Here is a 70974-nt window from a genome sequence, read left to right as displayed (position 1 = left end):
TGGATGCTAGTATGATTCCCTCCTCAACCCCAGAGCTCTGTGTTTTGAGGCAGAAAACAAAAGGCCCAGAATCAATTAACATCAGTTTCCTGCCTTCACTTTCCTATGGCACTAAGTCAAGTCAGATCGGCAAAGCCTTTATAGCTGGTCCCAGCCTGACTCTCTGCCAAAACCTACTTACTAAATCCTCTGGAAATGAGGGCCGTCCCACTCCAGGTTGGCCTCATGAAGACATCTCAGTCCCATCAAACCTCCCCTTGATTTTGAGGCTAATCCACGCTGGCCACGTATACAGTTTTTCTCTGTGGGTTTATCCCCTGAAATTCTACCACGTCCTTGGATTATCACCACACCCTTGATACTGCCTCTGTCTCAAAGGACACTTTGGACTCTACCTGTCCTTGCTATTGCCTGTCTGGGCAGTGGTCTGCTTAACTGTAAACCCCGAAGTCCTCCCTTCCCTCCTGGACTAAGTTTCTCAGATTTGCTCAGTTTGGTGGCAACTTCCTATTCAGTTGCTAAGACAGGAGGGACCCTTTGGTGTGGTCTTTGAGATTCTCTAGGGACCTCACAGCCTGGGTGGCCTCCTGGGAGCTTGCCTGGCTTTACACTGAGCTGTAAACCATGAGAAGAAAGCTATTCAGCCCCTCCAATTAAAGAGATCGCCTCTAAGTCCCCTACAGAGTTGCTCTTTCCTTGTGTCTGAGCGTCTTCTCTGGCTCACATGTCTTTTGCAGAAGACTAGCAGTGAATTGATAACAGAGCCCTCTGGGCTCAGTGGCCAGTTCTATCCTTTTCCTTGGTCTGTCTCTGATTATTTACAAACATATAACTTTCTAGCCGCATCAAGGAAGTTGTCTTTTGGAATGAGAGCTATATAAACAAAAAAGATTAAGAACTTAGTAATGGATTTAATTTTCACCAAGAAAGGAGGCAATCCATTTCCTCACAAAACTTTCCAGAGAGCAGATGCAGCTCTCTGAGAAAGGAAGGAAATAGTTCCGGGGAGGGGCTGCTGTTTGCTGGGCCACTTTGCATGTGACGAGAAAGTAAAAGCAGTACTGAAGCAACCTCATGGAAAGCTGTTTCTGCGGTAAGCACCTACTTCTCCAAAGAGAACGTTCTCCATTCCCTCATGGGCCAATGGGCAGTGTGAACTGAGAGTGTCATTTGTGTCTGGCAGACTATTTCCCAAGAAGGGCCTGGTAGCCAGACAAGTCACAAAGTTGGAGACACTGTTTGAGTGGAAGTAGACTGGTTTTTTCCTAGTTGCTTGTTTTCATCAAGCAAGCACCACATAAATGAAAAGCAATTTTAAAAACTGATTTTTGGTTTTGAGAAAAGTCAAATGTACAAGGACATTTGTGATTGCATAATAAAACTGCATGCCTAAGAATATAAATATTTTATAATAGATTAGCTATTACACAAAAACATTCAAATATCTTTTAATTTTTTCATTTTGATCAGATGAAGACAGCCAACGCAGGAAAGTGAGTGTACGGAAATGGAAAAAGAGGTGGATTAATGTTAGAGAAAGTAGAGATACCTAGAAGAATAAAACTGTGGTCCTAAGGAGAGAGAAGGTGGAATGGTTAGATTTTGCTCTCCATTAATAGAAGACCAGGTTGCTGTATTCAAAAGGTCTGGGGAGAAGAAAGGATGTGACAGCTACTAAGCACCTAGTAGACACCAAGGATTGTTCTTTACTATGTTAGACATAATTAGATGACTAAGAATTGAAGCTATACAGGCCGGGCGCAGTGGCTCACGCCTGTAATCCCAGCACTTTGGGAGGCTGAGGCGGGTGGATCATGCGGTCAGGAGATCAAGACCATCCTGGCCAACATGGTGAATCCCCATCTCTACTAAAAATACAAAAATTAGCTGGGGACAGATCCCCAGAGAGACCCTGCATCTGAATAAGGATAGATGTCAAGGAGAGATGTCAAGAAAGTGGAATGATCCACTGTGATGAAAGCAGCAGAGAAATCCACCAAGATAAAGATTTGATGAACTTAGCAATCAATTTCTGTCCCATCGAGGTCATGGACAAGGAAGTCAGACTGTGATGGGGCTGAGAACGCATGGGAGGGGAGAAAGGAAACACAAAAGTATAGCATTTTCTTTAAGGAACCCGGGAAGAGTAAAGAAGAGAGATGGGGTGGAAGCTAGGGAGATGAGAACAGCCTTGAGGACAAGGAAGAATTGAGCCTAAATTCTAAACTGAGGAGAAGGATCTTGCAGCAAGAGACTGAATAGAGTTAACAGAGAGACAGAAGGGAGGATGGCTGAGACAAGCTCCCAGTGGAGGCAGGAGTGAAGATTTTGACGGCAAAGGTGGAGGTCAGGCTTAGCCTGGAGCAGGAAGAGCCCCAGCCTCTGAGACCTGAGGAAGAAGAAGAAAGAGAAGCCAGGGTCTCAGCATGGTCAGAATGTCGCTGATGAAGGGCGTGCCTGACCAATTTTCTTGATAAAGTAAGAGGCAAGGAATTCCTGCTGCTATGTAGAACTGAATGTGGAGTGAGCGGAGAGTGATAAGGTTTGGAACTTTCACAAGGAGACTGGGATAATGAATTGATTGATCAATTAATTAAATGGTTTGCTGCCTCTTTTCACTTTCTATCAATTCAAGTCAATCCTGCTTTCACCTGGCTCCAAAACAAAAACTGTGCCTGCTTGCCATTAATCATAGATAAGGCACAACCCTATTACATTAGCCGGACATCTGCGGCTTTCACAATTTGACACCAGCCTGTTTTCTAAGCCTCGTCTCCTCCAGCTCCTCATCTCCTTGGCCACGCGGCAGTCCCCTGCCTACCACATGCTTTGAGGCCTCTGTGCCTTTGCCCAGGCCGTCTTCTCTCCTTGCAAGGCTCTCATCCTCTTCTCCGCATCAGTAAACTCATATTTATCCTCCAAGGCACAGTTCAAATGTCATCTTCTCTCTAGCTTCTCCTACCAAGGACAGAATTAAGAATTCCCTTTTGTGTATTACACAATAATTTATTCTTCTTATAGTAAACATGGGAAATTGCTGTTTCAAATACATGGTGTCAGAAGCTGCTTTAATATTCTGGAGATGTAATTAATCTCAAGGAGGAAATTGACCTTTGATTTAGAAAAACACGTTAATGTGCCATTTCATTATAAATGAAATACCCAAAGCTCATATAGACAGAAGTTACATGTTTCTGTGAAGCATATGGGGATATATGTTATTATAAAAACATTAATTTACTAGAGTTCTTAATGTTTTCCTTTTGCACTTCTTTAGATGCGACCTTATGCCTATTCACCCAGGGGAAAATTTGGATTTTTATCACAGAAGACCAAAAGCAAACAATATTCCAAAACAGAATATTGACAGCCATATCAAAGTCATAGTCTTAAAAATTAGACATTGGTAAGAGAAAAGGGATTTTCTAAATTTACAAAAGTCTAGGTCCTTAGAGCTCTCTGCTGAGGATTCATTCTAGACTGAGATCACCTCTTTTGGGAGGTGGGCACGCACTGGCCACTTCCGTGTTCCCAAGATCTTAGAAACACCAGAACCCTCTCCTTTCAACCCTCTGCTACCTCCACATGGCGCTAGAGCCCACAGGATCTACCTTGGATCTACAGCTTGGATCTACCCACACACATTCTAGAGTCTCGTGGGATCTTCTAGGGATGTCCCTGGTCTGATAAAGAGACACTGTCTGTGGGTATTATCCTTTGCTATCCCAGTTGCACTCTCTGTTTTTGTGGGGACACTTGGGAAGATGAAAAACACTCTGTCACCATTATCATCTTCTTCCTGTATCCCCAACATCTGACAAATTGAACATTATTTATAAGGTACTATGAAAGCAAAAGGAAAAGCAAATTAACCAAACATTTTCAGAAGTCTTCAAAAGCTGTAAAAACCATTCAATTCAACATAAAAAGACAAAATTTTAAAGTCAAGTTTTTGGCATATTGATAAAATTGGAGAATTGATTTGATGTATTAATTTCTGATTAGTTGATGGGTTGATTTTAGTGAGTTAACGTGCAGTAAATTGGTTTTCAGGGTGGTCATGGAGAGGGTAGAACTGGCCTGGAGCCAGGGGCCACAGCCCAGACCACACGGGCCCAGGATCAGGCTGCAGCCCCAGCCAAACTGGAAGGATGTGAGTAGGAGCAGAGCCATGTTGGGGCTACCAGCAGCCAAGGTGGCTGAGCCCCATTGCCTTCACCAGGGATAATCAATCACAGATTAAACCAGCCATGGAAATGTTGGCAATTGATGGGGAGAGGCCAAGGAACTGGGGGCAGAGAACCATCAGAAAAGAGAGGGAAAAAAAATGCCACCTAGACCCAGCTTCCCACGGCCAGCACGCTCTGTAAGTTCATCCTCTGCCCCAGGATGTCATTCCCAAAATGGGGAGGGAGAGGGGAAGGAAAAGAAACCATGAAAGATTCCGCCTTTCCCAAAAGAGATTTGAAGTTTTTCAAAAATACCTCTTTTAAACAGGAAGGGTTGTATCTGTGCCTTTTGATGGCCAATTTTGGGGTTTTCCTACCATCATTTGGAATTGTTTCTCCAGAGTGTAATGAGACCAGTTATATATTTTTAAAGTTACTTTTCTTTTCACAAATAAGTTTTAACGTATAAATTTCAAACTATCTGTAGATACAAAGGAAGAGTGATTTTAGCTTAGAATTTTCCAGGAGGTAGAGGTTGGAGCTCTGGGATCTAGAGAAGTCAGGAGACGGGAGGGAAAGTTATAAGGGAAGTGAGCAGTTCCCAGCCAAAGGGCAGAAGTCCAGAGTTTGAAAAGTGATGGCCAACAAGAAATCTGCTGTGCTAGGGAGCTCCCCCAAATGACCACAACCTCCCAGGGCAGGAGGCTAGTGCAGGAGATGACATCAACCCCATATGTAAGCACACATTTGCATCACTTCTCTGTCCAGGAATTATCAGACATTCTGGTGACAGCACTGAGCCACTTGAATTCCTGCAGTTATACAGGCACTTGAAACTACTTAATTACTAGGGAAAGGATTGCCCCAGAAAGTTGCAGACCACATGAACATTTATTTTGCGCATTAATATAATGGACTTTCTCCTTTTTCCACAACATATTTAGTTCTGTGTACAGATTTCCAAGACAGCCATTCTTGATGGCAGGAACCATAACTGTGTTCCCAAAGCCTAGTATGGTGCTTAAAGCAAAATAGATTAAAAACAGAGCGATGCAGGCCGGGCGCGGTGGCTCACGCCTGTAATCCCAGCACTTTGGGAGGTGGAGGCGGGTGGATCACGAGGTTGGGAGATCGAGACCATCCTGGAGGATATGGTGAAACCCCGTCTCTACTAAAAATACAAAAAAACTTAGCCAGGTGTGGTGGTGGGTGCCTGTAGTCCCAGCTACTCAGGAGGCTGAGGCAGGAGAATGGCGGGAACCCGGGAGTTGGAGCTTGCAGTGAGCGGAGATCTTGCCACTGCACTCCAGCCTGGGCGACAGAGCAAGACTCCGCCTCAAAAAAAAAAAAAAAAAAAAAAAAAAAAAAAAAAAAGCGATGCACCAACAAAAACAGATCTAAGGTCCAGAATGGAAAAATGCAATGGTAAGGTCGTCCTCTGGTGGAATATCTAGGTAGTAACAGGAAGGACTTGAAGACGCTGGCAAGCAGGCTGCTTAAGTGGAAAAATCTCAAAGAAGCCAGTGGCCAACTGGTAGCCAACCAAGAGCAGCCAGAGCAGCGCTGTCCAGTAGAAATATAATGGGAGCCTCTTAATTCAATTTCAAATTTTCTAGTAGCTACATTTAAAAAGCAATAAGAAACAGGTGAGATTAATGTAATATATATTTTAAACTGCAAATATACAAAAAATTGTCAATTGAACATTAATTAATATAAAAATTACTGAGATTATGTATATATATATTTAATCAAGTCTTCAAATTCTAGGGCATTTTATACTTAGAGTACGTTTTCTGTTTAATAACTACAGGTGGTTGGCAGCTACTGCACAGGACAGCACAGTCCTTGATGAAGGGGATAGTGTCCTGCTCTTCTGTGCTCTCAGAGCAGGACACAGTGCCCAAGTCACATCAGGTGTCCTATGAACATGTATTTAGTGAAGAATATCCCCCAACACCTACCTGAACTTGTCATGCTCCAGAGAACACGACAGATACAACTTTACCTCAAAGTCAGCATTTTATACAATTTAGAACAACTGGATTTCTGTTGGGTTTTTTTTTTTTTTTCTTTTTTGAGATGGAGTCTCGCTCTGTCGCCCAGGCTGGAGTGCAGTGGCACGATCTTGGCTCACTGCAAGCTCCGCCTCCCAGCTTGTCGCCATTTTCTTGCCTCAGCCTCCCGAGTAGCCAGAAGTACAGGCGCCCACCACCACGCCCAGCTAATTGTTTGTATTTTTAGGAGATACGGGGTTTCACCGTGTGAGCCAGGATGGTCTCAATCTCCTGACCTCGTGATCCGCCCGCCTTGACTCCCAAAGTGCTGGGATTACAGACGTGAGCCACCGCACCCAGTCTTGTGTCATTTTTAAAGGACACTTTAGTACGTTTTTGTTGAACCTATGTTCGCCCCATTATTAGACTCTAATCCCAATAACAGTACCTCTCCCTGGAGCCAGTGTTATCCACTTTATTTACTTTTATTTGTTATCATTGACTTATTTATTTAATAATGTGCTAGCATTTAGGGGGGAAAGGAAGATTGTGTAACCAAGATTCAATAAACCATGATCCCTTCTTACAGGCCCTTTCCATCTAGGAGGGAATGTGGGCCATACACATACATTCCGAGAAAACCAATAATGAGGAAGCCCTGGTGAGATGAAAGGTGTTTTGAACTGGGTTGCTTGCTGGCTGTGGCCATAAGAAGGTTCCTGAAAGCTTCTGCTCTTGCCTCCCCGGTGTTGGCCTTGAGCAATCACTGTCTGCTCCATGCTGTGAAAAACGATGGCAAGATCCTGATTGCCTGTCCAGCTGTTGAGGGGTGGGTGAGAAAATCCAAGCTGAAATCCTGCTGGAGTGGGAGGAGCTGGGGACTGCCCTAGTCATTGCCTCCTCCACCATCCCAGCTAGCAGTGCTCCCTATGTCTCCTAGTGCTCCCACCCTGAAGCCCTGACCTGAAGTGACACCCAAAGGGTAGTGACTGTGGTTTTGTGCTGGACTGGGACTCCAGCTGGCCCTTCTTTCTCTTTACACACATGACACTAACACAGATGGTCACTAATGGGCCAAAATAATAAGGCCTTTAGGGAGTGCTGCCACCTCAAAAGAAAAACAGCAAACAGGACCTTCTATGTCCTTGAAAGAAGTAGTAGAAAATATAGACCAGTCATTTACAGTGAGAATTAAAAGTGCACTTTAAAAGTAAAAAGCTACTATAATATGAAAAAAAAATAGAAAATATAGGAAAAACACCTAAAAGTTCTAGGTGTAAAAAAAAAATAATAATAACAAAAGCAAAAGCCACATTAATGGGATAAATAGTGGGAGAGATGCAACTGAAAAACAAAACAGAAAGTTGGAGGACTACACCGAGAAGCTAGCTCAGAACAAGAGAGGGAAGAATTGGGAAGTTATCAATAGAAAAGTCAAGGAAAAAAGGAGGAGAGAATCGTCCAAATATACATTATATGAGTTTCACAAAGACAAAAAAAAAAAAAAATAGAGGAGAAAAATAGTTAAAGGAATAAAAAAGATGAATTCCCGGAATTAAAAGATAGAGAAGATCCATAATGTCTTACAAGAGAAGGAAAACCCCACTCTAGACACACTAGCAAAATTTAAAAATATCAAAGACAATGAGAAAATTCTAAAAGATTCCAGCATGAAAGACTGACATGGGATTTTCTAACTGTGACATTGGATGTGAAAAAAAATCGGAATGATCTTATTTAGAATAGTAAAGGGAAAAAAACTTCCAATAGAATTTATTACACAGCGAAACTTTTTTCAAAGTGCTTGTATAATAAAAAAAAAAAAAAATCAAGCATACAAGGTTTCAGAAGGTTTGCTATGCAAATTCCCACATGTGACACGTTTTGGAAGAATTCTAATCAGAGAAAGCATTCTAGAAGGTGCCAAAAGATATGAGAAGTAATGTTGACCAAATACTTTGGTGAAGGAGAAAATATGTGAATAAATTTGAAAGCGTGCTAAAGTTCTTATCCAGTCAGAGGGAAGCTGGGGAAGGTATCAGTAACACACACACGCACACACACACACACACACACACACACACACACACACACGGGCAATGAAGACTAAAAAAGAAAACTTGGCCAGGCATGGTGGCTCATGCCTATAATCCTAGCACTCTGAGAGGCTGAGGTGGGCGGATCGCCTGAGCTCAGGAGTTCGAGACCAGCCTAGGCAACACGGTGAAACCCCATCTTTACTAAAATACAAAAAAAAAAAAAAAAAAAAAAAAAATACCCAGGCATAGTGACATGCACCTGTAGTCCCAGCTACTTAGGAGGCTGAGGCAGGAGAATTGCTTGAACCCGGGAGGCAGAGGTTGCAGTGAACCGAGATTGAGCAACTGCACTCTAGCCTGAGCAACAGAGCGAGAGTCTGTCTCCAAAAAATCAAACAAACAAACAAAAACAAAGAAAAAAGAAAACTTAAAAAAATAAAAATATTGAAATAAATAAGGTATTAGAAACAAGTCCAAGTGCATCAATATTCACAATAAACACAGAAAGATTGTCAGGACAAATTGGGAAAATACTCAGTTCACCAAGATTATCATAATTCCCAAGAGTAAGCACCTAATAACCTAAAAGCATAGAGGGCAAAAGATTTAAAAATTAGAAACAAGTTGAAAAGCCTACAGTCATAGTTAGAGATCTAAATATATCACCATTCATATGCCAGGAGTGGTGGTACATGCTTGTAGTCCCAGCTACTCCAGGAGGCTGAAGCAGGAGGATCGCTTGAGCCCAGGTGTTTGAGGCTGCGGTGAGCTATGATTACTCCACTGCCCTCCAGCCTGAGCAACAAAGCAAGACCCTGTCTCTAAAAAATAAATAAATAAATAAATGCACTACTCTTCGTTATGTATCGTTCAGTCCAAAAAATAAAGAAACCCACAATAAATTAGAATGACAAAATCCACATGCTTGATCCAATAGACTTGTACATGTATAAAATTCTGCATCAAATTTATTAGAGCCAATGTGAAATATTTACAGAAGTTGACCACACTCCAAGCCGTAAAGGATTATCACGTAATTAAGTTTTAAGTTAATAACAAAAAACATACTTGTAAAAAATCTATGTATGTTATGAAATAAAAACACCAAATACTCGATTATTATTAAACAAAGAAGCAACATTCTTTATCATGAGTTCTTCATGGCTTTCCCATCTATTATCTCGTGGTTCCAGCTCCCACCTCACTTGGGGAGATGAAGGTGGTGAGGGTCCTAACCAGGGCAGGATCAAAGCAGTGAAGACACTGTTCATTCATGCACAGATACCTCCTAGGCACCTATTATGTGCTAGGCATTGTGCTAGACACTGCGGGATGGAAACAGAAAAACTAAGATTAGGGCTTCTCATAAACTATGCCACACAAATCAATTACTAGTTGTAATTTGATTAATTGGAAGTCAGAAGCTGTGTCTGCCGCACTCAGAACAGGCATCCCTTCTTATTCACTGAGGAAAGAGCATTGGAGCAGGTTTTACCAGTCCACAGGCTACCCGAGAACCACCTAGGGAGCATGCTGAAAACACAGGTTCTCTGCCCCTGCCTTGGAAAGGCTTATCTAACCCATGAGGTCACGAGGAAACCCAGGAACATGTAGTATAACAAACTCCCCAGGTGATTCTCATTTGGAACCAGAGACCCAGATGATTTCCTAGCTCCTTCCAAGTTGAAACTCATCGATTTCATGGTCTTTGACACATGGCCTAATTTGGTTAGATTTATCTTTACTCAGATGTTAGCTTTACATATATATATATATATATATATATATATATATATATATATATATATATATATATATATATATATATATATATATACTGGACTAAATTCTCCCAGTGCCTCTTATCAGTCGAGCCCAACTAGAAGCCAAAGACAAGGGTGATGCCGTCCTCCAGCCTGTGGCAGCCTGGAGGAGGTGCCCGGGTCCTGGAGGGACAGACAGAGAGGACTAGCACCTGTGCCCTCCTCAGGGAGTCCACGGAAACTCCTTACACTCTGCTTTAGACCAAACATCTCCAACAATTACACATTTTTTCTTACACAGTGAAATTTAATAATAATAAAAGAAAAATAACATTTTTGAAAGTGATTTAAAGTTTTAAGAGGTTTTTATTCCATTATGCAGCCAATGTTTTCCTTTTAAAGATTATTGGTAAAGTTTATTTTACTTTCTAACTCAAAATTTGTCCACAGAAACTTCTTGGGAAAGTAGGATTCCCTGCATCGCAGATGGACATAGAGAGAGGATTTGTTGGAGCTCAGCTGCGCGGCGCTCTGACGGCCTTTTCTCTCCCTTCAGGAGTCCCTTCTTGGAGGACGTGGTAACAGTTGGTGCAAGCCCCTCCCATACTCCAAAACTTCCTTTGGCCTCTCCTGTTGGCCTGGTGAATCCTTCTACCTTCTCACCCCGGCTCTTTCCCTCTTCACCCAGCAACGGATACATTCACTCAGAGAATTTCTGTGATTGGCTGAAGACAACAGGGGTCGTTCCCATCCTCGAATCTATTTTCTTCCTCTTCACCTCCGCCTTGTTCCTGTACTCCCCACAGGGACTGAGACTAATTTGGTTAAAGCACCAGAGTGTAATGGCCCTCAGAGCAGGGCTGGTCCTGGGGTTCCACAGCCTGATGACCCTCCTGAGCCCGCAGGAGGCAGGGGCCACCAAGGGTGAGTGCAAGGGCGAGGCGGGTGCGGCGGGGAGCAGAGATTTACGGAGTTGGGTTACATGAGGAGATGACATGGAGGATGCTTGTTCCTCTCCCTCTCTGGTTTATGAGAAACTTCCTTCACCAAGAGACACCCAATCCCCCTCACCTCTGTCACATCCACTCTGGACCTAAATGAAGGTGCAGCTCGGTCAGCTGCGCAGCTGCCCCATTCAGCCTTTGCTGACGTTCAGATTTCTCCTGATTCCTTCCTCTTTCCTGAGACCCAGACCTCCACCCAACAGGTGCCAGCAAGCACCCTGATTTCTCTACCACCCCTGGCCTGGAGTGCGGCCCATCAAGTCCAGTTCTGTTGCAGTATTTATGCCCATGCCAGTAGTTAACTGTTTACCTGTCGTTGTTTATCGGGAGACATGAGCTGGTTTGCGGGTCTACAGCTGGTTCATCTTTATTTCTTTTATTTCCCTGGCCCGCCATTGTGCTGGGTACATGCTAGTTCCTCAATAACTGTTGTTCAACTTCATAGAATTCTGCAAGTATTAGAACTTAATCCCTAACTTCCAGAAAACTAGACAACAATTATGGAAGAGACACACTCAGTCATAATGCTCTGAGATGGAGGAATTGGGACATGAACTTTGACTTCTGACTCCTCATCCAGTGCTCTTTGCAATGCCTTGAGTTGCCTCTTCTTATCCCCTTGGTCTCTGGGTCACTAACCTTAATTCTTACCCCCGCCAGCCGTGGCCTGTTTCCCCTTACACCCACCTGCACTGCATCTCTGTGCAAAGCTCCACTACTCTCCTGTCCTTAAACATTCCTCCTCATCCCACCCGCACAGTCCCGCCAGCTCACAACACAGGACCTGACAACACAGACAGGGCGGACGACCACAGCCAAGATTTAAATTCTGGAACCCCAAGCATGATTTTAGGCAGCCCCTCCTCTTCCCATCCTGATATGCCAGACTGCACTGTCTCTGTGCCGGCTGCAGTGTGCTGGGATGAACCTCTTTCTTCCCGTCCTCTCCCTTGCCCTCTCCCAGGGCCAGCCCAGTGTCAGAACAGGACTGTGTCCCCACACAGAACCTAGGACGGGGCCCAGGCTCAGGGACTCAACAATCACATATTGTGGATGAGACAGACACATTTTCTTCTCTCTCCTTGACCCCGAACTCACCAAACACAGCTGACCACATGGGCTCCTACGGACCCGCCTTCTACCAGTCTTACGGCACCTCGGGCCAGTTCACCCATGAATTTGATGGGGAACAGCTGTTCTCTGTGGACCTGAAGAAAAGTGAGGCTGTGTGGCGTCTGCCTGAGTTTGGCGACTTTGCCCGCTTTGACCCGCAGGGTGGGCTGGCCGGCATCGCCGCGATCAAAGCCCATCTGGACATCCTGGTGGAGCGCTCCAACCGCACCAGAGCCATCAATGGTACCAGCCCTCCCTCTGCCCACCCAGTCAGGTGGGAAGGTCCAGAGAAACTTCCTTCCAGTTCCTAGACCTCCATCACTCTGGGGCGCACTCTCAGTGCCCGTGCCTGTCATGCCCTGTCCCTTTCTTTCCCAGGAGGCTCCATGTCTTCCTAGACCCCGTTGGCACCCCCCTCCTTGAGGAATGACACCTCTCACCTGGACTCCCGCCCAGGGACCAGTCAGATATAGGAGCTCCTGGCATCCCCACTCCCTCCCCAGTCTCCTCTCCCTCTGTTTTCCTCCTCTTCTGCCCCAGTGGATACCATCCCAGAGCATCCCCTGCCCACAGATGACTACGAAGGGGGAACGTCTCTTAATCCCAGTCCTAGTAAGGCCCTGGGATGAGGGATGAGCCTGTGGACTCAAGCCCCATTCCTCCTAGTGCCTCCACGGGTGACCGTGTTCCCCAAGTCTCGGGTGGAGTTGGGCCAGCCCAACATCCTCATCTGCGTCGTGGACAACATCTTCCCGCCTGTGATCAATATCACCTGGCTGCGCAACGGCCAAGCTGTCACTAAGGGAGTGGCCCAGACCAGCTTCTATTCCCAGCCTGACCATTTGTTCCGCAAGTTCCACTACCTGCCCTTCGTGCCCTCAGCCGAGGACATCTATGACTGCCAGGTGGAGCACTGGGGCCTGGATGCGCCACTCCTCAGGCATTGGGGTACGGAGTCCCCTCCCCATGCACCCTCCTGGCTCCAGGTTTCCTTTACTCTAGATTCCTTCCCTATACCACCAATTCCTTCCTTTCTCTCCCAGAGCTCCAGGTGCCTATTCCACCACCAGATGCCATGGAGACCCTGGTCTGTGCCCTGGGCCTGGCCATTGGCCTGGTGGGCTTCCTCGTGGGCACCATCCTCATCATCATGGGCACATATGTGTCCAGTGCCCCCAGGTGCAGAGGCCCCGGGAGTCTAGGGGGTGGGGGAGGAAAGTGGATGACTCTGAACAGGACATGGGTGGAGAATCAGAGATTCTGTCGCGGGCAAAGAGGTCAGGAAAGAAATGGGCATGGAGGAAAGAAGCAGAGGTGGGGTGAGAGAGTAAGGTTTTGGGGGAGGTGGGCACTCAGAGATAGAATCCCAGCATATTGAAATTGAGCAACGTCGATTGTGTGGTTTCTGCTACTTTAGGTAATGATCCTTCTGAGAGAAATGACTTGTGGGAGACACCCTGCAGATCCTCGTGGATTTGTGACAGCTCCTGCGTGCTCAGTGCCCTTTAAGTGCATCCTGCTGTGCTGACCTTGAGTGGGATCAACCTCTGTCCTACAGGTCCCTTCTTTTTTGGCCCCAGTACTCATGGCAGGGTTTGTGGGACACCTACTAGCTTCCCTTCTCTTTCAACACACACACACACATTCTTGCTCTACCCAAAGCTCTGGCTGGCAGCACCAAATGCTTTGGTGGTGTTTGCACTGTGTCCTTTTTAGGCCTTGGCCAGTTCTCCCAGGGTTGAGGCATGTGGTGCTGGGGATCGGCAGCAGTCCTGGGGCCCGCACGGGTGTGTCTTGCTCCATTTGTCCCATTGTGTGTTACTTTGTGAAAGCCATTTCACATGGACTTCATGAAATTTGCCTCCTGAGTTCAGTTTTGCCCTGAAAGGGATGCAGATTATCCTGTTCCTCACGACCCCCTCAGCTAACAAACCCTCAGCACTGGGACAGGACAGGCTCATGGGGACTCCATTCCTGCCTGGGTTTACTCTGTATGAAGAGACCATTGGTATCCTGCCATGATGTCATCTCCTTTTTCTACTTTCCCTAGAGTCCTATGCATGACAAAGAGAGGCCCAAGGCTTGGATAAGGTGGCCACTTCCATCAATGGGGTCAATCATGTTAGGTAGGAGGTGGTAGAGTCGGTGTGCAAGGTATTTGGTAAGAGGGGCATCCACCTAGACACTCTCTAAATATGTGGCCTAGAAGATTTTAGTCTAATTTTCTGTGAACGAAATTTAAAACATACAAAGAGATAAGTCACCATACCACATAGTTTATGTCAAGACCAAAATGAGCAGTACAGATTACAGTTTTCAAACCAGAATGCACATGGGAACTGCTTGGGATCCTTTTAAAAGTACAGGCATTGGCCTGGTGCAGTGGCTCACTCCTGTAATCCCAGCACTTTGGGAGGCCAAGGGGACAGGATCGCTTGAGGCCAGGAGTTGGAAACCATCCTGGGCTACATAGAGAGACCCCATCTCTAAAAAGAAAGATTTAAAAATTAACCAGGCATGGTGGCTCGCACCTGTATTCCCAACCACCCGGGAGGCTGAGGCTGGAGGAGTGCTTGAGCCCAGGAGTTCAAGGCTGCAGTGAGCTGAGATCGCACCACTGCACTCCAGCCTAGGTGACACAGTGAGACCCTGTCTCTAAATAAATAAATAAAATATAAAAATAACAGGCATCACCCAGACCTACTGAATTAGAATCTCGGGGGTGCAAGGGGCAGCAAGAGGGAGGCTGTCTCTTTTGAGACAGGGTCTCGCTCTGTCACTAAGCTGGAGTGCCATGGCATGATCCCAGCTCACTGCAACCTCAGCCTCCCAAGTTCAAGCAATCCTCCTGCCTCAGCCTCCTGAGTAGCTGGGACTACAGGTGCGCGCCACCATGCCCAGCTAATTTTTGTATTTTAAGTAGAGACAAGGTTTCACCATGTTGGCCAGGATGGTCTCCATCTCCTGACCTCGTGATCCGCCCTCCCTGACCTCCTAAAGTGCTGGAATTACAGGCATGAGCCACCGCGTCTGGCCGAAGCTGTCATTTTTAACAGGCTCTGGATGACTCTGATGCAGCCATCCTGGACCTAGGCTGCGGTCTGGTCACTGGGACACAGTGACATAATCAGGTGCCATGGGGGGTCGTGGGAAAGAGGGATCCCTAATGTCCAAGGTGGACTAGGAAGGCTTTCTGAAGAACGTGGGTCTGTTAGGGCATCAAAGCCAATCAAGGTACAAGTAAATAGGGGTAAAATGAGGGTTTGAACTGTGAGCAGTTGGTCCTGGAAAAGAAAGAAACCACGAGATTATGGGGACTCAATGGGCTTCTTAAGAGAGAATAAGTTGAAATCAATGACCAGAAGACCCTGATGGAAGTGGAGGAGAATCATCTCAGGCAAACTTTTTGTGTGCCAGTAACAGAAACCCTCTTCGTGTGTTCACATGCAAAGTATAGGATGTTTGCAATATAGCCGTGGGGAGGAGTGCAGGGCCCAAGGGTAGGTTCTAGCCAGGCCTCCCAGGAACAGAACTGGGATCCGAAAAGCCTGGAGAAGCTAGAGCTGCCCCTCCAACACTCTCGAATCCACACGGTCTGTGTTCTCTAGACCCCCCTGCATGTTAGCGGTGTTCTCTCTCTGTGGACTGACTGTCCTTTTCAGTGAACATGTCCACCCGAAAGCTCCTGAGTTTATATCATCTCAGCCCTCACAACCCGCAAAGGCTGTGTCACAGCTTTAAATTACTGGAAAATAATTTACTTTAATTATTTTAAATTACTTTAAATCACTGGAAAAATAAATGACCGGCCAGACGTGGAGCAGGTGTCCATCCCAGACCTGTGTAGTTAGAGCAGGAGACAAGATCCCACACAAATGTGGCTGCCAAGCACCCAGCCCCGGGGCAAGGGGTCAAGTTCTTGTCAGAGAAAGAGGAATAAGTTGGTTCTCAGAAGACACCGCAAGATACGTGTGTTCCCAACAATCTCTGATCTCTGCTGATCTTTTGCTTAGCGGTTAACTTGATGCATCATTGGGAAGGTGTTTCTCTCATCTCCATCCTACGGCTTAATAAAGTCACTAAAATTGTGTTCTTTTGACCAAAGAAATGTGTGGTTTTTTTGTTTGTTTTTTTTTCACTGTTGCATATACTACCCTGAAGTCACTGGGTTCTAGGAATAATTCTAGAGCCTTTAGATTTGTGTATCTGCGTGTATACTCACATTTGTTTCTAGTCTCAAGGTACGTAGTGTTTTATTTTAAAAAAGAAATTGTGCTCCTGCATTCCTGATCTTTCACTCTGTTTTAGAACAGACATCCAGTAGTCTCCTGTCCTTTGTATCCAAACTCTCCCTTTTTGCAGGGTCCCCCTACAGATCATAAGCACGTCATCTCTCCAAATAATGAGAACATCAAGTCCTCTGTCTGTCCTTGACCCAGTCTCCCTTCCACCCAAGCTCCTCCCGGTCACACCCTCTGAGAGGGTCTGCATGGACTGCCTCCAGATCCCCTCTTCCCATCCACTCTTTCGGTTTTAATTTTTAATCAAATTATGTTATATGCATAGTTTAAAGAGTCAAATATTTTTTACAAGATTTGTTACAGAAATACCAGTCTCCAGCCCCCTCTGCCACCATATCCCTCAGCCTCACAGAAAATAACTTTCAATTGTTTTAATGTGTTCTGTTGGTATTAACCTCCCATCTCTAAATAACATGTTTGTGTTGCTACATCTAGATTTTTCAGCTTTAGGCTTTATCTCTTTACCTCCTGCTGTGGGAGAGGGGGATTTAGATTTTTTTCATCCTCAAAGAACATCATGCACCCTTCCCATGCCCCTTCTTTTAATATGAGTATATTGTAATTTTTACAACATAGTAAAAATTACTGTGCTTACTATGTTTATATCAGTATGACCATGTAATGGCAAACCATAGAGCAAACCATGCTTGCTCTTCCTTTTCTAGATGACTTTGTTTTCTCTGGAGTGTGTAATTGTCCTGTTTTCCTTTGCGTGGCTGTATTTGTACTTATTATTAATGAATCACAAAATTCCTTACAGTACAAACACGTCAGGTATTCTGTCAATTTTGCCATCAGATGTAACTCTCCCAGAATCTTCTGTCTGCTCCAGTCTTAACTCTTTGCCCTTGATGATACAGCGTTCACTCTGAGATCACCCTTCGCCATCCGCATCAGGATTTACCTGTCCTCCGAGTTGGATCTTCTGTTTCTTGTATCCAGTCATTGCCCTTTGTGGTCTGCCTTATTTTAATGAGGCACCTCTTCTTTCCACTTCCTGAGAAACAGTGCATATGAGGAAAACTTTTTATGCTTCATATGTCAGAAAATGTATTTATTGTACTCTCAAACTTGAATAATAGCTTGCATAGGTATAAAATTCAAGATTGGAAATCATTTCCATCAGAATTTTTAAGGCATTTCTCTATAATCCCTTAGCTTCCTGTGTTATTGTTGATAAGCCAAAAGATATTGTGTCGTGAAACTTTGTATGTAATCATTGTTGTTTTGTTCTCTCTGGAAGCTTATAGGATTTCTGCTTTTCCCTTTCCTCCCTTAAATTCTTATAGGTGCTCCATAACCTACAAGGTGAAGATCCTTCTCAAACTGTCCTCAGTGTACCGTTTTAACCATATTTCTTTTCTTTTCTTTTCTTTTTTTTGAGATAGAGTCTCGCTGTGTTACCCAAGCTGGAGTGCAGTGGTGTAATCTTAGCTCACTGCAACCTCTGTCTCCCAGATTCAAGCAATTCTCCTGCCTCACCCTGCTGAGTAGCTGGAATTACAGGCACCCGCCACCACATCTGGCTAATTTTTTTTATTTTTAGTAGAGACGGGATTTCACCATGTTGGCCAGGCTGATCTCGAACTTCTGACCTCAGGTGATCCACCTGCCTTGGCCTCCCAAAGTGCTGGAATTACAGGCATGAGCCACCAAGCCTGGGCTATTTTAACCATATTTATAATAGTGCCTCCTGAAAATGGTCAACGCCTAAGTCACAGAAAATTGTTGTTGCATGTTTACTCCTCCCTGCCTTTGCACAAACTATTATCTGTGCTGGACCTGCCTTCCTCCACCAACCAATCAAAATTCTGCCTGTCCTTCCAGGGTCCAGATTAAATGTCACCTCTTCTGTGAAGCATTTCCAATCCCAGCCCCCGATATGCTGGCCACCATCTCCCTACAGTACCACCACATTCCGCCCTTTGTCAGTTGACTGTGTCTGAATTTGCCTTTGCCACTAACTGCTCCTCTAAAGCAAGAGAAGTCTGTGTCTTACAGTTCCAACACCCAGAACATAATGGGCATTGAAACACTGTAGAATTCTATTTAATTCAATTTTGTTTGCTTCAAATCCAGCCCGGTCTGACTGTCTGCAGCTGGTTTTAATAACACTGGCTACTGTTTACCCAACACATGCAATGTGCCCAGCCTTAATGCTTTTCACGTGTAGTGGATTTGAATCTTGGTCCAAAAGATTAATAAGATAGTGCGCAGAATGCAAAAAATAGTAAACGTCTTTAAATAATCGAAAATCTGATTCAAAATCTGCTGTTTAAAAAATCTTAAATCTGATTCAAAACCCCTGCCACGAGGCTGGTTTTAAATTGAATCTGTCATTATTGGGGCTTCTGGTCTCTTACAGTTGTTCCAAGGGTCTGCGCCCTGACACAGTGCTGAGGCCTTGGAGAAGCTCCTGTTGTCTTCCTGCATCTGTCCAGACTGTTTACTCCAAGCACGCCCAGGGCTTAAGCTGTATGGTCTTTTCAAGTGGCAGCTCTGCTGCTTCTGCACCAGGCTTGGGACAGGGGAATCTTTAGTGAAGAGTGATCCCCAGTGCCTGGGAGCAGGACTGCAAAGGCGTACCACATGGCCAACTTCCCCCTCCTTGGGAGGACTCCCCACCTGCCTTGGCTGCTGCGAGGAAGCAGGGCTCTTTCAGACCCACAGGCCACTGTGCCTTCCTCAGTTTAGGAGAACCTTCCCCCTTTGCCTGTCAAAGGCATTCCCCTCTCTCTCTCTGGCACAGTGTCTGGGACACCTGGCATCATGTCAAGTGAGCTTCAGGTTTTGGGAAATCCACAGCCAGAAGAGGAAGGGCCTTGGAGGTGACATGTGCTATTGTCTTGTGTGACAAACCTAAATACAAACAAAGAAAAAAGAAAGGCATCATTCTGCCATACATGAATTATTTTATTTCTTCCTTACGACCAATCTGCAAGTTAAGTATAATGATTTCATTTTATAGAGAAGGAACTAGGATTCAAATTACTTGACTTGCCCAAGGTCAAACAGCTAGGAGGTGGCTGAAAGGTCTGTGTAATGCTAGAGCCCATGTTCTTTCCACTGCACTGTCCTACTCAGCAGCGAATGGAGACCAGCTTGTGAGACATGAGGCAGGATGAACAGGGTCAGACATCAGCATTACTAGGAAATGTGTAGGAGGAGGTATTCCCAACTTTGGGAACAAACTTCTTCTGAGGCTTCAGCAGCAACAGGTTGCAGGGAATGAGGTGAGCTTGAAGAATGACTGGGGTTGGAATTACTGAAGAGATTTTCTTCTCCATCCTGGATCAGTTGAAGCACTCCCCTAGTTCAGACTTTCTTTCTTGCTTAATCTAAATTCCTTGCTGGTCAACAAGACTCTATATGATCTGGCACTGCATGTGTCCTCATCTTTACTTCCCTCCACTCATCCTTCTTTCATTAAGCAACAGCCACACTATCTTTTCCCAGAATCCTCCTGCCCAAGATGTTAACATTAATGCCTCCAATTCGTCACCCATTCACAACTCACGTGGTACCAATTCAGAGAAGCTTCATTGACCAGCTTTGCTAAATAAACCACCTATCTCCTGTCTCTCCCTATCATGTTACCCTATTTATCTCTACAAACAGATACCTTTCAATGAATGATGTCCCACTTCTCAGGCTTTCCTTTCTTCTCTGTCCTCAGAAAAGCTTCCAGACAAGTGATCATGCACGCAGAGGAGCAGATTCACTTCCTCTCCTCTCCTTATGGTTTAGGAGGTTGCTACCTATGACTTGTAATTTGGCTCCATCTTGTGGTTTGCGTCCACCCCACATGGAGCCTCCAAATCTGAATAAGCCTAAGGTCTCCCAAGGAGGACTTCTCGGCACTTCCATCCACTGGAAATGCTCTGCTGCCTCCTCCCTAGACTCCCAACACAGCTCTTGAGACCTTGTCAGATTCCCAGTTGCCCTTTATTCCTTTCCTCAGGCCTTCAATATATGGATCTGCTTCAGGTACAAGTTCTTACTGTAATGCCTGGAACATGGTGGTTACTCAATAAATATTTAAAGTCCCAGCTGACTAAAACAAAATGTAGTCACCCTGCTCTCAATGTCCACATAAAGAAAAATAAATTAAAATTTATTCTTCTGATATTAACAAGTATTGTTTTGTTAAAACTGTTATCTTTAATTTATTGAGCACTTCCAATGTGCCAAACACTAGTCTAACCAACTGATATTTGTCGAATCCAGTATCTCCACATTCACTAAGAAGCACACCTGGTATTTCCTAAACTGTTGCATGAAACCCAAGTGTTTAGGAGAGTGTTAATAACATAACCAAAAACAAATCAATAGAAGTAATATTTTTCTGTTAAAACATATTTTAATACATGTAAGGAAATGCCAAATTTAAATATGTATCTTTTTGTTTTGTTTTGTTTTGTTTTGTTTTGTTTTTGAGACAGAGTCTCGCTCTGTTGTCCAGGCTGGAATGCAGTGGTGCCATCTCAGCTCACTGCAACCTCCGCCTCCTGGGCTCAAGTGATTCTCCTGCCTCAGCCTACCGAGTAGCTGGGATTACAGGCATCCACCACCGCACCCAGCTAATTTTTGTATTTTCAGTAGAGACAGGATTTCCCCATATTGGACAGGCTGGTCTTGAACCCCTGACCTTGTGATCCGTCCTCCTTGGCCTCCCAAAGTGAATTATGTATCTTTGTTATATAGTAATCTGCCTTTTAAAAATGATATGTCATTATTTGTAACAACTGAAAATTATTGGAAACATGCCTAGTAAGAGTACAATAGTTGAAAAAATTACAGTACATCTGCAGAACGGAGTAATGCAAAGCTGTTAAAAAGAATGAGGAGATAGAGAAAATACGTTCCAATGTTTGATAGCAGACTGGGGTGACTGTAGTCAGCAACAACATATATAAAGTATATTTCAAAGTAGCTAGAAGAGAGGACTTGAGATATTGCCAACACATAGAAATAATAAATACTCAAGGTGAAGGATACCCCAAATACCTGACTTGATCATTACTATCATTGTATGCATGTAACAGACACTCACATGTACCTCATAAATAAAATATGTAAAATATCATGTATCAATTAAAGGAAAAAGTCTAACAAAAAGGAATGAGAAAGATCTCTTTGAACTAATGCGGAGGAATCTCTAGGCTAGAGTGGAAAGTTCACAGTACAATAGAATGATTAAACTATGTACTGCCTTTGGGGTAAGAAAGAGGAAAGATATATATTTTTTGAAAAAGGTGCATTGCATCAGATATGGTGGCTTGTGCCTATAATCCCCACACTTTGGGAGGATGAAGTGGGAGGATCACTTGAGGTCAGGAATTTAACACCAGCCTGGCCAACATAGCAAGACTCTGTCTCTACATAAAAATAAAAAAATTGGCCAGTTATGGTGGTACACCCCTATAGTCCTAACTACTCAGGATGCTGAAGCAAGAGGATCACTTGAGCCTAGGAGTTCGAGGCTGTCGTGAGCTATGACGGTGCCACTGCACTCCAGCTTGGGCAACAGAGTGAGACCGCGTCTCCAAAGGGGGGAAAAACGCTACATTGGAAGGATAAACAAGAAATTAATTTAAAAATGGCTACTTTTAGTGAGGAAGGGAGAATAGAAGTCAGAAGTGAATATTGACCTTTGAAACATATAAATACAATGTTAATAAAAAATTGACAAAAAAACCTCTAAAATTTAAAACGAATAGAACTGAACCACACAGAAAAAATAAGTACTCCGAGTGATATTAAAAGATACTACTGGGTCAGGCGCGGTGGCTCACACCTGTAATCCCAGCACTTTGGGAGGCCAAGGAGGGCGGATCACGAGGTCAGGAGATCAAGACCATCCTGGCTAACATAGTGAAACCCTGTCTCTACTAAAAATACAAAAAATTAGTCCGGCGTGGTGGGCGCCTGTAGTCCCAGCTACTCGAGAGGCGGAGGCAGGGGAATGGCGTGAACCCGGAAGGCGGAGCTTGCAGTGAGCCGAGATGGCGCCACTGCACTCCAGCCTGGGCGACAGAGCGAGACTCCGTCTCAAAAAAAAAATAAAAGATACTACTGTATATTCTTGGTGGCATACATTTCTTCTCTCTCTTCTCTCTTTTTCTCTCTACGCCCCCCCCCCCTTTCTCTCTCTCTCTTTGACAGGGTCTTGCTCTGTTGCCAGCCAAGGCTGGCGTGCTGGAGTGCACTGGTGTGATTATAGCTCAGTGCACCCTCAAACTCCAGGGCTCGCGTGATCCTCCCACCTCAGTCTCCCAAGTAGAGTAGCTGGGACTGCAGGAACATGCCACCGTACTCAGTTAATTAAAATACATTTTTAAAAATAGAAATGGGGTCTCCCATTATGTTGCCCCAGCTGACTTAATAGAATATATTCTAAGGACAAAAAGAACTATCAAAACTTTGAACATCATACAGTTGTTTCATGGTTAAGTAATATTTGTATCCTTATTTGAAACTATATTATATATAAAATAAAGCAAATCAGTGATTATGTTAATATAATTAAGAACTAAGATTTTTAGGCCAGAGGCAGTGGCTCATCTCTGTAATCTTGGGAGTCCGAGGCGGGCGGATCACAAGGTCAGGAGTTGGAGACCAGCCTGGCCAACATGACGAAACCCTGTCTCTACTGAAAAAACAAAAAAATTAGCTGGGTGTGGTGGCGGGCGCCTGTTATCCCAGGTACTAGGGCGGCGGAGGCAGGAGAATCGTTTGAACCCGGGAGACAGAGGTTGAGGTGAGCTGAGACTGCACCATTCGTTGCACTCCAGCCTGGGCGACAGGGCGAGACTCCATCTAAAAAAAAAAAAGAACTAAGATTTTTAATGCATAAAAAAGCAACTAAAAGTCGCTGAATTAAAACAATAATATTAAATTTGAACTAGAAAAAATATTTGAACTAGTACTGTCAATTTTAACTAATGATTTACTAATATACGTGTCCTAACTCTAGCAAATGAAAGAGCTTAATAATAGCCCTGTAGCAATGAGCATCCCCAGTGCACAGACTGTAGTTTCTAAATATTTCCCACTCAAGAGAAGTAGAGCTTCTTGGAGAAGTGACCGATGGAAAATACAAAGCAAGTGTGCGTATCTCATTGTTTTCATAAAACAAGGCACTGTTCAAAGACTAATAGAGTCATGTCAAAAAAAACAACCGGTCAGCCAGTTTGAAGGAGCTTCCATTGGTCAAAATTGGAACAACTCAGATATCAAAAAAGATGACTATAATATAATTAAACACATTGAGTATATAAAAATCCATGGGTTCCTATTAATAGTCGAATACAGATTTTAAAAAGTAAGCAGCAACAACCCATTTATATTACCACTGGATGTGATCTTCTAATTCCTAACACAGAAAATTGATACTTAAAGAAAACAAGTATATATCCTGACATTTCACAAGGAAATGTTCCATTGATGAAAAAAAAGGTCTACCCTTCAGAGCAGCAGTGAATAAATGTTGGAGAAAATAATAGAATTAGAAAACCAGCATTTTGTAAGCCTAATTGATCATTGATTTAGGGAAGGCATTGTATATGTTAAAATCGTTAGGAGAATAGATAGTGGGGAACAGGAGAGTCACGTCATGCCGAAGTATCATGGTCATAGATTATTTGCTATTGACAAATGGGAGGAAAACCTTTACAGAGGAGAGACCTGGTTGTCATCACCTCGATCGAGTGATCAAGTTTAGCCTCACCAATAATAAGACAAGACATTAAGCATATGCTTCCTAATAAGATGAAATGCAAAGTACACAGCAATATTGATGAAGAATTATTGTCAAAAATCTTTCATCTGAATCTAATCAAGCCTTTGTTTAAAAAAGTTCTAGTCTATAAAAAAATACATTGGATAGAGGAATAAGTCAAATGAAACCACAAAGAAACAATCACACAAATTCAAAATGTGAGAGATTCTACTGGCCTGGTCTCTCTAAAAAGATGATGTTAAAAAATGGGTGGGATAGTGGGAATTAAGAGACATTACAGTCAAATTTAGTGGATGATTCTTGGCAATATCTTTGGGGAAAAACAGATATAAAAGCACTTTTCAGATAAATGGGGAAATTCGAATATGAACTGGTAATTGATGATATTAGAGAGCTGTTTTCAGTTTTGCTCAGTGTGATTACAGTACCATGGTTATGTATCAAGGCATCTTTATGCTAAAGTATTTAGGGATGAAATGCTAGGAGATCTCTAATTTACACTGAAATGAATTTAGAATACACACACAGTTCAAACAAATATGGCAAAATCTTGACAGTTGTTGAATCTATATGCTGGGTATTTGTCTTAGTCCATTTTGTGTTGTCGTAACAGAATACCACAGACTAGGCAATTTATAAAAAGAAAAAAAAAGAAAGAAAGAAAAGAAAAGAAAGAAATTTATTTCTCACAATTCTGGAGGCTGGGAAGCCCAATGTCAAGGTGCCAACATCTGGCAAAGGCTTTCTTGTTGTGTCATACCACGGCAAAAGAAAAAAGGATGAAAGGATGGAGGAGAGGAAAGGAGTCAAACTCATCCTTTCATCAGGAATTCACTCCTGAGATGAGACAACTAACCCACTCGAGAGACGATGGCATTAATCCCTTTATGAGGGCTCTGCCCATCTCTTTAAGAGATAACCTAATCATCTTTTAAAGGTTCCACTTCTCAACGCTGTTGCATTGGGGATTAAGTTTCCAATGTTGTATATATAACACTTTTATGTTACACATAAAATAAAGCAAATCAGTGATTATGTTCATGTAATTCAGATCTAAGATTTTTAATGTATAAAAAGCAAGTAAAAGTAGTTGAATTAAAATGATAATATTAAATTTGAACTAGAAAAATATTTTGAACTAGAAATGTCCGTTTTAACTAATGATTTACAAATATATATGTCCTAGCTCTAGCAAAAGGAAGAGCCTAATAACTTTGGGAGACACATTCAAACCATAGCAGCTTTCAAGTATTATTTTACTTTTTCCAGGATTTCTGTAGGTTTGGAAATTTTCACAATTAAAGAGGTGTGTGTGTGTGTGTAATGCTTTATTATACTTGAAAATAGCGGGAAATTAAAGGAGAGAGCACGAGATTCCTGAACTCATAAGTTGATGTATGTCACCAATTGAATAATCTTTTTTTTTTCTTTTTTTGAGACAGTCTCACTCTGTTGCCCAGGCTGGAGTGCAATGACGTGATCTCAGCTCACTGCACCCTCTGCCTCCTGGGTTCAGATGATTCTCCTGCCTCAGCCTCCTGAGTAGCTGGGATTACAGGCACCTACCACCACGCCCAGCTAATTTTTGTGTTTTTAGTAGAGGCAGGGTTTCACCAGGTTGGCCAGGCTGGTCTCGAACTCCTGACCTCAGGTGATCCACCCGCCTCGGCCTCCCAAAGTGCTGGGATTACAGGCATGAGCCACTGTGCCCGGCCTGTTCTGTAATATTTTATAATTTAAATAAATAATGTAAATGCATTTTTTGTTTTAATTAAAATAAAATAAACATAATATAATGCCTTTAAATTTTTGTTCCACTACATGGCTATTAGATACATACATAAAATTTGACCATTTCTCCAGCAGATTTCTCATCCATTGGCTCAAAACACAAACTCATTTTATTTTGGGAGCCCTACAATTGCTTTATCAATATTATATCATTTGAAAAAAAAAGTTCTGTAGTCAAAAGTTACTGTAACATTGTCTATAGACATCCCAGGAACACCAAGAATAAGTTCACGTGGGAAAATGTTAAGTTGTTTTATAATTTTGTATTTTCCCCATGTTTGAGATTTTATTGCTATTCCCAATCAGAAAACAGAAAAGAGGAATAAAAAATAGTAAAAATGAAGAAGATGCAAAAGTTTCCAAAATCTTAAAAAGTCCTTATAATTTTTGACTCTCTTTCTTATACAGTCAACGTAAGCCCAGATGCACACCTACCCCCACCCTTAGCTTTCCTGTCACCATCCATCTCCTACAGTCCAGTTCCCTCAGGCCTCTTCCTTCACAAAGGTCCCAGTGTCTAAGCCAAGCCTGAAGGTATGGTTAAGATGAATGGTCGGTATGAATAGTTACCATTTAGAAATTATGCAGTCTAAAGTGAATATTAATAGTTCAACTTAGCCTGGTTTCTATTCACGTGGCAAAAGCCATCACTGGAATTTCCTTTACTTATATTTGTGGAATGAAGTCATTCGTTTCTTATTTGTGTCTTCACACTTCTTAACAGTTCTCCAGCTAAGCTAAATTAATTGGGCTTAGTGAAAAAAATAAAATTTTCTACAGTTCACAGGAATCTTGTGCAGAAGCTGCATTTACAAACAGAAGAATTGAAAATAGAGACATTACAACTGACACTATAGAAATACAAAAGATCATCTAAGACTACTATAAACACCCCTATGCATACAAACTATAAAATCTAGAGGAAATGAATGAATTCCTTGAAGCATTCCTCTAAGCTTGAATCAGGAAGAAATAGAAATCCTGAACAAACCAGTAACAAGCAGTGATATTGAATCAGTAATAAAAAATCTTAAAAAAAAAAAAAAAAAAAGGCCCAGGACCAGATTCACAGCTGAATTCTACCAGACGTTCAAGAAGAACTGGGACCAATCCCATTGAAATTATTCCAAAAGATTAAGAAAGAGGGGATCCTACCCAACTCATTCTGTGAAGCCAGTGTTACCCTGATGCCAAAGCCAGGAAAGAACACAACAAAAAAGAAAACTACAGACCAATATTCCTGATGAACATAGATGCAAAACTCTTCAACAGAATACTAACAAACCAAATCCAACAGCACATCAAAATGATAAATCACCATGATCAAGTGGGTTTCATCCTAGGGATGCAAGGATGGTTCAATATATGCAAGTCAATAAATGTGATTCACCACATAAACAAAATTTAAAACAAAAGCCATATGATCATTTCAATCAATTTCTGAAAAAGCATTTGGTAAAATCCAGCATCCCTTTATAATAAAAACTCTCAACAAACTAGGCATAGAAGGAACAAACCTCAGAATTATGAAAGTCAGATATGATAAACACACAGCCAATATCATACTGAATGGATGAAAGTTGAAAGCCACCTGGGCATAGTGACTCACGTCGGTAATCCCAGCAGTTTGGGAGGCCAAGGCAGGTGGATCACCTGAGGTCAGGAGTTCAACACCAGTCTAGTCAAAATGGTGAAACCTTGTCTCTACTAAAAAAAAAATAAATAAATATATACAAAAAAATTAGCCAGGCATGGTGGTGCCTGGCTGGGAAAATTGAATTGCCACAGGTAGAAGAACAAAACTAGGGCTGGGAGCAGTGGCTCATGCCTGTAATCCCAGCACTTTGGGAGGTTGATGCAGGTGGATCACTAGGTCAGGAGTTTGAGACCAGCCTGGCCAATATAGTGAAACCCTGTCTCTACTAAAAAATACAAAAATTTGCCTGGCGTGGTGACGTGCGCCTCCCGGCTACTTGGGAGGCTGAGGCAGGAGAATCGTTTGAACCCAGACGAGACTCTGTCTCAAAAAAAAAAAAGAGAAAAAAGAACGAAACTAGATCTCTGTTTCTCAACATATACAAAAATTAACTCAAGATAGATTAAAGTCTTAAATCTAAGACCTGGAATCATAAAAATTCTGGAAGAAACTTTGGAAAAACTCTTCTGAATATTGGCCTAGGCAAAGAATTTATGAATAGGACCTCAAAAACAAATCCAACAGAAACAAAAATAAATAAATAAATCGGACCTACCTAATTAAACTAAAAAGCTTCTGCACAGCAGAGGAAATAATAAAGAGTTAAACAGACAACCACAGAATGGGAGAAAATATTTGCAAACATCTGACAAAGGACTAATATCCAGAATCTAGAAGGAGCTCAAACAAATGAGCAAAATAAATAAATAAAATAAATAAATAAATAAATAAATAATCTCATTAAAAAGTGAGCAAACGACATTGACAGACATTTCTCAAAAGAAGATACACAAATGTCCAGAAACATATGAAAAAATGTTCAACATCACTAATCATCAGGGAAATGGAATTTTTTTTTTTTCTTTTTGAGACAGAGTTTCACTCTTGTTGACCAGGTTGGAGTGCAATGGCGAGATCTTGGCTCACTGCAACCTCCGCCTCCTGGGTTCAAGCAGTTCTCCTGCCTCAGCCTACCGAGTAGCTGGGATTATAGGCCTGTGCCATCACGCCCAGCTAATTTTGTATTTTTAGTAGAGATAGGGTTTCTCCATGTTGGTCAGGTTGGTCTCGAATTCCCACCTCAGCCTCCCAAAGTGCTGGGATTACAGGCGTGAGCCATCGCGCCCAGCCTGGAAATACAAATTAAAACCACAATGAGATACTACCTTATCCCAGCCAGTATCATTGATATTAAAAAGTCAAAAAGCAATAGATGTTGGCAAGGATGCAGTGAAAAGGAATAGCTTATACATTGTTGGTGAGAATGTAAATTAGTACAACCTCTGTGGAAAATACTATGGAGATTTCTCAAAGAACTAGAAGTAGATCTACCATTTGATCTAGCAATCCCACTCCTGGGTATCTACCCAAAGGAAAAGAAGTCATTATATCAAAAAGACACAGAATTGCAAAGATATGGAATCAACCTAGGTGCCCATAAACTGATGAGTGGATAAGAAAATGTGATGTGTATATACCATGAAATTGTACTCATCCACGAAAAAGAATGAAATGATATATTTTCCAGCAACTTGGATGGAACTAGACCATTTTCCTAAGTGAAGTAACTCAGGAACAGAGAACCAAGTACTACATGTTCTCATTGTTAAAAAAAAAAACCTTAGACAAATGAAATTCAACAGAGTTTAATTGAACAAAGAACAATTTGTGAATTGGGGAGCCTCCTGAGCCAGAGCAGGCTCAGAGAGAATCCAGAACAGCCAAGTGGTAGAAGATATATGAACAGAAAAAGGAAAGTGAGGTACAGAAAATGGAAGTGAGGTACAGAAATAGCCAGATTGGCTACAGCTCAGCATTTGCCTTATTTGAACACAGTTTGAACTGTTGGTCACCTTTGATTGGCCAAAACTCAGTGATTGGCACTAGAGTAGGTTTCATTCTGATTACACATCCAATTAGGTTTCAGTTTACTATGTATGGAGAAACCTTTAGGCTGAACTTACAACATGTAAGGAAGCAGCTTTAGGCTAAACCTAATTTAACACACACTTTTAAGATTTAGATTTAAGCTAAGTGCATGTCTATGTCAAGGACTACATCTCATTTCAGAGGGAATTTAAGGATTGAATTGTCTCAAAAAGTAAAGAAATAAAAATAAAGTTCTAAAAAGATAGAGGTGTGTGTGTGACTGTGTGTATGCGTGTGCGTGTGTGTGTGTGTTCATCTCTAGCCTCATTCTTTAGCTCAGGTTGGTGGAGTTAACAGTATCTGGAAGTTTTTTCTAAGTTTTACCTCTGAATTCCTTGTTGGCTTATATCTAGAATATAACTAGAAATGTTTGGTATGTAAAGATAAAAACTTTGAAATGAGCCTTATCTTGTCTCACGAGCTCTGTGATCTTAAGCACGTTAACTTAGAGTTTCCTCTTCTCTAAAATAAAAATAATAATATATATGTGATAGGAATGTCATGTTGACCAAAAGAGGTAACTATGAAAAGTGCCCATCAATATACACCTGGCAGATAGCAAGGGCTCAGTAAGTGTCAGTTCCCCTTCCCTGGCTTTCTCCTTCTCTCTTAGTTTCCCCAGACTCAGAGGAAAAGAAGGTCCTTTCTGTTTTGTTTTCTGCCTGACTCTGAAGTTCAGGACAGATGCTTTTGATACCCCTTGCAGTAACATCAGCCACCTGCCTCCCAATCATAGAACTGCTTTCTGATGTAGCCTTTCATCCCCAAGCTGCTCCCTCAGTTGCTCATCATTCTCTCCTGCCCTCAATTTTTTTCTCTTGCATTACTCCCTGGCCAAATGATTGGTGAAATAGTTGTGGGGCTCTGTAGGGTCTATTTGCAAGACCAAAGGCAGTGATAGAAGGACATGAGATCGCTGGGAATCAGCCTGAATAGTAGAGATGGATTCAAGAACAGTACATCAGGGGGTTGTGTCATTGTGGTTGGAAACAGGTCCACAACAGAATGCAGAATTTTAAGGGGAAGTCTAAGCACAGTGTCATAGCCAGTTTCAGCACCAGGTCACAGACCAGACATCAGGGAATTGGGGACGAAGTAAGGAAAGTTCTTTACGGAAGGCGGGGTGTGCAACTTGAAGCTTGCTTGACACAGCAATCAGAGGGCACAGAGACTGGGCAGTGCTAGTGCTTTCTTAAATCAAGAATATAGAACAATATGTCATGGTAACCATGGATCTGGAAGAACAACCATCATTTTATTTTGCATCAGAGAGAATAAAGTTTCACTCTGACAGGGAGGCAGGACTGCTTGGCCCTTGCAACTATCATTTCGTAACTTTTCAGCTTCCACTTACCTGAAGTTATTTAAGAGTTAAAAGAATAAGAGCAAACTTAGAAAACCTTGAGAACTGCTTTAAAACAATTATTTTTGGGTGAGGCATTGTAGCTTACGCCTGTAATCCCAGCACTTGCGGAGGCAGAGGTGGGTGGATCAGATCACTTGAGATCAGAATTTCGAAACCAGACTGGCCAACATGGTGAAACCCCATCTCTACTAAAAATACAAAAATTATCTGGGTGTGGTGGTGCACACCTGTAGTCCCCAACTACTTGGGAGGCTGAGGCATGACAACTGCTTCAACCTGGGAGGCAGAGGTTGCAGTAAGCCAAGATCGTGCCACTGTACTCCAGCCTGTGCTACAGAGCAAGACTCTGTCTTTAAACAAATTATTTTTGAGAGAGAGAAGAAAATGGGTAGATGAAACTGCAAAATGTCTCTCTTTTTTTTTTTTTCAGTAACTCTGGGTGAGAAACAAAACCATGCAGGAAGACAAGGTAATTTGGAAGAACTGTCATTGTCTCTACAACCTGCCTTCACACAGAAGCCAGTTCCAATACATCTTCTGCAGGGGCAGAAGAGGGGAAAGTATTCATCAATTAACCCGTGTTACCTTCTCATAGTCTGAGCAATTAGAATAGCAACTGTCAGACTCCATGAGGTCTGACAGTGGCAGCTAATAAAAGAACTGCTCTTTTTTTGTTTGTCAAACACCAGCAAAAATGCTTATCACTGGAGAACAAATCCCTTTCCTCCTTCAACCTCAAATCAAACATTAGCTTGTCTGAAAAAACGAGCAATGTCCTCATTTGGCAAAGAGTTGTAAGAAATATTTTATTATGTAGAAATATTCACTTACTATACAAGGACACAACAATACTTGAAGTTTGGGGTTGATGGAAAGCTTGGCAAGGATGATGAGTTCCTCTTACTTACAGGAGAGGCTATTCTTCTTTTGACCTCCTCAGCTGAGGTGAGGCCTCACTGAAAGTGACAGGCCTGATAACCCAGGAAGGGAGGTCTTCACTGGTGTGGTGGGAATAGGGCAGGGCATGAAGGGAGAGGTGAATGGTGGGCCCTGAAACAACACAGTATAGCTGAAAGATGTGGACTAGTGAGAGAGTTGTGTGAGAGTCCAAGCTGATGGGGGACACTGAGAGAAGGGACAGAGGAAGGCTCAACAGATCTCAATGGTTGAACAGGGAATTGGGGGAGAATAAGGGGAAGAAACTAGGCAGCTATGGAACTGTTACTAAATGTCTGTTTCCTCATGTATAAAATGGTGATGAGTACTTACCTCTTGGGATTATTATGAAGATTAAATTGCAAAAGTGCTCATAAGTGTCTGATACATAGTAAGCTCTATATAAGTGCTTGTTCCTTATAGAAGGGGTCCCCCAACCTCTGGGCCACTGACCACTACCAGTCTGTGGCCTGGTAGGAACTGGGGTGCACAGCAGGTGAGCAGCGAGCAAGCTCTGCCTCTTGTTAGATCAGCAGCAGCATTAGATTCTCACAGGAGCGCAAACCCTATTGTCAACTGAGCATGCAAGGGATCTAGGTTGCACACTCCTTTTGAGAATCTAATGCCTGGTAATCTGAAGTGGAACAGTTTGATCTGGAAACCATTCCCCCCACCTCCGTCCATAGAAAAGTTGTCTTCTATGAAACCAGTCCTTGGTGCCAAAAAGACTGGGGACTGGTGACTTAGAGAATTCACTGTGAGGGACATGTTTGGGGAAAAAAGTAGAATTTTTTTCTAGACATGTGTGCACGAGCTTATGGGAACTTGGCATTAGGCGCTTGGAACTTTGGCTTAAGGTTTGATATGGTTCGGCTCTGTGTCCCCACCCAAATCTCACCCTGAATTGTAATAGTCCCCATGTGTCAAAGGTAGAGATAATTGAATCATGGGGGCAGTTTTCCCCATGCTGTTCTCGTGATAGTGAGTTCTCATGAGAGCTGATGGTTTTATAAGGGACTTCCCCCCTTCACTTTGGCTCTCATTCTTCTGCCACCCTGTGAAGAGGTGTCTTCTGCCATGATTGTAAGTTTCCTGAGGCCTCCCCAGCCAGAACTGTGAGTCAATTAAACCTCTTTCCTTTATAAATCACCGAGTCTCAGGTATTTCTTCAGAGCCGTGTGAGAATGGATTAATACAAGGTCTAAACAGACACAGATTTTATGGGTGGGAGTTGCCTCCAGAGGAATGGGTAAACTTGCTTAAAATTCTGTGCAAATAAAGAGGACAAATGAAGGTGTCATAAGGAACAATATATTATGGGAGGCAGAGGCAGAGTCTTTCAAGCAGCAGACTAAGAAATGGCTGTCTGAAAAGTATGAGAGCTAGGAACAAGTGGTGTCAAGTCAAAGAAGCCAGGAGATGCAGGGTGCAGTGGCTTATGCCTGTAATCCCAGCTACTCAGGAGGCTGAGGCAAGAGCATTACTTGAGCCTGGAAGGTCGAAGCTACAGTGATCTTTGTCTTTATAAAGATATAAATTTCAGTCCGGGCGCGGTGGCTCACGCCTGTAATCCCAGCACTTTGGGAGGCCGAGGCAGGCGGATCATGAGGTCAGGAGATCGAGACCACCCTGGCTAACACGGTGAAACCCTGTCTCTACTAAAAATACAAAAAATTAGCCGGGCGTGGTGGCGGGCGCCTGTAGTCCCAGCTACTCTGGAGGCTGAGGCAGGAGAATGGCGGGAACCCGGGAGGCGGAGCTTGCAGTGAGCTGAGATGGCGCCACTGCACTCCAGCCTGGGCAACAGAGCGAGACTCCGTCTCAAATATATATATATATATATATATATATATATAAATTTCAAAGTTTATATCTTTACACACCACTTCACTCCAGCCTGGGTGACAGAAATCCTCTTTCTTGAAAATAAATAAATAAATAAATAAAATGCTAGGGAAGCTGCATGGGATGCTTCAGAGGTAAGGGGAGATAAGGACTAAAAAGGCCTAATCTTCTTCTATGACCCTCTGGGTCGTAAAAATGAAGGCTCACATTTTAAGAGTTGAAGTATAGGAAAGTAAGAATGGGGGCAGGGCACAAAAGTGACAATAGATTCAGGAGGAAATCGTGGGTAACGCCCAACAGGTGGCGCCAAATACCTCAGTGGCAGTCTCCGAGAGCCTCAGAACCCCTGCCCCTTCCGCAAGCCTCGCTGGAGGGAGCTCCATTCAAATCTGCCAGTCAGCCAGGTGGCACTCCTTTAGTCAACAAAATATCAAGCTTCCACTATTGGAAAGCTCTGTGCTAGATACTCTGAGTGTATGTCTGCAAGTGCCCGTGTGCTCTGCTGTTCCTTTAATGTGTGGAGACAAGAACATTTTGAGACTAAGTCCCATCTATCGCCTACATAGCTCTCAAATCTATCTACATTTCTTCATCTACATTGCTGCCTCTCTCTTCTACACCACTATTCCCACTTGCTGGGATTAACTGCTGCAATTCCTTTCTAAACTATCCACTCTCAATACCCCACCAACCCTAACATGATTGTCCCTAGTGCAATTTCCTTAAAGCATGTCTATCTCCTAGCTCCCTACTGGCCCACAGCACTGGAAGTCTAGTGCAGTAGTTGCACTGACAATGTGGTGATATTGGGTAAATTGATTAATCTCTCTGTGCCTCATTTCTTCATCTGTTAAACGCAGACAAGATGTACCTCACAGGATTATAGTGAGGACCAAATGAGTTTACAGGGTTTTTATTTAGCACGGTACATGGGACACACTAAGTGCTCAATGTTAGCTATTAGTGTTTTGAGATGTAAATTCAAGTCCTTATCGCAGGTGAAATGCTCTCCTTGATTTAGCTTCCCTACTTTCTGGCCTTATCTGGAAGCACTCACCTTCATCCCTGCTGCTTCAGCATCACCTAGTTACCTTCTCAGTTGCTGTTTCTTCTGCTGGCAATGTTCACTACTCCCTGCTCCCACCCATCCACCCCTTACAAACAGGAAGGAACTCATCTTTCTGAGATATCTGAATAGCTCTCACATTCTCAGAAAAGAGAACCCTCTTTTCTGAATTCTTGCTAGATCTCTGCACGATGTCCTGTTAGAATTACCTACTTTTGCTAAAAATCGTGTGACTAGTTGTCTAATGCTGCCCCTTTCCCTGAACCTAGAATATAAATTCTGAGAGCAAGAAGCTGTCGTCTCATTCGGTGCTGGAGACAAACTAGTGGGATTTTGCCAGGATCTTCAGGGTGATGACCCAGGAAAAAATGAAATCATGTTGACAACACATTAGTTCCATGCTACCATTCCCACATTTCCTTCCCAGCTCTCCATTACAGCCCCTCTCTAATTGCTCAGGAAAATCTTCCTCCAGTCTTGCACCAAGCCCCAGAGTAACACCAGTCAGCTCTGGTCCTTGTCCTGGGAGTCCCTCATGCTGGTCACTCATGGAAGAAGGGCCTTCCAATCAAGGTAGTCCTGAGTGAACCTAAGAGCAGGAGTTTGGGTAAGAACTGGGGTCCACATATGGGTGCACAGTAAGGATAGTCTGTGAAGACCAAGTCATGCCTGTATCTTGGATTCAACAGTATAATCACCACACCATGATGGTTAATAATTGCACTCTATTTGTGCTAAGCAAACTCCATGATAAAGCCTTATCTTCACCTTATACCCTCTGGCTTGGCAATGCCCAGGTCTATGGGCCTAACAGTTTGCTGAAAAAGCAATCAAGGGAACTCAATAAATGTGTGACTGAGGCCGGGCGTGGTGGCTCAAGCCTGTAATCCCAGCACTTTGGGAGGGCGAGACAGGCAGATCATGAGGTCAGGAGATCGAGACCATCCTGGCTAACACAGTGAAACCCCGTCTCCACTAAAAAACACAAAAAACTAGCCGGGCGAGGTGGCGGGCGCCTGTAGTCCCAGCTACTCGGGAGGCTCAGGCAGAATGGTGTGAACCCCGGGGGCAGAGCTTGCAGTGAGCTGAGATAGCGTCACTGCACTCCAACCTGGGCAACAGTGCAAGACTCCATCTCAAAACAAAAAAAAGTACATGAGCAGAAGAGGCTGCAGTCAGACAAAATATTCTGTATTTTGTCCCAAAACTAATCCAATTCAATCCTTAAATTCCCTCTGAAATGAGATGTAGTCCTTGACATAGACATGCACTTAGCTTAAATTTACTCCGATTTTCAGAAATTTAATTTTTCTCATCACCTGTTGCCCAACATGTCTCTATTACTTATGAATCCTCAACATCTGTTCTTCTCAAAAGGGGACCAGAGCTCAAGAACTTTCATTGGTGCACACGAGTGAGTGAAAAAGCCCAAACAAGGATCTGTTCCCCTCTACAACTGTGGCAAACAGCAGGTGGCTCACAAACCTAATTTTTTATTACCATCTCCTGAGAGTTTGAAAATTGTTGCTCAAGCCCCAGTTTAGTCCGAATCTCTAAAGAGGGCTGATAATCACTAGTAAAATTTATTGCTTCCAAAACCCACCCTACATGTTTCTGGTGCCATTTATAGCAGAATAAACCATTTGCTTTACTACACTCCTGATTCCACTTTCCACATCTCTATAATAGTTTCCTACTATGGTATATTATACTAAGCCAAATGTCTCACTTTTCCAGTATTAAAGCCCCGAGTTCCAGAATGCACACATCCCAACCCCCTAACATACAACCCTTCCGTCCCCTTAGCAAGACAAGGTGGTATGCAGAAAGGAGTTTTGCCATTTAATTGCTGTAATACCCTAGTAAACTAATAAACTATCTGTAAATTTGCAATGTGTGACCATGGCAGCAAAATTTAACAATGAAGTAGTCCCAATTGCCTTTTAAAAGGCAATAAACTCAATGCATGAAGTACTTACCTTTGGCTACCTCCCACCCCTTTCTCACATTTTACATCTGCTCAGAAGAAAATTCACACATCCAGTGCCACAGGGAAAAACCTAAAGCCTACCTCAAAATTTTGAGTTCTTGGTTAAAGCATGAATGAGCCACAGAACTATTTCTCATTTAAACGAGCAAATTCTAGACCTAAAGATTACTTCTAAGCACTCAGTTTACAAAAGTCGGATGGATTTATTAAAAACACAGCAAAAGCCTACTGGTTTAAAAATTGAAACAATCCAATTATAGGGTAGCTATTGCCTTTTCTCACTGCCAAGAATATTTTCTTCAAAATTATCAAGACAATTCTTATGATGTTCCTTTTGAAATACAAAAGCAAGTATTAAGGTAACTCAAAACATGAATAATATTTTCTTTATTTACAAGTTAGAATCAACAAAGACAGTCCAGGGGACCAAATGGGGAGATGACTGAAACCCCCAGGGCCCCAAATGGAGCGGAAGGAAAAAGGGAAAACAGAGTAGAAAAAAAAAAGTCAACGTAAAAAAAGAGCTCCCCCTTCTTCCCTCCCCGTGGAGGCTGAGGGGACCATGGCCCCACCCTTCCCCCCAGCCTTACCTAGCTTAAAATAAATTAGAACAAACAACTTCAAAACAGGGCCCTTAGAAGTGAATAGGGCAGCTATGGCCTCAGGTAACTCTATATCAGGGCTTTGCACATTCCCACCCTTGCCCTGCCCCATTTTGAATGGGGGCTCTGTGTCCAAGAGATCACTCCCCAATGGGGCTAGGAATTCAATGTTATTTTGTCCATGTCCCTCCTTCAGTAAATCTCCCTGCATCCCTCCCCCACTGCAGAGCCAGCTCTCCTAGAGGGGGGCGGGGGTGTGTGTGTGAGATGAAGAAGTGTCACAGCAAAGGGGGAAGGGGCAGGTGGGGCAGGGTGGTCTAGGGGTCCGGTCCTGCGGAGCCTTCCTGCCCCATCTGGCCTGACCCCTTAGCCTGAGTCTGAATCACTGGTGTCTGAAGAGGAGGACGATGAAGAGGAGGAGCTGGAATCCGAGCTGGAGCTGGAAGCGCTAAGGCGTGACACTGCTACTTGCTGTGCAGAGGATGACTCTGTTTTCTCACTCACTGCAGAACAAATTTGAAAGTTAAAGACTTTCAAGTCTGAATCTTCAACTGTCAATAAAAGACAGTCACGAAGGCAGGATGCAGTCAATCTGTAGTGGCCTGTAAATATGTACTCACCTTTCTTGGGTGGCTTTTTAGTGGAATTGAGCTGTCCGCTGACATCTTGTAACCGCTTTTCTAATTCCCGCTTTTTCTCCAAGGCTAGTTCCTCCTTTGTCTTTCCCACAGGCTTCTTAATGGCTAATGAAAGAAATTTATCAGGATACATTAAGATTGCCCCAAACATCTTATTATGGGCCCCTAGATTCCCAAGTTCCTTTCTTAAACATGAGGAATCAACCAACACATCCCATTATCCTGGGAGCTAACCTGAAAGCAAACAGACCCCATCATCTTTCCTAAACTGTCCTCAGAACCACGAGATGAACCTCATTTCATACGTACTGTAGGGCTTCCGAGGTTTCTTACGCAGGCAGGAAAGGACATAGCGCTCAAGCTCTCTAAGTGTGGATGGCTTGAGTGTTTCAAAATCAATCTCGATCTCTTCTGGGTTTGAATCACGTAAAGAGGGCTCCCTGGCTTGGATTATATGCACAACTCGGCCCAGCTTCTCCCCAGGTAATTTGTTGATGTCCAGGCTCAGCTGCCGCTTCTCATCGTAACTCATGGGCCTGCTCTCTTCTTCCTCCTCTGAATCATAACCTGTAGGCAGGGCAGGTGGGGCTGTCTTTGTGGCCTTTTTGGGGAGCCTACGGGCAAAAAAAGTTGTCAGCAAAAGAAGCTTCATTAACCTCTCCTAGTATGTTCCCACTGTTGTAATTCAGTGATCCTATTTCCTGCCCAGAGTGGAGCTTCTGCTTTTCCATTCAATGGCCAAGTCAGAGGTGGGGTACTGGGACACTGTATAGTGAGACAGCATTTTATGGAACTCTTGCCTGCCAAGCATTTTATTACATTTACTTTGGGCTTTCAAAACTTTATACAGGCATACCCTCTTGGAGATAGAAAATTCTGAGTTTGGTTCCAGACCATTGCAATAAGGTGAGTACCAAAATAAACTGAGTCACATTACTTGGTTGTCTGCACTATGTTCTTGACTGTAAGTGGGCAATAGCATTAGGTCTTTAAAAAGACAATGTACATAGGCCGGGCGTGGTGGCTCAAGCCTGTAATCCCAGCACTTTGGGAGGCCGAGACGGGCGGATCACGAGGTCAGGAGATCGAGACCATCCTGGCTAATATGGTGAAACACCGTCTCTACTTAAAAATACAAAAAACTAGCCGGGCGACGAGGCGGGCGCCTGTAGTCCCAGCTACTCAGGAAGCTGAGGCAGGAGAATGGCGTAAAGCCGGGAGGCGGAGCTTGCAGTGAGCTGAGATCCGGCCACTGCACTCCAGCCTGGGTGGCAGAGCAAGACTCTGTCTCAAAAAAAAAAAAAAAAAAAGACAACGTACATACATACCTTAATGAAAAACTACTACTAAAAATGTGACACAAAAACATGTTGGAAAAACTGTTGACTTGCTCCATACAGGGTTGTCACAAATCCTCAATTTAAGAGGCTGTAATTTCTAAAACATCTCCATAAAGTGAAGCACAATAAAACGAGGTACACCCATTTAGGTATACTGGTATGGGTCTTTCTGCCCCCTAAAACACTACCAAACTACACCATGGGCCAGGTACAGTGCCTCACATCTGTAATCCCAGCCCTTTGGGAGGCCAAGGCGGACAGATCACTTGGGGTCAGTTCAAGACCAGCCTGCCCAACGTGGCGAAACCCTATCTCTACTAAAACTACAGAAATAAGCCTGTAATCCCAGCTATTCAGGAGGCTGGAGGCAGAATCGCTTGAACCTAAGAAGTGGAGGTTGCTGTGAGCCGAGATGACGCCACTGCACTCCAGCTTAGAGTCTAAAACAAACAACAAAAACACACCAAAAAACCAAAACTGCTACGCCACTGAAAAGTCTAGACTCATTGATTTAGAGCAACAGGCAAACTACAATGGCCCAGAGAACAAATGTGATCTGCCACTTGTCTTTGCAAATAAACTTACTGGAACACAGCCATCTTTCTTTCTTTGTAGTTTATGGCTTTCAGAGTTCACTGTCAGAGTAGCTGTGAAAGACCCTATGGCTCCCAAAGCCAGGGGTCCCAACCCAGTACCCAGTCTGTGGCCTGTTACTGGGCCACATAAGAGGTGAACAGCAGGTATGCGGGCATCACTGCCTCCTGTCAGATCAGCAGAAGCATTAGATTCTTGTAAGAGTATGAACCTGTGAACTGCATGTGGTAGGTGTCTATGCTGCATGCTCCTTATGGGAATCTAATGGCCCAATGATGTGAGATGCAACAGTTTCATCCCAAAAACCATCCCCTCGAAACCCCCTCAGTGGAAAAATCTGTCTTCCATGGAACTGGTCCCTGGTGCCAAAAAGGTTGGGGACCAATGCTCAAAGCCTATTGCATCTGTTAACTGGCCATTTAGAAAAATCTTTGCAAATAGAGATGGCATCCCCTGGAGAAAGAGAAATAGCCAAACTAGTCTCTGCTTCCTACTCTAACTCACTTGGTGCCACTTCCTCCAGAAGGTCCAAAGCCAGAAGGGCATAAAGCAGCACTGCCACCCCCACTGCCACTTGCTTTCTTGGACTTCTTGGGCTGAGGTGGGCGGGGTGCCCGAGGCCCCTTGTCATCTTCATCGGCCCCAGCTCGGCCTCGATGCTTCTCTGCCTTCCGTTTCTTCTTTTTCTCTTTTTTCTCTCTTTTCCTCTTGGGCTTAGATATTGGACCCTGGGACAGAGCAGCCAGTTGTTCGTGTACTGCCCGAAGCTACAGAAAAAACAAGAAGTGGAAAAAGTCAATAAAGATAAAGAGACAAGAAAAAATTAGGACAAAGGGCATGAACCTCTTACCCAGTAAAAACTTTTAAGAGTGACAAAATACCTGTTCCTGTAGTTCTGCTAAGCGATGAGCCCTTTCTTCCTCCGAGTCTGAGCTTTCACTCTCTTCTTCCTCCTCATCGTCCTCATCCTCCTCCTCCTCTTCCTCAGAGGAGCTCTCACTGCTACTTTCCTCACTGGAGGACTCTGAAGATGATTTGGCCAAACCAGGGGGCATGGCAGTAGAGACTGGTAAAGGCCCTGGTTCCAGTGGTTCATCTGGCATCTTGGCATAACGGAACTCAAATACATCCTAGAAAGAGGCACAAACTCAAAACTATGCTGATGAACAGTGAGTGCCCTGCATACCCAGCCACCAAGTGATATAGCTCCAATTGACAACTGTACAGAACAGTGAGACCCTCATGTTGAGGCTATGCAGCACAGATGACAAAATAACTCCCCATACCATTTATTTTTTCAACTCCAACCTTTCCACTCACCTGTAGCTTTCGTGCCATTGCCACAACATCGTGATCTGGGGGATTGTACTTATAGCAGTTGGAGAACATAAGCCGTACATCAGCAGCAAACTCCTGTGCATCCCGGTAATCACGGTTCTCCATCTTCCGCTGCAGAAGGAGGCAGCATCAGAAGCTGCACAGGCAGGAAGACTCACCTTTCCCTGCCAACCCCAGACACCACAAGAAGAGCCCTCTCTTGAGAGCACACTGGGGATGACCTTAAGGATCTGTGCCCTGGGGTTCAAGTTTGAAGTCAAAGGAATTTGGGTGGGTTGAAGAGATATTTATGTCTAGAAAAAGAAATCATTTCTAAGTGACAGAGGAGGAGAGGTGGCCTATGACTGTCTTTCCACCCCATAACTTCCTTAACCCAACACTGCCACAACATTAGTACTTAATTATAAACAGTATTGTTCTCAAGACAAAGAAACCCCACCTTACTGTTTCAAACTCCAGGAAATATGAATTCTCAAACACCAGACCTTCTTTCTGTTCCACATCATTTTATGAAAGTAAACTGCCAAGAACCAAAGACTGCTGCGTGCCCACATAAGGATACTTAATGTTTTGCACCTAGGCTCCCATCACTGCCTAAGCATCCCATCTGCCCCATGCAGTGGGTACCTTGACAGTGCTGAGGTCCATGGGGTGCTTAATGATGTCATGGTAGTCATGCAGGCCAAGTGCAGAAGCATCCACTGGTTTATAGAAAGGCCAAGCATAGGCAGCATGCTTCTTAGAGAGTAACTCCTTCAAAATGCCATTGCAATGTTTTAATTGTTCTGAAAGCTTTCCTTTCTTAGAGCTCTGGTGTTGTTGCTGAGAGTCAGGCAAGTCTTTGCGTGGGGGCTTGATGGGGCGACCACTCTCTCTACGCATAGGGGGAAGCCGTGCTGCCTTAGGCTCAAGACTCCCAGGAGGGCTAGCTGGAGAACCAGGAGCCAGGATGGCTGTAGGTGTAGGGGTGGTAGTATCTGCTTTCCGCTTTACGCCTTTTTTCTGCAGAAACAAACAAGATAGGGAACCTATTATTCCACGTCCACCTTACTTAAGACCCTTGCCTCCCTGCTGCCCAGAGGAAATCCACAGATCATACCTTGGCAAGGGGCTGGGCTGGAGGAGCTGCAGTAACAGCAAGGAGCGGGGGTCCAGCAGAGTGCAGGGACTTGAGAAGTGGAGAGGAAATGACTGATGGGTGGGGAATGTTGAGGACAGTGGTAGGTATCTCAGGTGGGGGAGTATACAGGGCTGTGTGTGACACAGAAGAAACAGCAGGCACCTGATGGGCACTGGTAACACTGCCCTGGAGCGCTAGGAAAAAGGAAAAAAGCAAGTGTAGTTTGATTCTCTTTCCCATCTTTAGGTGTCCATTTGCAAAACTCCTACTCTTCCTACCTGCCAGCTTGGCCCCCTTCTTGTGGCTGTTCTTAGGGATGGTCACCACCAGTTCTTGCTCTTCTTGTGGCATTGATGCAACTTTCTGTAGGAAGATCTTTTCCAGCGTTTGTGCCATTAGGACAATATCATCAGTGGGCTATAAGAACACAGACAGCAATAAAGTAAGTTAAAAAATGCCAACAGAAGATAGATACACACCATCTTTCTCACAGGCATTCAGACTCTAGGCCATTACCATACCCCCAGCAAGTCACCTTGTCATCAAATCTTAAAGGAAATTTCCTACTCCAGGCCACTACTAATTTCCACTTTCTCTTAACTGTGTCTCCCAAAATATGAAAGAAAAAACTACACGGTCCTTTAAAGTTCAGAAAGGATTGAGAGCTGAAAAGAAAAGAGATCCCTGGTCTACTCAGGTCTCTGGTGCTTTCTAAGAAACAGGGCCACCCCCGCCTCCGCCCCCCCCCCCCCAAATACGAAGTGTTCTACTTAAATAACCTTTAACTGGAGCTCTGAAGTCACATCACTATGTTCAACAGTACCATCTAGAGTCAGGTTTTGAAGACCGACTACCCGGGTAGCACCCTCACTAGCAAAGGATTTAAGCTTTATGTAGACAAACTATCTAGCAATAATAGAAGTCATTGTTTCTCCCCACCTGCTAAATGAACACACAGAAAAACTCACCTTGTTGTAAATGTAACAGTTGGTGAACATGGTATTAAAATCTTGCATACACTCTGAGGCAGCCCAATAATAATTGTTTTCAAGTCTCCTCTTAATAGTACCCATGTCCATAGGCTGTTTTATAATTTTGTGATAATCCTAAATAGAAAAATGTTAGGTCAGAACTGTAGAAAAATAAATGCTTACAGACACTACTGATCCCCGACTCTCTCTCTCACACACACACACCCCCCCTAAGCATCAAAGAAATATTTACTTAAACTGCGGCCCCAGTTAAACTGTGGGACAAAATAAATAAATAAATAAAAAAGATTCTTGACACCCACAGGGAGGCCCCTGCTGCCTTTCTCTAACCACCCACCTCCCACCCACTCTGGAAACTTTCCCATCCTGTGACATTACCTCTGGGGCTGGCTATCCATGGGCTGCATGAGGGAAAGGAAGAAGCTAAGAATTTTGGCCACCGTGGTCCTCTCCCAACCCGAGGTGGGAATCTGTAAAATGGAGCCAGGGCACAAAAGTTAAGGAAGGACACAGGGAGGGCACAAGGAAAGATGCCAAGATAGTTACAGCAAGCGGTCGGAGCAATCACAAAGGACCAAGAATCCAGAAATCTGGTGGCTAACTGCCCTACAGGGGAGATATGGGAACTCCCTAGGGGCCGCAGCATCTACACTAGGCAGACCACCCCCATTCACACGCATTCTTGCTCATCCCATACCTCCCAGGCTCCAATGTTTCTACTCACCGGTAGACCCAGTTTGACAGCATCCACAGGCTGCCGGAATGGCCATGCGAACTGATGTTTCCACAGAGCCTTCATCACTACCTTGTGTAGGTATTGCAGCTGGTTGGTAACTCGTCCTGGCTTTTTGGGATTGGACACCTCTGGGGGTGGTGGGTTGGCAGGGGTCAGTTGCAAAGCAGGCACCGAAGCCATTGTGGGGCTCTCAAATCCCTCATACAAGAGAGAGGGTTTTCGAATCCTTTTCCCTGGTGCTGCTGCTTCTGGGCCCAGCCCCAGTAACCCTGCATTCCCTTCCCCAGGGAGCCTGTAAAGATGGGAAACAAAATTAGGGCAATATCGTGCAAATCAGGAAAAAGTGCATTTGCACAATGGTCTGATAAATCCAGATGTTGGCCCTAGTGAGATGGTTACGCTTATGCCAAGTGATTTAAGCAGAAACAATATCCAAACAATCTGTGGAGCTTTTATTGCTGGCCCCGCCTTTATTAGTATTTTTAGTATACTATCTAGATTCCACCTTCTGAAGTCTAATGACTTCTTTAGCATATTTTAAACTCCAAAACTGTTTTTGATAGAGCACAGTATCTCAGAACTACAGCCCTATGGGGATGGGGCTTAAGCAAGATGGGAGGAGCTAAGAAACTCAAACCCCAAGCTTCCTCCTCACTGGGGGGTTTGGTGGTTGCCATGGTGGTTGAGCGCTGGTGAAAAAAGGAAGAGAACAAATTACGGACATAGAAAATTCCATAAAATGCTGATAAGACACCGAATAATCCACCTAGATAGAAGAGAGAGCACCATCTTCCACAAGGTCTGGGTAGTTAACGTCACAACAGAACATGGACTCAAAGGAAAAACCATACCAACTTAAAAAATATCCAGACAAGAAAGCATTTGTCAGACTTTACAGCCCGAAAGTACCAGGTCCCCAAAATTAGTCGCACCAAATGAAAGTCTCCTCGCTCCAAGAAAGTCAAAAAGCTGTACAAAACAAGTCAAGGTCACCAAGTGATAGCCCCCTTCCACCCACCCACTACACAATACGATTCCACTACCAGTTCCCCACTATAGCACCAACTACAGACACCAAACGCCAAGAGTGGTTCATCTACAGTCCCCCTCGTGCTCCTCCGATGAATTTCCTACCACCTAAAATTTAAGACATTATATGACAATCTCATTGTTTACAACGCAGAGCTGAACTAGGAACCTTAGCTCTACTCTCCTGCTCCGAATGAAACCCTTAAATGTTAGGAAAAAACAATCCCTCCACCAACAAACAACACGTACAACCCACCCACCCAAAAAAAAAGATTTAATGACATATCCTGGGCGTTAGGAACCCGCAGACTTGGAGAGTGATCCCTTTACCCTTCTCCGGGAATCCCCGTTGCCAGTCCCTTAAGCTCTCTATCGCCATGGCAACCCTACAGGGCGCTAGAGGTGGCCGTGAATCCCCCTAAAAAGCTATGACAAACCGCCGCTAGACACCAGACCCACCAAACGCCAGACCTGCTGTCCACCCTCACTACACTCCACCGCCAAACAAGCTCTGCCTGACTCGGTTAAGAGTGGGCCACGGCGGCATCAAGTGTATGAAATGACAACCTGTATTCCCCTCCATGCGCAGTAGCCGGGCCGCCACCACCGTTTCAAAACCGTCGCTCAGTGCCCTCCGCGAGGGCGAGTCAACAGCAGCGCCGCCAAACAGCAGCGCGCCGGGGCCGCTCCATGCTCCCCCCAAACACGGCGCCCCACACCCCAGTGCCGCCGCCCCGCAACATCCCCTTCCCACACGCGGATCGCGGAAACGTACTTGTGAGGAGTCACGTTTTGCAGCATCTTCACCGCAGGGAACCGGCGCTGCCCTCAGCCGCGGAAAGTCCGGGTGGCCTCGGTTCCCCTCACCGCCCGGTCCAGCATAACCCGGTAAGTACGGGGGAGGCCGTTCCTCTTGGGCCTCCAGGCAACAAACCCCCTGCCTGACCGGCACGAAAGCAGTCCCTTTGGGGCCTCTCGGAGAGCTCCAGGCAGCTTGGCGCGCTCTGCAGACGGCGGACAGCAAGAAAATGGCGGCGGCCTCCGCTGAGGCGGGCAACTGAGGGGTTGACTCTTCAAAGGACGGTCCCCGATCTCAGACACCGTCGTCAATATAGCCCGCTGTTGGTCTGCAGGGATCCCCTCTTCTTGTCGGGAGCCTACGGGGCGGACGAGGTCCCGTTTCGATCTCGGATGGAGGCGGATGAACACGAAAAGTGGTTTAGGGAGCCGCCGCCTCCATCTTTGAAATCCTCTTGAGGGCGGAGTAGAAGGGGAGGACAGACTCCGAGGATTGGGCGGGGCCCGAAAAAGGGGAGCTTCAGGGGCTTCTATGGGGTCTGTACTGTCCGCTGGGACCAGTCATAGGCCGGGACGAAGGCCATTTCCAAGTGGATGGAGGTGGATTGTAATGGCGGCCCCGGACGACTCGAAGGCTCTGTATCGGTAGGCAGAATCCTCCAGATCGTTCTAGAGGCTGCTCCACTCCAGCGCGAAATGGCGCCGCCGAGCCCCGCGCCAGCCCTTTATATATAGGCGGGGAGGAGGAGCTTCGCCGCTCATGCGCGCCACCCCGCTCGAGATTTCCCCCACCCCCTCCGCGCGCGCGCGCTCGCTCACGCGGGTGAAGAAGCTGAGTCGAAGGGGAAGGAACACCTCTCCGCGGGAGCTTTTTCTATTGGCCAGCCGCAACGATGACGTCATAAACTTCATTTCCAAGGTGTCAGTCACCAGGCAGAAGAGTGCCGCAGAGACCCACAGGGAAGTGGCAACCCGCCACATCTCCAAGCCAATTGGCTGAGCTGTGGTCCGCCGAATCCAGGCAAAGAGGATGGTTGGAAGGGGTGCGGAAGCCATCGCCCCAGAGCCTCCAGCACCCTCTCCCCGCCTCCCCTTCCAACAAAGTCTTCCCAGGCTTCCATGCACAGCACAACTGGAGACTGCCAAGCTCGGGCAGGTCGTGCCATTCGTAGCTCCTCCATTGGCCAGACCGGCAGGGAAACGGGAGGGGTCGCGTGGGCGTAGCCTGCCTGGGCCCGCCAGGGGTGTGGCCGCAAGACGCCCGGCGGGTCGTGGTTCTCCGCGGTAAGGCAGCTGCAGCGAAGAATCTGAAACGAGGAAGAAGACGCCATCTTAGTAGCCGCGGCCTGTTGCTCTATGGCGAACAGCTACGGGCTTCAGAACGGCGACAAGGGGATCTAACGTTCCCATGCCCCACAATGTAAAACACAGGCTTGCCAAAGTCTTAAAATACGCCACTCCCTCCCCCAAACTAAACAATGGGAAGACAAGAGCAAAACACTCATTATTTACTGTTTAGTCCCAAAGACCACAAAAGCTAGAATACGTCTCCCAAATTTGCACGTCCAAGCACCTTTCTAATCCCCCCCACACACCTACAGTTACCATTTCTGCTAGTTCGAAAAAACCTCGGCAACCCTGAAGTGGTTTAAAATCTCCAAACGCATCCATCTACCCTATACAATGTAACCCACCTCACCTCTTCCTTAAAATCCATTCCGGCGTCTGGCTCAGCAGAAAAAAAACAAGTCCTGTGAGGGGTGACTTAGGGCAAAAACCCTCCCCCTCCAGGCGAGCTCGGACCTTTCCCCACAAGCCACACCACCCCTAAGGGTAACCGCCTCTTACGGGCCCTCCGCCACGGGGGCGAAAGAACCCCCCCGCCCCCCCACCAGGGTCCGGAGTCCTCCCCACGGAGCGGCTGGTCCATCGGTCAGCGCCAGGGAGGAGGGCGAGCGGAGGAGGCGGCTGCTGCGGCTCAGACTAGCCCTCCCCCTCCTCCCCTCCCCTCCCCCCGGCCGTCCGCCTCCGAGGAGGGGCAGGAGCCATTTTGGGAGCTCAGTTTCGCCCCCTCCCCCCAACTTACTCAAGTCTTTCTCATAACTTGGTTATCTAAATAAGGGTGCAGACTCTGAATAAACCAGAGCCCAAAGTCAGGATCTCCAGAGTATCTCTGGGGCCGTCCCCGCCCCCCTACGAGAGTGAAAGGATTTCCCCCACCCGAGAAAACCTGGGCTTTGGCGGGGCGTCCCCTTCCCCGTTTCCCCTTTCTTCGCTACCAGGGAGAAAACAAACTTGTGTACCTATCAGGGAAAAGTAATCAGGGTAGGTGAACAAATATACGGTAAGATTCCCCCTCCCCCGGGAAGGACTCGTAAGGGCCTAGGTCCTTCGGCTGCAACCACGCCACCCTCCCTCCCTCTGCAGTAGCTCTTCAGCTCCAACCTCGGTTACTGCGTCTAAAATGGCCGCCAATCTCCTGTCTTCTGACCCCCCTAGTAGGGCAAACCCAGGGAGGGCGGGGGAAAATGAGCATTGGGAGAGCAGAGTCCCCTTCCCCCAGCCAGGGATCAGGCCTTGGTCCCCAAAAGTACAAGCGGCCCCGTCCGGGTGGCTGCAGCAGGAAGGGCAATGACACAGCAACTTTGCAGAGGCCTTCTCCCCTCCCCCTAGTGGCCCAACCGCCCAAATCCGCTTTTCTCCACCGGGGCTCTGCAGGCCAGGACAGAGGCCCATCAGGGGGCCGGCCGTGGAAGAAGAACTTAGCAGGCGGAGAAAAACACCAGGCCTTAGAAACGAAAAGGGGAGCCAGACATTGCTCTCGTTTATTCCCTGCATTCCGGAAAATCACTGCCTCCCGATCCTCTATCCTCCCTTCCCCCACATGAGTCACCAGGGAGGCTACTGCTACTCAGTAATTTGGGAAAGTAACTCTTTTCCTCCTTTCCGTTCCCTCCCCCGCAGTACACAAGGAGAGAACTGTTCAGGACTGGGGGAGGGGATGAGGGAGGCGATGGAAGAGGCCACCCTGGAGAAACCCGAAACCTTGGGAGCTGTGAAATCATTCCAGGTCCCGAGCCTCCCTCGCATCTCAGATCATGCTTTCTAGACCCCCTTACTGCCAGCACCCACCTTGGGCCTGGTTTCTGTTCCTAAGCAGACCTCAAGCTTTCAGCTTGTAAGACCCCCAGCCTGGAGTAGACACGTGCTCAGTAAAGATCCTACAGGGGCAAAAGGCCCCACAGGCCGTGTCCACGTGAATGCACACAAATTCGGTGAGCGACTCGAAGCGTAACCTCCAGCCTGCAGTGTGACGACTAGAGCTCCCCTACCGCGAACACAAAGGGCGCACAGCAATGCTCCCTCCAGAGGCTCTGGGGAGAAAAGAAGTTGGCGCCTGGGAACAACCTCAGTTCACAGCCTGGGTGGCCAACTCCTAAAGCATTCACATCCACGGGTAGGGGCCACAGCCACCACTCCTCAGCCCACCGCCAGGTCACCCCTCCCTCGGCCGCCGACGGATCCCTTCTCACCTGGCTCCCGGCTGCTGAACCCCCAGGGGACGAATGGAATGGGGGGGCCACACCGCCCCCTAACCCCTTTGCCCTCCAATTGGTACGGAGGCATGAGGCTGGCCATTCCCATCCCCCCCCCAGTGGCCCTCTCCTGCTCGCCCCCCTCTACGCTCCCATTGGCTGTAAAAGGTTTGAAAGACAAATCTTCCCACTCTCAGCATTCTTTTCTGAACCCCAAGAATCCCCCTCCCGGACTCCCCACCATTGGCTAAGCACTTGACTGACAACATCTCCGCCCCACAAGGGCCCCTTCTCACCTGGATCCTAAAGCCTTCCGGGGGCCTCCAAAGTTGCCCTCGGCTTGGTACGGGGTATGTAATCCGGGGTGTCAACCCCCCCCCCCGGAAAACGAAGCCGTGTTGGGGGAGGGGGCGTAGCCCCCAGCCCCTCCCTTTCCGAACGGGCTGGGGGGTGGGGAGAGCACCGGGGCCGCGCGGCCACGTCAGCAGCGCCCAGATTGGCTGACGGGGGTCACGTGCCCGCTGCCCCCCCCCCTTCCAAGCCACGAGGACCAGTTTTCCGAACGTTCCTGGGGGTCGCGCAAGGGGCCAACGGGGCCGCATGGCCCAGGCCTATGTCCCGAAACCCAGAGCGCTATAATGCTGCTGCTTGTCCATATCCCCAGCTTCCTATCCCGCAGTCCTCGACTCTATCCCCCCCACTCGCCTCTCCATACGGGTTCAGCATGGCTGCCGCAGACCAGGAACACGCACAGCGCAGGCGCAAGGGTGCGCCCTGACTGGGGGAGGGGAAAGGAGTGCCAGAGGCGGCGGGGAGAGCCGTAGTGCGCAGGCGTCCGGGCCGGAATCGCAGCTCCGGCGGCGGGGCTCGGAGCGCGCGCATTTGGTGGGGTGGAAGCCGGCACCCTGGCGCCGACCTCCTGCCTCAGCGCCCGCTCCCCCACTACCCGCGGCCTAGCTGGGTAGCCGCGGGCGACCAGGCCTGTTTCCTTCTAGGTGGGTGTAAGGTGCAGCTTGGCTGGTCTTGGCCTGAAACTAGTGGAAGCGCGCGCCAGGAAGCTGTTGTCAGCGGAGGAGAATGGGGCCTGGACCTGGAAATATGAGGGTCTGCAGAGAGGGGCCCCTTTCCTGGTGTCGGTGTGGTGCGACCGCTGGAGAGGGCGTTTCTCGCCCTCGGCGCGCCTGCGGCGCGGAGAGATGAGGTGCGGACCGCAGACATGGACTTCGTATTCGGCTTTAGTCTTAGGCAGCCTTACAATCCCTCCGTGCCATGAACCTACGCTAGACTTTAGTGAGACCTGTGAGTCCCTGGACTGCTCTATCTTGTACGATATTTACCAGCTGATCACTTTTCCTTCTCTATCTCGTAGTGGACCGTTTAAACCTCTTATACTCTTAAAGTTACGACCTCTACTCTCAATCTTGAGTGAGTCCCTCCAAAATTTTGGAATTACTAACATAAAATTTTATAGTGATTCAGTTGCCAGCTAAAAAGTAAGCCTTTAATTTGCCATTAGCCGATAACTTCTCCCTTGATTACCCAGAGTACCGTCTAGATTTTCACGCTGCAGACCCTAATCTCTCCTCACCGACAGATGGCACCTCACAGAACAGAAAAGCCAACTTGCAGAACTCCTGGCTTCGCATTTCCCACCTGCAAACTGGGTCAAGTGTGTATTCCTTTACCATTTCACTAGAGGTCCTCCCTTCGGTTTAAGGAAATCCTTTACTATTGACCTGGTCAACCTTCTCTATTACCCGGAGGCTCTCTTCCTTTCTCCGCCCTTTGACCTTTTTAACTTTTCTCTTGGTTTCCCCGCTGACAAAAAGAGAACAACCCTCTCAATGTCATGCCCTCAGAGACTCATTTCTCTCAGCTCCCTTGCACAGCCAAGACCTGAAATTGAAATTATCCTTACTATCTCAATTCTTTGTCACCCTCTCTCTCCCCATCCCCACTCCTCAAGCCACCCGTCAGGCTGCTACCACCAAAACTTTTCTGGCAGATGTCAACAAGAACCTCCTAAGTGGCAAAGTCAGGAAGCACTTTACAGTTCTCACCTTATTTGACCTCTGAGGCATTAGACATTTGATCGTGTTTCCTTCCTGACATTCTCTCTACCCTTGACTTCTATGACCACTCTCACTTGTTTCTTTTTCTATTTGTCTAACTATTCCTCTCCAGTCTCAGTGGATTTTTCTTCCTTAGCCCCTTTTTATGTGTTGATGTTTGCCGTGATTCTTGTTTGCTTCTAATTCTGTTCAACTTCTCTAAGTAATCTGACTCCATGGCTCAAAGCCTCTCAAGTCTGAATCTTTAGTTCACGCAGCTCTTTAAGCTAAACTTCCTACTAAATATTCCCACTTGGATAACTCTCAGACACCAATATGTTCAAAATTGATGCAGACTCTATACACTCTAGACCTGCTCTTTCTCTTCTGTTACCCTGAGTAATGGCAGCTGTTTAACCCCAAAGCCTGTAATCTGGGAGCCTGTTGTTGATTTCCTTTTCTCACACCCTTACAGACTCATAATTTTGCCTCTTAACTATGCATCAACTCACCCTTCTGTCCTAGTTCTATCACCTGAGCTGTACCAACAGTCTCCTAAATTATTTCCTAGATACATGGCTATTTGGATTTAAATTAATACAATTTTAAATTTAGTGTCTCTATATATATACTAGCCACATTTTAAGTTCTCAATTGCCACATGTGAGTAGTGGCTGTCATATGGGAAAGCACAGATTATTAAACATTTGGTCATTGCAAGAAGTTTTTTTTTTTTTTTCCTGATACGGAGTCGGAGTCTTGCTCTGTCGCCCAGGATGGAGTGCAGTGGCGTGGTCTTGGCTTACTACAACTTCTGCCTCCCGGGTTCAAGCAATTCTGCCTCAACCTCCCAAGTAGCTGGGCTTACAGGCGCCTGCCAGCACACCCAGCTAATGTCTGTATTTTTAGTAGAGACGGGGTTTTACCATGTTGGCCAGGCTAGTCTCGAATTCCTGACCTGGTGATCTGCCCACCTCGGCCTCCCAAAGTGCTGGGATTACAGGTGTGAGCCACTGCACCCAGCCTCATTGCAAGAAGTTCTATTGGACGGTGCTGCTTCAGACTTTCTGCCTCGGCCACAATACTGCCAGGAGAAAGCTTTCCAAAATATAGCCCTGGCCATAGCTCTCTTTTAAACTCTATGTTAATTCCTTATTGGCTATGTGATGAAGTCCAAATTCCTATGTTTGCCAGAACAGTCTGCCTAGCTTTCCAGCCTCATGTCTAACCACTTCCTCTTGGGCCCTATATTCCAGCTGTATTGAACTGTTTCCCAGACGCATCATTTTGTTTCATGCCTCTGTGTTTTACACATGTGCACTTTCTTTATGGAGTAGGCTTTTCCCCAACCTATGTAAGCCTAAATAACATCTCTGAAAAGCTTAATGTTATCATTGAAGTTGAGCTGACTGCTCATTCTTTGGTGTCCCTTACCCTTAAGATTTTACTTTCCACAGTGAATGGCATTTATGTGATTACATGTTTCTCTCCAGTACTAGGCCTTGATTTTGAGAGCAGAGCCGTGATGTATTCTTTTCCTTGCTTTGCTTTTTTTTTTTTTAATATCCCCAGGTTCTAGCACAGTATCTGGCCAATATTAGCTTCTCACAAGTTGAGCAAATATTGAGGTGAATTGATATGTAAGCAGGTATGTGACTTAGGTAAGATTGAAATGTGTATGTTTTATGGGGTGCCGTGTATAGGGGAATAATCATAGACAAAATTATTGCCTTCAGACATATCTGAGACATCAGAATTAGGTGAGGAAAGACAGAAGTAGAACAGCACAGGTTATTGGCACAGAGAGTAGTCTAGTCCAATCTGGCCAGAACATAAGCTACAAGAAGTAGAGCAGGAGAAGAGAAAATGGGAGGTAAATTTATATTGGAGAACACATTATGGAAGGTTTCCGGTGCTGTTAAGTTTGGAACCAGTGGGGAACCACTGAAATTTTTTGAGTAATGACTTGATCAGAGTTACGTTGTTAGATAGAAACTCTGTCTTCCAGTGGCTGGCACTGTCCATGTTAATAAACATCAAATGTCAGGGGGTCGGAAGGAGATGTGATTGGTGATACAAAACATTTATTGAATAGTTAAAATGTGTCGGGTACTGCGATGACTACTTTACATGTATTAACTCTTTTAATCCTTAAAACCCTGTAAAGTCAATACTAATATTATCACCCTCAGTTTTCAAGTGAAACAACAGAAGCAAAGGACGGGTCAGTCTATTTTCTGATGCTATCACAGAATACTCACAGACTGGGTAATTCATAAACAGTAGTTTATTTGGCTCAGTTCCAGATGCTTGGAAGTCCAAGAGCATGGCATTGGCACCTGGTGAGAGCCTTGTGCTGCATCATCCCATGGCAGAAGGGCAAACAAGCACATGAGATGGAGAGAGAATAGGGACCAGAATGTATCCTTTGTTTGTTTGTTATATTATTTTACTTTTTATTTTATTTTTTGAGACAGAGTCTCGCTCTGTTGCCCAGGCTGCAGTACAGTGTGCAGTGGCATGATCTCGGCTCACTGCAAGCTCCGCCTCCCGAGTTCACACCATTCTCCTGCCTCAGCCTCCTGAGTAGCTGGGACTACAGGCGCCCACCACCACGCCTGGCTAATTTTTTGTATTTTTAGTAGAGACTGGGTTTCACTGTGTTAGCCAGGATGGTCTCGATCTCCTGACCCCGTGATCCACCTGCCTCCGCCTCCCAAAGTGCTGGGATTACAGGCATGAGCCACCATGCCTGGCCTCAGAATGTACCCTTTTAAATGGGAACCCATACCTACATTAGTAGCATTAATCTATTCATGAGAGCAGAGCCCTCATGACCTAATTAGCTCTTAAAGGTCTCACTTAAAACTGTCAAAATGGCAGTTAATTTCAACAAGAGTTTTGGAGGGGAGATTCAAACCATAGCAGATAGTATTTACCTAAGGTCACACTTTTAGTAAGTAGCAGAACTGGGATTTGAACCCAGCTGACTCTGGGTGGTATATTATTCTGTTTACGAGGCACAGCAGGGAGTTTAAGATCCAAGATTGAAGTTAGATAAAAAAAGATTAGGAAAAATAGATTTGAGAGTCACCTTTGAGGTGATGTTTGAAAAAGCCATGAAGGTAGCTGAGATTTGTAAAGGAGCGGGTATAAAAACAATTTAGGGTGAAGGATTGAGCTTTGGGTTACATCTTCATACAGGGAGCAAGAATAGGAAGTGGAACCAGTGGAAGATCTCAACGAAGAAGAAGCAGAGCAATGTAATGTGAGGAAGCTAGAACAGGAGATGGTTCGAGGAAGGATTTCATGTTTATTGAATGACTGATTAAATCAGGACTCCTTAAGCTTTTTATGTGCCATTAGCTTTTTTGGCAGTTTGGTGAAGCCTTTGGATCTTGTCTGATGATATTTGTAAATGCATAAAATAAAATATAAACTATAGTTATCAAAATACAGTGGTCCCCGCTTAACTGCAGTTTCACTTTCTGTGATTTCAGTTACCCAAAGTCAACCTTGTCTGAAAATAAGTACAATAAGATACTTTGTGTATGAGACAGAAAGACCATATTCACATAATTTTTATTACAGTATAATTTTCCTATTGTTGTTAATCTCTTCCTGTGCCTAATTTATAAATTAAACTTTATCATAGGTATATCTATGGATAGGAGAAACTATGTAATTACATTTGGTTCTATGTGGGGGGCACTACTATATTTAAAGAAATGTGTGATCTAGTAGTATGTGTTTCTGTATTAATACAATACAGTGTTTCTTTATTAATACATTAAAAAGCATGATTTATTGGCAAGTTTAACAACTCCCGTAAGTGATATTTTAAGATGTCTGTAACAACTATAATGTGATATGAAAATATTAATTGATGGTGTTTTCTATTGATGACAGTGTTACAGCTGCTGGCTGGTACTGCAAAGATTTATTTTCTACATTCATAAAATTAAATTTCAATGAGAGTTTTTTGAAAATAAAGTTGACTTTTTTCATTCCATCCAAGTTTATGGACCTCTGAATTCTTTTTCTTTTAGAAATTTTTTATTGATACATGATAATTGTACATATTTAGGTACAATAATTTGTACATACATGTGATATTTTGATACATGCATATGATGTGTAATGATCAAATCAGGACAATTAGGATATCCATCACCTCAAACATTTATTATTTCCTTCTGTTGGGAGCATTTCACATCTACTCTTCTAGCTATTTTAAAATATACAGTAAATTAATGTTAACTGTAGTCACCCAGCTGTGCTATCAAACACTATAGAATTATTTCCTTCATTTTAACTATATTTTTATAACCATTAATGAATCTCTCTTCATCCCTCCTCCACCTCCACCCTTTCCCAGCCTCTGGTAACCATCATTCTACCCTCTACCTCCGTAAGATCAACATTTTTAGCTCCCACGTATGAAAACATGTGATATTTTTCTTTCTGTACCTGACTTATTTCATTAACATAATGACTTCCAGTTCCATCCATGTTGCTGGAAATGACAGGATTTCATTCTCTTTTATGGTTGAATAGTATCCATTGTATATATATATACATACACCACATTTTCTTTATCCAGTCTTTTCTTGATAGACTCTTAGACTGATTCCATGTCTTGGCTACTGTGGGTAGTGCTGCAATAAACATGGACATGTACACATCTCTTGATATACTGATTTCCTTTCTTTTGGATATATACCCAGCAGTGGGATTGCTGAATCATATAGTAGATCTATTTTTAGTTGTTTGAGGAATCTTTATGCTGTTTTCCATAGTGGCTATGTCAATTTACATTTCTACCATCAGTATATGAACATTCCCCTTTCTCTGCATCCTCATCAGTATCTCATCTGTGTCTTTTTGATAATAGCCAATTTAAGTAGATTCAGATGATATCTCATTGTGGTTTTGAGTTGCATTTCCCTGATGATAGTGATGTTGACAATTTTTTCATATGCCTATTGGCCATTTGTATGTCTTTTGAGAAAGGTCTATTCAGATCTTTGCCCATTTTCAAATAGAGGATTATCTGGAGGATTTTTGCTGTTGAGTTTGAGTTCCTTATATATATTGTGGTTATTAATCCCTTATCAGATGGATAGTTTACACATATTTTTTTCCCATTCTGAAGGTTGTCTCTTCACTCTGTTGATAAATATTCTGGTTATTAATCTCTTATCAAATGGATAGTTTGCACATATTTTTTCCCATTCTGATGGTTGTCTCTTCACTCTGTTGATTGTTTCCTTTGCTGTGGCAGAAGCCTTTTAGCTTGATGTAATTCCGTTTGTCTATTTTTGCTTTCTTGCCTGTCCTTTTGAAGTCCTTAACCAAAAAATGTTTGCTCAAAGTCTTGAGCATTTCCCCAGTATTTTCTTGCAGTAATTTTTATAGTTTCAGGTCTTACATTTAATTTTTAATCCATTTTGATTTAATTTTTGTATTTGATGAGAGATAGGGGTCTAGTTGTATTTTTCTGCATATTGTTACTCAGTTTTCCCAGCACCATTTAATGAAGAGTGTGTCCTTTTCCCATTGAATATCTTGGTACCTTTGTTGAAAATCAGTTGGCTGTTAAGATGTGGATCTATTATTTCTGGGTTCTTTATTTGGTTCTGTTGGTCTGTGTATCTGTTTTTATGCCAGTACCATGCTCTTTTAGTTACTGTAGCTTTGTAATTTATTTTGAAGTCGGTTGGTGTGATGCCTATAGCTTTGTTCTTTTTGTTCAGGATTACCTTGACTATTTGTGTCTTCTGTGGTTCCATATTAATTTTAAGTTTGTTTTTTCTCTTTCTGCAAAGAATGTCTTTGTATTTTGGTAGGAATTGCAACAAATCTGTAGATTGATTTCAATAGTACAGCCATTTTCACAATACAAATTCTTCCAAAGACATAGGATGTCTTTCCATTTTTTTTGTGACCTCTTCAGTTTGTTTCCTCAATGTCTCATAGTTTTCCTTGTAGAGATCTTTCACCTCCTTGGTTTAGTCTAGATATTTTATTTTGTGTTTTTTTTTTTGGTGGGGGAGGAGTGTTGTAGCTATTGTAAATGGGATTACTTTCTTTGATTTCTTTTTTCACTAGTTTACTGTTTGTATCCAGAAGCATCATTAATTTTTATATAATAATTTTGTATCCTGCAACTTTACTGAATTTATCAATTCTAAGAGGTTTTTGTGTGTGTGTGTGGAACTTTTAGTTTATAGATTTGTATGTTTACTTGTTTAATGTCTGTTTATTTTCATTAGACTTTAAGTGTGATGATGGCAGGTATCTGTTACACAGCATACTGCTAGACACATAGAAGGTGGCCAATAAATATTTGCTAAATAAATGAACCTTTCTGAGTCGCAGTTTTCTTGTTTATATAATGGGGATAATACATTATAACCTTGTAGAGTAGTTGTAAAAATTGCTACATCATAGTCATGTCACTAAAAGGGAAGGATGAATATGGGTATGGAGAAATACACTGAGGTAGAAATAAGAATAAATGTGGGAGCTGGATGGCTAGGTTTGCTCTCTCAAACAGGAGGTGGCAGGGAGTAGGAAGAAAACGGTAGTTGGCAAGGAGTTGGGAAGGACCTAGAATGAATTGGAAGGGTAGTAGAGTACATAGGGAAGGCTGTGGAGGTGTAGAATGGCTCATAGAAACTGGGTGCGGTCGCTCATGCCTGTAATCAAAGCACTTAGGGAGGCCGAGTCAGGTGGATCACGAGGTCAGGAGATCAAGATTATCCTGGCTAACACGGTGAAACCCCATCTCTACTAAAAATTAAAAAAAATTAGCTGGGCGTGGTGGCACACGCCTGTAGTCCCAGATACTCCAGAGCTGAGGCAGGAGGAGAATCACTTGAACCTGGGAGGCAGAGGTTGCAGTGAGCAGAGATTGCACCACTGCACTCCAGCCTGGACAAAAGAGTGAGACTCTGTCTCAAAAGAAAAAAAAAGAAAAAAAAGAGAATGGCTCATAGATAAGCCTGATAAGATGATAAGATTTACCTTTGAAACATCCGTGTTAGAAGGGACAATCCATCACCATCACCTGCAGGCTCTTCCATTCTCAGTTCAGCACCTTCAGAGACTGGTAGCCCATTTGTTCATCGAGTGAAAGGTCACTTGTTGATGGGCTTGTTGGTGGATATAGATACATATATATATATATCCACTATATATATATCCACTATCCACTATGTATATATCCACTATATATAACCACTCTATATATATCCACTATATATATTTATCTACTATCCACTATATATATAGAGAGAGAGTACACCCTCCCCTAAGGTCCTTGCAGTAGAAATGAGGTGACTATGAAACAGACGGATAAGTGGAAGAGAATAATACAATTAAAACGGTAATAATGGCCAACACAGGGTGCTTTGGAAACGTACTGAAGAGGCAATTAATCTCAACTCTGAGTTCAAGGAAGCCTTCCTGAGAGGAGCAAGATTTCACCTGAAAGGACGTATAGAAATAGGTAAGTAGACTTCAGGTCATTAAGGGTCATGACAAGGAAAGTAGATCATTAAGAATCATGGAGGGTTTTCATGCAGAAGTATAATATGATCAACTAAGCATAATAAAAATATCCTGGAAGTATTATGGAAAATAATAAGATTGGACAGAGAGAGACCAATTATAAAAAAGTTGCAATAATCCGGTGAAAACCAACCATTGAAGGCCTGGACCAGTGGGAATGGAAAGAAAAAGGAAGATTCAAGAGCTATTAGAATTCTTAGGACAATTGAATGGGAAGGTTTGAGGAAGATGGGGTTGTCAAGGATGACCCACGTTTGCAGCTCAGGTGGACATCTTGTTATTCACTGAAGTCTTAAATATAGGAGAGGAGTTGGAATATATTGGGAAGGGAAAGTGATGATTGTACTCTTGTAATCTTGAGATGGAGATACATTCAGAGTAACAATTCCTAACTTTATTTGCCTATGGAATACCTAATTAGAATTCATTATTGAACCATCAGTAGGTTTATGAAACATAAAATAGAAAACTCACCAATTTTTTAAACTAATGGCACAGTTTGAAAATTATAAGATACTGCTTTTCATTTAAAACTTTTTTCTCTTAGACATTTTTGAGATAATTAGGAGAAATGAACAGATTGGGTTAAATGAAGTTAAGTAATTTTTAATTTTGTTGGTTGTGGTGATGGCATTATAGTTATGTTAAGAGAAAGGTTATTATCTGTTATAGATATGCCTAAAAATATTTACTGGCGAAATGTAATGGCAGAATTTGTTTAAAATACTCCAAAAAATGCAGAACAATAGATGAAACAAGAATGGAAGAATGGTAAATGTTGAAAAATGTTGAAATTCATGAGAGTACATTGGAGTTTATTAGATTCTTCTCTTCTATGTGTGCTTGGAGCTTTTCAGAGTAAAATTTTAAAAACTTTTTAGTCAGATTCAAAGGAAATTAGTGGGCCGGGCGCGGTGGCTCAAGCCTGTAATCCCAGCACTTTGGGAGGCTGAGACGGGCAGATCACGAGGTCAGGAGATCGAGACCATCCTGGCTAACACGGTGAAACCCCGTCTCTACTAAAAAATACAAAAATCTAGCCGGGCGAGGTGGCGGGTGCCTGTAGTCCCAGCTACTCGGGAGGCTGAGGCAGGAGAATGGCGTAAACCCGGGAGGCGGAGTTTGCAGTGAGCTGAGATCCGGCCACTGCACTCCAGCCTGGGCGACAGAGCGAGACTCCATCTCAAAAAAAAAAAAAAAAAGGAAATTAGTGGAATGTATGATTTTAAATTAATAAATCAATATTGAATCATACGATAAATGTAATTTGAATATGTGGTAAGACAAGTGACAGACCAGAGATCATCAAGTAGATGACAAATGTCACGTGAGTAGTTAGTTAGGAAATGCTGTTTGAGCGTTAATACACAGATTTAACCTTATGTTTATGCCTCAGATGATCTCATACAATTGTCTGAGATGCCATATGTTGAAAATAGCTGTAATGAAGTGGTTACTTTTCATACGATTCTCCCTTCTCTAGGAATAGCTCTAATCCATAGGGGTAATACTGTACCTGGCTACAACCAATGAATCCAGTGGTACACACCTAATACAAGCTGAACCAGTCAGAGAGTCTCTCCCAGCAAAGCAAAACGTGAAAGATAAAGAGGCAGGAGGCCTTTGCAGGTGTGCATATTAATGGCAACTCAACTCCTGCTTCTAAGGTCCCTGTGGCTATTCTACCTGAGGCTAGCTTATTCAACTATTACTTTCATTTCATGAGTTAGATCAGTATCTTTCCTATAAATCCTCATTTTAAAAATTTAAGTTGGCCAGAATTGGTTTCTATTGCTTGCAAATAAAATAGACTTATTAAATATAATAAATTGTTGCATAATAAAAATATAAATGTGTTTGCTGTTGCATTATGTCTGTGAAAATAAATTCAAAAATAAATGATTGCTATCATCAAACTTACTTTTTTTATTTCTTGAGGAACGCTATTATCTTGTGAAGAATACAGTTTAAGAACTGCTGTTGCAGCAAAAGCCAAAATTGACAAATGGGATCTAATTAAACTAAAGAGCTTCTGCACAGCAAAAGAAACTACCATCAGAGTGAACAGGCAACCTACAGAATGGGAGAAAATTTTTGCAATCTACTCATCTGACAAAGGGCTAATATCCAGAATCTACAAAGAACTCAAACAAATATACAAGAAAAAAACAAACAACCCCATCAAAAAGTGGGCAAAGGATATGAACAGACATTTCTCAAAAGAAGACATCCATACAGCCAACAGACACATGAAAAAATGCTCATCATCACTCGCCATCAGAGAAATGCAAATCAAAACCACAATGAGATACCATCTCACACCAGTTAGAACGGCAATCATTAAAGAGTCAGGAAACAACAGGTGTTGGAGAGGATGTGAAGAAATAGGAACACTTTTACACTGTTGGTGGGATTGTAAACTAGTTCAACCATTATGGAAAACAGTGTGGCAATTCCTCAAGGATCTAGAACTAGATGTACCATATGACCCAGCCATCCCATTACTGGGTATATACCCAAAGGATTATAAATTATTCTACTACAAAGACACATGCACATGTATGTTTATTGCGGCACTATTCACAATAGCAAAGACTTGGAATCAACCCAAATGTCCATCTGTGACAGACTGGATTAAGAAAATGTGGCACATATACACCATGGAATACTATGCAGCCATAAAAAAGGATGAGTTTGCGTCCTTTGTAGGGACATGGATGCAGCTGGAAACCATCATTCTTAGCAAACTATCACAAGAACAGAAAACCAAACACCGCATGTTCTCACTCATAGGTGGGAACTGAACAATGAGATCACTTGGACTCGGGAAGGGGAACATCACACACTGGGGCCTATCATGGGGAAGGGGGAGGGGGGAGGAACTGCATTGGGAGTTATACTTGATATAAATGATGACGAGTTGATGGGTGCAGCACACCAACATGGCACAAGTATACATATGTAACAAACCTGCACGTTATGCACATGTACCCTAGAACTTAAAGTATAGTAAATAAATAAATAAATAAATAAATAAATAAAAAAGAAATCAACAAATCAATACTGAAAAAAAAAAAAAAAAAAAAAAGAACTGCTGTTGCATAGCATCCAAGTGTATTTGACCAGAAGCGGTTGGGATATGGGTAGTGTGGAACTCAGAGTAAGATCTGAGCTGAAGAGGTAAGCTTGGAAGACATTAGCAGATGGGTGGTAACTGAAGGCATGTGGGAGTAAATGAGATCATCCAGGGCAAGTGTATAGTCTAAGAAGAGTAAAGGTTGAGTACAAAACTCCAGGGAATACCAGTACTTAAAGGGTTGCTGAAAGAAAGGAGTCCCAAAGGGACTGAAAAGGGGATGCCAGAAAAGTAGGAGGAAAAACTAGGAGAGAGTGCCATCAGGGATGCCAAAAATTTGACCAATTTAGGAGATAGGGTATGGCCAACAGTGTCAAATGTTGCAGAGACTGTAGTTCATTTGATTTGGCAACACAAAAGTATTGGTGAACAATTACATTGTTGAGAGTTAAAAGATTAAATGGCAAGTATGAGAGCGGGGCCACAGTTGCCCATGACTTTTCCAAGAAATTTGACTCTGCTAGGGGGGAAAATGTCTTATTTTATTTTATTTTATTTTATTTTATTTTATTTTATTCTGTTTTATTCTATTTTATTTTGAGACGGAGTCTTGCTCTGTCACCCAGGCTGTAGTGCAATGGCACGATCTCGGCTCACTGCAACCTCCGCCCCCCGGGTTCAACCGATTCTCCTGCGTCAGCCTCCCGAGTAGCTGGGGTTACAGGCATCCTCCACCACACCTGACTAATTTTTTTTTTGTGTGTGTATTTTTAGTAGAGATGGGGTTTCACCACTGACCTCGTGATCTGCCCACCTCACCTCCCAAAGTGCTGGGATTACAGGCGTGAGCCACTGCGCCCGGCCAAATAGAGTCCATTTTTAAATGCTAGAAAGAGATAGCACAGCTGAGTGTTAGAAAACCAGAGCCTCCTGGATTTACCAGTGCTGTGCCATTATTTTCAGAGGCATTCATTGCTAATGACAAAGCAGACAGTGAACTACTACAAGGCAGAACTGGCTGCTTTGCTCATCTCTTGCCCACAATTATCACTTTCCAAACTGATGAGAGACTATTCCTGAGATACTTATGATGGAAGTAGTTGGGAGGTCCTGGTGGGGAAGGATTATATAGAAGGAAGAGTAGTTATAAATGTTTGAACTTGTTACCATTTAAACTGTGATTATAGAAGGGGTGAATGGAGTTAACCACCCCTCACCATAGTTTTGATAAGGGATGGTTATGTTTCTCCTCACCTTGGTCTTGTCTACACTGTGCTCCCTATGGAGAATTTGGACCCCTCTGCCTCGTTCCTCTCACCCAGAGAAACTGCAGTGTCTGTTGTACCTATTCCTATGCCCTTCCACCCAGCCTACTTTCTCCTGTTCTTCCTCAGATCTCCTTCCAAATAGACTGGTGTAACTGGCACAAAGTGTTTGTTAACTGATTGCCAATCCAATAATAAGGGGACTGAGGTTCTTCTTTGAAGGGTGGGTTTATTTGGGGTTTTCATATCAATTCTGACCACATGTGTAGAGCATCATTCAGCACCCTATGGGCTTTTAGCATAATCTCGCCTACCACCTGTTTTAAAACGGCCTAAAAGCTAAGAATGGTCTTCACATTTTTAAATGGTTGGGGAAAAAAAAAGCAAATGAAGAATATTTCGTGACACATGAAAATTACATGAAATTTGAATTTTAGTGTCCATAAATAAAAAGAGGACTGAGGACAAAACTCCAGGGAACACCAGTATTTAAAGAGTAGCTGAAAGGAAGGAGTCTGTGAAGGAGACTGAGAAGGAGATGCTCAAGAAGTGGGAGGAAAAGCTAGGAGGAAACTAGGAACACAGCCACGCTCCTTCATTTACATATTGTGCATGGAGGCTTTCGTGCCACAGTTGAGTACTCATGACAGAGATCGGATAGCCCACAATGCCTAAAATATTTGCCATCTGGCCTTTTACAGAAAAAGTTTGCTAACCCCTGATTTAGGACTCTAGGTGGCTGTGTCCCATATGTCTCCCCACTGGTAGTCTCATAAACTTCTTTTCTACTGTCCCGAGGGGCCTGAATCTCCCCACTGCCAGAACCACTGATGGGTTAGTCCATAAATGTTGGGATACTGGGAAATGTTCTTTTGGTTTTTGGAAGGTTACAATGATTTCCAAACCCTAGTCCTTCCCTGGCACCCTGCCTCCACCACACAGACACACACACATATATACACATTGCTGTTCCAGAATATCTAGGAGGTCATGGAGTTGTTTTTGATTTTGGCTATTACTGCTACTATTACTTGTTTATCAAAAGAGGATATGATGCCAGACACAGTGGCACGTGCCTGTAGTCCCCAGCTACTTGGGAGGCTGAGGCGGGAGGATTGCTTGAACTCGGGGGTTCAAGACTAGAGTGAGTTATGATTGCACCTGTAAGTAGCCACTGCACTCCAGCCTGGGCAACAAGGGAAACTTTGTCTAAAAGAAAAAAAAAAAATGATGGAAAGTACGAATTTTGAAAGCCTCAGAAACACTGATGGACAATATTCACATATATTAATTTCTCAGATTACTTGATTGCCACATGAGAACTTTCTCACTGCCTCTTCCCCCACCCCTTCTGTCTTTCTCTTTCTTTTGTCTAACAAACTTGAAGCATATACACTGACAGTTTCTTCCTCACCTCCCACTTACTTCTCAGCCCACCACAATCTGGAGTCGACTCCCACTACAACACTGAAACTGCTCTCAATAAATTTGTCAGCCATCTCATAATCACCAAATCTAAGGACACTTTTCAATCCTTCCTTGACTTTTGAGTAGCATTTAGAAATGCTGACCTTAGGCCGGGCGCGGTGGCTCAAGCCTGTAATCCCAGCACTTTGGGAGGCTGAGACGGGCGGATCACGAGGTCAGGAGATCGAGACCATCCTGGCCAACACGGTGAAACCCCGTCTCTACTAAATATACAAAAAATTAGCCGGGCGATGTGGCGGGCGTCTGTAGTCCCAGCTACTCGGGAGGCTGAGGCAGGAGAATGGCGTAAACCCGGGAGGCGGAGCTTGCAGTGAGCCGAGATCGCGCCACTGCATTCCAGCCTGTGCAACAGAGCAAAGACTCCGTCTCAATAAAAAAAAAAAAAAAGAAAAGAAAAAAAGAAATGCTGACCTTGCCCTCCTTCGTGGCACACCTCTTTTTTATTTATCTGATCTGCTTCTACCTTGTTCTTTTCTCAGTGCTCTGGATGGTCCTCACGCCACCAGATTCTTACAAACCAGGATATTTCAGTATACTCGTTATTATCTTTTGTCTCAGTGACACACGCACCCTCCTCTACTGTATTCTGAATTGCTCAGCTTAGGAGTTAGCCAGGTGTGCATTTCCCAGCCTTCCTGGACATCTGGCTTCCTGTTAGATTCTGCCAGTAGGAGGCACTGGTGGGAGATCAGAAGGCAAGAGAAACTGAGAAGTGTCCTGCTTCAGCCTCTAAACAGAGTGACAGTTGCTGGGAATAGCTGGTGGATGTAGCAGCAGGAAGAATGGGAGACTCAGGACTCCAGCCTCCTGAGCAAAAGAAGTACCTTCTCAAGGATTCTAGCCTTGAAGGAGGTGGCACCTTTTTAGTAGACTGGAACTGACTATGACAATGGCTTTCACAAGGCAATGAGTAGATTTCCAGATTCCAGCTCAGGGATGATGGCAGCTTCTGATTTCCAGATAGCAATCTTTTTTTTTAAATTTAGATTTCTAGGACGCTCCTTTTTTTTTTTTTTTTTTTTTTTTTTTTTTTTTTTTTTTTTTTTTTGTACTTCTTGCCCTTTTAACACCTTTGTAACCAATTCTCTATATTAAATTCTTTCAGTCTGAAGCACATAAAGTAGTTAAATGCTCCTGACTGGATCCTGGATAACTGATATGAGGTTTGGGGTTTGAGCCCATGCATACTTTTGTCCTTGTTTCACTTCCCACTCCTTCTGCACAGTTTACTTGGGTGATCTTATTCATGGCCTCTGCTTTGACATTTGTGCTGATGACTCTCAAATCAGGCTCTTCAGACCATACTTGGGGTCCATACCCACATGCCTCACTGTGCTCCCGTGCAGTTTTAGCTGGCTGTTCCACTGGCATTTCAAATTCAACATGTACAAAATCAAGCTCTTTCTCTCTGTAAACCTGCTCCCATGGCATTCTTTCCTACTTCAATTCAGTCCATCCCTGACCACCCACCCAGCCACCCACGCTGGAAATCTGAGATATCCTTGATTCCTCCACCTTCTCACTCCCACAGCTAATCAGTAGCTAAACCCTTTAGATTCTACTTCCTAATTATCTCGATATTCTATCTCCTCCACCTCCTCTAATTATGACTTAATTCAGGCTCTTATCATCTGTCATTTAAATTATTGCTGTATTGCTACAGCAGTGGTATGTGCAACTGTTCATCTTGGTATGCTATAGACTCTTGCCCAGCAGTTTTGCCTCAATTCTTTAAAAACTCTCGTTCATTGTTTGAAATATCAATCAGAACATTTTTTCCAAAATGCTAAAATGATTGTGTCATTCCCCAGTTTTAATATCCCTATCATCTGCTAAGTAAAAGCAAGCTCCTCCTTGTGGCGTAGCGGGGCCCATGTGATCTGGCCCTTGCCTGAATTTGTAGCTCATCACAACATCCCTCTACCCTCCATTACCTCCTGTTATACAGGAACACACAAGTGACCTTCACAACATTCATATCAGTGAGTACACAGGGTCTCCAAAGAGGACCTCTGGATGCCTGTGATCTTTGTACTTCCGCCTACCCTTTGCCCTGGAATGTTTTTCTCTTCCCTTATGTTCTGCTGGTCAAATTGTTTTTCCTTCAAGACTTAGGAGCCTGCCTGATTATGTTCCTCCTATTACGCATCCTCATAAAATTACTGCATCCTCATAAAATTACAAAGCACTTGGCACATTCTTATTGAATACGTTACATTGTTGCGTAATTATCCCTTGGCCCCCTCCCCAAGCACTAGACTCTAAGCTGTTTGAAGGCAGACTATGCCTATTCATCTTTGTATTTCTAGCACTGGGCCCAACACCCAGCATTTCTTGTATTTTCAGTATATTTCTGCAAAATGAATTAGAGCTAATGCCTGAAGGAGAATGATTTTTTTTTTCAGAAAGAGGAAGAGCCAGGAGGGAGGAGAAGGCAGGATCTGAAGAGCCCTGGGAGTTTACTTCGGGAAGACGCGGTTCCCCACTGCAGCCTTCTGCCAGGAGGTGGCACTGCTCTGAAGAGCCAGCTGGTGGCTTATAGAGTGAGGCTGACAGCTTGAAACCAAAGAGGGAACTCCACCACGAAGCAACATTCCTCCACTGGGCTTCCCAGCCCAGTTACATGCCATACTCTGCCCTGGTCAAACAGCCAAGTCTTCAGGAGGTTGCTAGCCCCAGGTGTCTCCCCAGTGACCGATGATGTTAAACCCTACACTTCTCTGATTGGTTTAGACAAAATGACAAGGGCAGCTATTGGAAATTATCTGGCAAAACATGATCTAAGGCCACCCTCAGGGGGAGGGAGTTGGGGAAGCGCAAGGGTTGGCTGGGTTGGTAGCTCCTACCTACTGTGTGGCGAGAAGGTATGGGTCATGAACAGAATCAAGGAGCTGCGCTGCTCCAGATGCTACCACTTCTGTGGCTGCTACCCCACTCCTGGGCCGTCCCAGAAGGTAAGATGGTACTCCCATTTACTTCCATCCTGAACCTAGGGAGCCCACCCAGCGTTTGTGAGGAAAAGCGCTGTGCTTTGTGAGTGGTGGGAAGTCTTTTGAGGCAGTGGAAACAGTCGGGGAGTGGGGAAAGACAGCTACTATGTATGGTTGGTAAATGATATCAGAGATGCTTTATGTGTTCCATTTAAGACAATCTCTTGAAGTGGAGATTGTTCTCTCCGTTTTACAAATGAAGAAAATGAGACTCAGAGTTATTTGTGCAAGTTCACACCATTGGAAAGTGGTAGAGCTGGGATTTGAACAAAGTGGATGCTATTTTCACTCTTCCACTCAAGATTCTACTCTGCTTTCTATCATTAACTTATCTTGTGATTCTTGAAAAGTCTCTTAGCTTCATTCTCTGTAGAGGATGGCCCAGAATGGAAGAATAATCTGGAAGGTCCCTCTTCCTCCAAATGTCTGTTTTTCTGGGTATTGGGTTAAAGGTTTCCTGCTCGTTGAGCGATTCCTGCCAAGAGCTTCAAAGAAGAGGGATTATTTTATGCAGTTATGGGGTCACTTCTCCCAGTGCTGTCTTTGGGAGGCCTGGTAGGTTAAGGAACAGAAGACATTTTCAGAGAGGCTTGGTGCCAATAAAGTGGCTGAAGAAATGTCTGGAGACTGGTTTTCCAATTTACCATTTGTGTCTGAGGGTAGTGGGAGGCAGTCCCATCTATGGCTTGGGGAGGCTGTAGCCATTCCTCCTCCTTCCCTTCTAAGAGTGAGAAACCCATCCATGGCCTTCTCTAGTCAATACAGTGGCCTGGTGTGAATCAGACAAAGGAATCTCCTTTGGGAGGATACAGCCCTGTGCCAGGATGTGTGGCGTGGTGAGCAGAATGCAGGCTTCCACTTGCTTCTTTGGCTAGGTGTCTTTGTGCAGCCCACAAACACACAACGAACAGAGTAACTCTGAATCTGTCACTTTATTTTATATATATGCATTTTTAAAATTTTTATTTGATTAATTAATTATTATTATTATTATTTTGAGACAGAATCTCTCTCTGTCACCCAGGCTAGAGGGCAGTGACACGATCTCGGCTCACTGCAACCACTGCCTCCAGGGTTCAAGAGACTCTCCTGCCTCAGCCTCCCGAGTAGCTGGGATTACAGGTGCATGCCACCACACCCGGCTGATTTTTGTATTTTTAGTAGAGATGGGGTTTCATCATGTTGGCCAGGCTGGTCTCAAACTCCTGACCTCAGGTGATCCACCTGCCTTGGCCTCCCAAAGTGCTGGGATTACAAGCTTGAGCCACTGCTCCTGGCCTTTATAGATATATATTTTTGAGACGGGCTCATTCTGTCACCTGGGCTGGGGTCCAATGGCACAATCACGGCTCACTACAGTCCCAACCTCCTAGACACAAGCAATCCTCCCGCCTCAGCCTCCAGAGTAGCTGAGACCACAGGTGCTTGCCACCACACCTGGCTAAGTTTTTGTATTTTTTGTAGAGACAGGGTCTCGCTGTGTTGCCCAGGTTGGTCTTGAACTCCTGGGCTCAAGCAATCCGCCTGCCTCAGCGTTCCAAAGTGTTGAGATTACAGGCCTGAGCCACCATGCCTGGACTGAATCTGTCACTTTAGACAGTAGAACTCTTTTTACTTTTGCCAACTTTAGACAACTGGCCTTTTTATAGGCCAGGGAAGCTTAGAGAGATGCTATAATTTGTTCTTCACCCCCACTGGGAGGGGGAGTCTAAATAACAGACACAGGAAAGGGTCTCACCTCAGCCCACGCTCCTTGAAGCAGGCCTTGCTTGTTTTTTTTGGTGGTGTTGTTGTTTTTTGTTTTGAGACAGAGTCTTACTCTGTCACCTAGGCTGGTGTGCAGTGGCTTAATCTTAGCTCACTGCAACCTCTGCCTTCCTGGTTCAAGCAATTCTCCTCCCTCAGCCTCCTGAGTAGCTGGGACAACAGGCACCCGCCACCATGCCCAGCTAATTTTTTGTATTTTTACTAGAGACGGCGTTTCACCATGCTGGCCAGGCTGGTCTCGAACTCCTGACCTCGTGATCTGCCCGCCTCGGCCTCCCAAAGTGCTGGGATTACAGGCGTGAGCCACTGCGCCCAGCCCCACCTTGCTGTTTTTTAAGTTGGAGGAGAAGGCTCCCACCTCCCTGAACCTCACCCTGTGTCCTTTGCAGCTCCTACTCCAGTGTGGCGAGATGACCTGCAAAACCACACGTTCCTGCACACAGTGTACTGCCAGGATGGGAGTCCCAGTATGGGACTCTCTGAGGCCTACGACGAGGACCAGCTTTTCTTCTTCGACTTTTCCCAGAACACTCGGGTGCCTCGCCTGCCTGAATTTGCTGACTGGGCTCAGGAACAGGGAGACGCTCCTGCCATTTTATTTGACAAAGCGTTCTGCGAGTTGATGATCCAGCAAGTAGGGCCACAACTTGATGGGAAAATCCCGGTGTCCAGAGGTCAGGAGTTTTCTGGGGAGTGAAGGGAGGAGGGCTGCATTCTTAACCTCATTGATCTGTACACTGAATAATTCCCCTTGATACCAGCTCCCCATCTCAAATACCTTCTGATTCTCTCCATCACCTTAATTTTTCCACCAGCCTTGGTCTGCACCCTGTGTTTTTTGGTGGGCAGAAGTACCTAGCATGTAGTAGGCATTCAGAACTATGTATTGAATGTGATAAATTCAACAGGTACCAGTTGATACGTACTGAATATTAACACTTGTGCTGCTATGCCCAGCAAGATGGATGGGAAGAGTGGAAACATCTGATGATGTGACTATGTCTTAGTGAGAAGACAGTGCATGGTTAGACATCAATGTGAGCTCTAGACAGGAAGTGCTGAAGGAAGTCATGGTGGAGGGGTCCAGAGTAGCCTGGATCGGGCTCTGCTTCTAGGTCTAGCTGCAGTCCTTGCCTGGAAGAAGACCTCCCTTGGGAGCCCAGCTCCTCCCTCATCTCTGTCTCCCAAAGCCTGACCCACTGTGTTCTTCTCTGCCCTCCCCTCCATATGCCATGCACCCTCCAGACACAGAGATACCATCTAAACTAGTCTCTTTTTTTCCCCCACACCACA

The 70974-nt window shown here is 44.4% G+C and overlaps 3 protein-coding genes across 10 annotated transcripts in view; 2 read left to right on the top strand and 1 right to left on the bottom strand.

The window, feature by feature from the left end:
* The first annotated feature begins 10736 nt into the window (after positions 1-10736).
* On the top strand, positions 10737-16185 carry LOC104666619 (HLA class II histocompatibility antigen, DO alpha chain). Of its 3 annotated transcripts, none has more exons than XM_030929341.1 (5): positions 10737-10892; positions 12080-12328; positions 12752-12990; positions 13129-13264; positions 13503-16185. In XM_030929341.1, exons 1-5 carry the CDS (start codon positions 10811-10813, stop codon positions 13592-13594), a joined length of 798 nt encoding a protein of 265 aa, XP_030785201.1. In that variant the 5' UTR covers positions 10737-10810; the 3' UTR covers positions 13595-16185. The 3 variants fall into 3 exon arrangements, with proteins under 3 accessions (XP_030785201.1, XP_010367029.1, XP_010367027.1); XM_010368727.2 differs by having other exon boundaries at positions 12752-13033; XM_010368725.2 differs by having other exon boundaries at positions 12752-13264.
* Positions 16186-37100: 20915 nt separating this feature from the next.
* Positions 37101-50207, bottom strand: BRD2 (bromodomain containing 2). Of its 5 annotated transcripts, none has more exons than XM_030928722.1 (13): positions 49766-50207; positions 45911-47240; positions 44095-44398; positions 43347-43484; positions 42657-42795; positions 42358-42572; positions 41886-42260; positions 41241-41369; positions 40802-41050; positions 40425-40687; positions 38296-38600; positions 37969-38091; positions 37106-37851 (listed from the first exon to the last, which is right to left on the bottom strand). In XM_030928722.1, exons 2-13 carry the CDS (start codon positions 45934-45936, stop codon positions 37715-37717), a joined length of 2403 nt encoding a protein of 800 aa, XP_030784582.1. In that variant the 5' UTR covers positions 45937-47240; positions 49766-50207; the 3' UTR covers positions 37106-37714. The 5 variants fall into 5 exon arrangements, with proteins under 5 accessions (XP_010367031.1, XP_030784582.1, XP_030784583.1 ...); XM_030928723.1 differs by lacking the exon at positions 49766-50207 and adding an exon at positions 49467-49654; XM_030928724.1 differs by lacking the exon at positions 49766-50207 and adding an exon at positions 48379-48795.
* Positions 50208-67717: 17510 nt separating this feature from the next.
* The window catches only part of LOC104666621 (HLA class II histocompatibility antigen, DM alpha chain), a 4737-nt gene continuing 1480 nt past the window's right edge, over positions 67718-70974 (top strand). Inside the window, exons 1-2 of one of the 2 annotated variants that reach the window (XM_010368730.2) lie at positions 67718-67878; positions 70071-70355. In XM_010368730.2, coding sequence (XP_010367032.2) covers positions 67791-67878; positions 70071-70355 — 373 coding nt within the window. In that variant the 5' untranslated portion in view covers positions 67718-67790. The remainder of the gene's footprint in view (positions 67879-70070; positions 70356-70974) is intronic. The other variant, XM_030928721.1, reaches the window with a different exon arrangement.

Source organism: Rhinopithecus roxellana, chromosome 4 (assembly GCF_007565055.1).
Source record: "Rhinopithecus roxellana isolate Shanxi Qingling chromosome 4, ASM756505v1, whole genome shotgun sequence".
Taxonomy (NCBI): domain Eukaryota; kingdom Metazoa; phylum Chordata; class Mammalia; order Primates; family Cercopithecidae; genus Rhinopithecus; species Rhinopithecus roxellana.
This window is presented reverse-complemented; position numbering and strand designations above follow the sequence as displayed.

Coding starts and splice junctions, on each gene's coding strand:
- BRD2 (XM_030928722.1), bottom strand. CDS start 45,936: ATGCTGCAAAACGTGACTCCTCACAA. Junction 41,370..41,885: donor TGGACCTCAGCACTGTCAAG/GTACCCACTGCA, acceptor CTCCTTCTGCAG/CGGAAGATGGAGAACCGTGA. Junction 38,092..38,295: donor GAAACCTCGGAAGCCCTACA/GTACGTATGAAA, acceptor TTCTTTCATTAG/CCATTAAGAAGCCTGTGGGA.
- LOC104666619 (XM_010368725.2), top strand. CDS start 10,811: ATGGCCCTCAGAGCAGGGCTGGTCCTGGGGTTCCACAGCCTGATGACC. Junction 10,893..12,079: donor GGAGGCAGGGGCCACCAAGG/GTGAGTGCAAGG, acceptor CACCAAACACAG/CTGACCACATGGGCTCCTAC. Junction 13,265..13,502: donor TATGTGTCCAGTGCCCCCAG/GTGCAGAGGCCC, acceptor CTGCTACTTTAG/GTAATGATCCTTCTGAGAGA.